The 72,089-nt window shown below is 45.4% G+C and overlaps 1 long non-coding RNA gene across 1 annotated transcript; it reads left to right on the forward strand.

Moving 5' to 3' along the window:
- The first annotated feature begins 45,297 nt into the window (after positions 1-45,297).
- Positions 45,298-50,137, forward strand: LOC141084365 (uncharacterized). Its single transcript, XR_012230985.1, has 2 exons — positions 45,298-46,072; positions 49,950-50,137. It is a non-coding gene; the product is annotated as an uncharacterized lncRNA (long non-coding RNA).
- Positions 50,138-72,089: the final 21,952 nt, after the last annotated feature.

Raw genomic sequence — 72,089 nt, forward strand, 5'->3', positions numbered from 1 at the left:
TAAACCTGGGGGTCGGCGGGGAAGGGGGAGCGGGGGTGTCAGACATCATACTTAACTGTCCTGCCACGGTCTCTGCAGCCTCGCTTGCTTCTCCACTGTCTCCCTTCCTGTCTTCAGCGGTCACGTGGTGCCGCTCATTACCACTCATGAATATGTGCATATTCATGAGTGTTAATGAGCGGTACCACGTGACCACTGAAGACAGGAAGGGAGACAGTGGAGAAGCGAGCGAGGCTGCAGAGACCGAAGCAGGACAGGTAAGTATAGCGATATTCACCTGTCCCCCAGTCCATCGCTGCTCACTGCGGTCTCTGCTGCATCGTGTGTCAGTGACGTTTAGGCAGCAGGGGGCGCGGTGACGTGATTAGTGTGCACCGCCCCTCTGCTTGCTGAACAGTCACTGACACAAGAAGCGGCAGACAACGGCGATGGACCCAGGAGAGGTGAGTATGGCTTTTTTTTTGCAGCATATGGGGGCATATTCTATGGGGCAGCATATGGGGGCATAGTCTATGGAGCACTATATGGGGGCATATTCTATGGAGCAGCATATGGGGCATATTCTATGGGGCAGCATATGGGGGCATAGTCTATGGAGCAGTATATGAGGGCATAGTCTATGGAGCAGTATATGGGGGCATAGTCTATGGGGCAGCATATGGGGGGCATATTCTATGTAGCAGCATATGGGGCATATTCTATGGGGCAGCATATGGGGGCATAGTCTATGGAGCAGTATATGGGGGTATATTCTATGGAGCAGCATATGGGGCATATTCTATGGGGCATATTCTATGGGGCAGTACATGGGGGCATATTCTATGGGGCAGCATATCGGGGCATAGTCTATGGAGCAGTATATGGGGGCATAGTCTATGGGGCAGCATATGGGGGGTATAAACTATGGAGAAGCATATGGGGGCATAATCTATGGAGCAGCATATGGGGGCATATTCTATGGAGCAGCATATGAAAGCCCAATCTGCTGATTGTCTGTCCAATTGGGGCCCTGTAGAGAGAGAAGAGGGCCAAGGACTGAGTCCTGAGGTACCCCAACAGTGAGAGGAATAGAAGACGAAGTGGAGCCAGTGATCAAAACGCTGAAGGAGTGGTCAGAAAGATATGAAGAGAGCCAGGAGAGGGCAGTGTCCTTAATGTCTAGTGTCTGGAACCTAGAGAGTAGGAGACGGTGGTCTACAGTGTCGAAAGCTGCAATAAGGTTGAGAAGAATGAGCAGAGAGTGGTCACCATTACACTTTGCTGTCAGAAGGTCATGGGTCACTTTGAGTGCAGTTTCTCTTGAATGTAGAGGGCGGAAGCTGAACTGTGAAGGGTCTAGGAGTGAATGAGTGGAGAGGTAACGGGTAAGGCGGGAGCAGACAAGGCGCTCCAAGAGTTCAGAGATGAAGGGGAGATTGTAGACTGGTCTGTAGTTATTTGTGCAGGGTGGGTCAACAGCAGGTTTCTTTAATAAGCGAGTAATGATAGAGTGTTTGAAGGAGGATGCGAAAATGCCCAAGGAGAGAGAGAGAGATTAAAGATTGTAGTTAGGTGAGTAGTAATGACTGGAGAGAAAGACTGGAGGAGATGTGAGGGAATGGGGTCAGTAGTGCATGTAGTCAGACGAGAAGAAGAGCGGAGCCTGGGGACTTCTTCTGTGATAGGATCAAATGTGGAGAGTGAGCCAGGGAAAATGCAGGGAGGGATGGAAGTCACAGCACTTGGTGGCTGGGAGAGGATTTCCTGATGGATATTATCTATTTTCTCTATAAAGTGGGAGGCCAGGTCATCTGCACAAATGTCTGTGATAGGGGCTTGTGCTTTCGGCATGAGGAGGGAGTGAAAGGTGTCAAAAAGTTTCTTGGAGTTGTTGGATAGTGAGGAGATCAGGGTGGTGTAGTAGGTCTGTTTGGCAAGATGAAGGGCAGAGTTTTAGGTTCTTAACATAAATTTGAAGTGGATGAAGTCTTCTGGTGTGCGAGCTTTCCTCCATAGAGGAAAATAGAGTTTTTGATGTGAGCCAGGGCTGTTTTACTCTGTGCTTGGAGGTTCTGAGTGTGAGAGGCGCTACTTGGTCAAGGGTGCTTATGAAAGTGTCATTGTAATGGTGTATAGCCAGATAAGGACCGGAAAAATAGATGATTGGGAACAGTGATGAGTGTAGGGAGTCTGAAAGTGTATGAGGGTTAATGGTTTGTTGATTTCTGAATGTGTGGTAGGTAGGAGTGTGCTGAAGTGGGCGATAATTTGTGAGCGTGATGGACAGAATGTTGTGGTCAGATAGGGGAAGTGGTGAGTTATCTAGGTAGGAGATTGAACAGAGCCGGACAAAGACAAGATCAAGGGTATTACCGTCTTTGTGTGTCTCAGAGGTTGAGAGCTGTGAGAGGCCTAGAGAAGTGTTATGTGATAGAAGCTGGGATGCAGATGTGGAAGTGGGGCTGTGAATGGGGATGTTGAAGTCTCCCAGGATAAGGGTTGGTAGTTCTGAGGACTTGAAGTGCGGCAGGCAGGTCTAGAAATGGCCAAGGAATTGGATGGGTGAACCTGGGGCAGATATATATGACCGCTACTCTGAGGGAGAGGGCGCGGAATAGCCGGATGGTGTGGACCTCAAAAGAAGGGAATGAGAGTGATGGAACTGAGGGGATGACCTGGAAAGTGCATTTTAGGGACAGGAGTGAAAGGAAGTTTGTTAAATACAGACCGTGGATTCCAGAGGGCACAATTAAAAGAAGGAGATGAGGGAGTGCAACTTATATTAATAAGGTTAGTAAGGTTTCAATGTGAGGTAGTGTAGGGGTTGATGTTGGGGGGGTGGTGGACTGGGGTTGGGGGAGATGTCCCCTGAGATCAGTAGAAGTAGGAAGATAAAGAGCAAGTAGTTATTCGAATTGTAAGAAGATTTTTTGTGCAATGTGTTTGGGCAAGATGTTCTGAGGCTTTTCAGGCAGGTGAGAAGTGCATGGGAGCTGTACATGGGAGACAAAAGTATAGAGGGACTGATGTGTATGATTCGTGTAAAGAAGAAGATGAGAGACACCAGACCCAACAATGCAGATAAGCTGCTTTCACAGCAACCTGGGCTTCCAAAACACCTCAGCAGTGCCACAGGCTGATCGCCTCTATGCCACGCTGCATTGATGCAGTAATTGATGCCAAAGGAGCCACGACCAAGTATTGAGTGCATTTACTGAATATACATTTCAGTAGATCAAAATTTCGGATTTTAAAATCATTTTTTCAAGCTGGTGTTATAAAGTATTCTAATTTACGGAGATAATAACTTTTAGGTTTTCATTGGCTGTAAGCTTTAATCATCAACATTAACAGAAATAAGCACTTGAAATAGATCACTCTGTTTGTAATGACTCTATATAATATATGAGATTCACTTTTTGTATTGAAAAATGGAAATAAATTAACTTTTTGATGATATTGTAATTTTGTGAGATACAGAGAACAGAAAAACTATAGGCCCTACAATAGCTTTCATATATTGGAAAATAAGTAATATGTAAATATATAATGGAGGCTATATAGACATATAAGATATAGTCTCAAATCTTTAATAGAGTAATTCTGTGGCCAACCATTTCTATATTGCATATAGTATCAGAAACATATATTATATAGACAGATACTGTATTTAATATACAGTACCTTGCATAAATAACAAGATACTCTCATAATATGAATGGGTATAGCACCACAATGAAGCCACATAAGTAAGGAGAAAGTATAGTACTGTCATATCCCTATAAATATAAAATACCTGTAGTCTTAGGGGAAACAAAAAAAAGGCTTCTGCAAACCTCAACACATGTTTTGCCACCTGCGATTTCATCAGGAGATACTGGCAAGAGTCAATAGGGACTTTTAGGATTACTACTTCCCATAGGTGGCACTAGAGTTCAAGTCCTTTTCCTCTCTGAAGAGGTACGGTAATTTGCATGTTTTATTCTGAAATTATGCAGCGTTTCAGATAAAACATACTTTGAGAAAACAACTAGGTACTATGCATTCAGTGCCTAATCCAAGGAAGGTCTTTTGCAGCTTCTTCCCACCTACCCACCTACAAAGATCTCTCACTTTACAACCAAATAAAGAGAGACCTGGCTGTTTAGGGAAGTGGGTTCTGGAGAAGCAACTGGGGGTCTGCTTTTGACTAGTCATCCAAGAAAGATAGTTCCAAGCTGGCTTTTAAAAGTATGTTTTCTCTGAAATGCAGGATTTCTGCAGAGTAAAACCTCCATAACTTAGCCAGTGTCTAATCTTTGCTGCCTGTGTTTTGGACAGCATGAGTTTCCTGATGTGTTCTTTTTAGCACAAGTGCCCCTTCCAAGCAGCAATGGGCTATTAATAGAATTATGGCGGTTCAGTGAGGTAATGAGACATGAAATGAAGTAACCACTGACCCTACAAACTAGTGGATAGTAGATGAACTCAGATGACACTAACATAACGCCTATGTCCTACAAGGTCAAGAACCCAAGGTATGCTAGAGTGTTCTTTCTGTTCAAACCAAATCAAACCCTTTCTGACATGTGCTTATAGTGTAGCATGACTTTCCCCTGATCTTTGATTTATTTAGCAACTATTTTAGAGTTCTTGATCAAGCAAATCTCTAGTTCAACTCTCTTCCCCATCCATGACCAAACACAAATGAGTCAATCAAACATGCGAGTTTTGATGGATTTCCCAGTCACCACCTAATGATTCTCTTAGATTGAAATTTGCTAAGCGCATCAAGCTGTCTACATTAATTTTACAACAGATCATGACAGTAATGTCACTTAGGAGCACATGCCCCCTTTTGCTCCATGTACATTATGGAAAATATAACAGGTTGATTATTCTTTAAAACTTAAAGGAAACCGGTCACATTTAGAAATGTTATTTTCCTGCAGATATGGGGGTAATCTGAAGGTAAATCGCATTTTAATCCTGTCTATACAGCTTAATGAAGCAGCAGCTACAGGGAGAAAATGAAGTTAGATTCTCCCTGCTGCCACTCTCGTTTACTCTTTGGGACAGTGCAAGGAGCAATTCCAGTCATTGCTCACTACTCAGTGAGCACGGGTATATTTATTCCCCAGTACATTGATTGAAAGCTTGCTCTGCACACACACTACACACGTGTACTGCAGAAAAGGCTGTCAAAGTATTGGGCAGTAAATACAGCAGTGCGCGCTGTACAGTGAGTGTTGACTGTCATTTTCTGCCTGTAACCACTGCTCATATAAACCAGCTAAACAGTATTTAAATATTATTTAATATCTGCACATTATCCCTATATCTGCAGGTAAATGGTGTTTCTGAACAGGACAGGTTTCCTTTAAGACCTACAGAAATGGGAAAGGTAAGACTATCACCAGGAAGAATTTTCAGAGTGCAGCAGATACTCAGAAAATTGGGCCAAAGTAAATCCAAATTTGGTTTTAAGTCAGGTTCCAAATAATGATGAATGTTCTGCAAAATATCAATTTGTATCTACTACAAGACATTTGGAAGATGTTTCGCAGATGTCTAGAATAAACTAATCTTAAAACTATGAGTGCTAAAAAGGAACGATATGATCTCTGTGAGTTTTTTTTATATCTAGGACAATGGCAATAGCATTTGTAAGATAAAAAATAAAACCAGGTGTCCAAAGGGGTAGTACGAGATTAGAAGAACATGACAGTTTTAGGGCATGCATTAGGATTTAGGGTATGTGTACACTGCATCATTTTCAGGTGGGTGCACTAGAAAACCTACCTGAAAATGAGCTTAAAATACTAAAACTAATGAACATTTGCATTGAAATGTGAAAACAACTTGCTCTGCATATGTTAAGTCTATTTGAGCTTCTTTTATCCACTTCAGGCTTCTGGATTATACAAAACCATTAAGAGAAGGTGTCACTGACTGCAGTCAGGTTAATTAATGAGGCAGATATAGGCTAATGTTTGATGCAGCACATCCCTCCAGGGTCTATGTTGCTGTTGTCCCTGAACCTTTCTCCTCTGTGAGGCCTTCTCCTATGGAGCAGTAGTCAACAGCTATCACGTCTAGCGCTTAGTCATTCTATAGAGCTCCTGTGGTCATAGATCCCATCTTAAATCAGAGACCTTCACCAGGACTGAGTCAGAACTAGTCAGTGTAGTGTCGCTGTGTACAATTGTTGTGAGTAGGTTGAGGGATGCAGTGACAGGCAGGAGACAGAGCAAGGGTTAACTGGGTTTTAATCAACAGTGGGATAATCCACGCAGGGAGGCAAAGGGTTAAACAGAGAATAAAATAGTTCAATGTGAAATTGTGAGTAGGGTTAAAGAACAGTGAAGACAGTAGGGACAGTTCTTGTGGGGTTAACTTATTCTATCCACTGTTCCTCAGGCCATGAGTGTTGTGAAGTGGTGATGGCCCCGACAACGGCTAACGTGACGCTTGTTCACTTAGGTCCTGGAAATAATGGTGGTCCGTCTCCTGGCGGCAGCGATTGGTCTCTGGTACCTTCCACTGAGCCCATAGTCCATGTACCAGTGTGGCTGGAAGGATGGAAGCCAACACACGGTCTGAGTCCAACGTGGTCTGGCAAAAGTATACAGGGGAAGCAGAGCGCTGATAGCAGTTCCACTCTCCATCTCTGTCAAACGGCACCCGCGCGGTACTCACGGGCCCTAAGTGCTCAGCTTCTTGCTTAGTCATGATCAGCGGGCGCACTGCACGTCTTTTCTCACAAGTTCTGCTGGCAGCAGTGGGGATGCCCCGGCGTGGGCCTTCGTCGTGCCGGTGCTCGAGGAAAGGAGCGCTCACCCCTGTCTCCTGTGCACTGTCCCTTCCCACCAAGTCTCCCTGTTCCCACGTGTGCTGTTGCCTCAGAGACTTAGCCACGCCCCCTGTTGCTAAGAGCAAAAGTTGGTTCGGTTCTCTAAGCTTTTCCCCGGACAACAGAGGAGACAGCCCTGACAGTTCCGGACCCGGTGCAAAACGGGTACACCGGGTCCAGGTTCTTCTTCTTACATTGTCACCACTCCTGACATCATTCAGTGGTTGTAAAGCAGGTGGAGTTTAATGTCTTTATTAGATATGAATATCTGCTCAGCAGATCTTATCTGTCTTTGGGGGCCTCGTCCAGGACTCTGTCAGATGAGGTAATCATAGAGCCAATGAGTTAAAACGTCATTGCTCTTGACACCATTCATTGGTTCCAGGAGTAGCAGGTGGCATCCCCTGTCTTTTTCAGAAAGGAGTTCCTGCAGTTCGCCATGTATGGGCAATGTGTTTTTGAGAAACAGCAAGAGGCATGAGCCTAACCAGAAGGTCATTCAACAGAGTCAATTCAACTCACACTGTTCCAAATATTTAACAGTAGTTCTCATGGATTTTCTTAGACTTGCTTGGTATAAGTTCTTCAGTGGCTGTGAATAATGATAGAAGAGCAAACATTAAGTCCTTGACTTTAACGCTTGTTATAGTGATTTTTGCTTCTTAGTTGTTTGGTGGAGCATGTGAAGAGCACATGGTTGCTTGAGCCAGTTTTGCCAGTTTTCAGGTAGATGATTTTCTTGTTGAAATTAGACTGGGCTAGTACTGTACTTAGACAAATGCTCTAAGAAGATACCGTAAATGAAAATCAATATCTACCTACAGTGGATGGTAATCTTAAAGTAGAGTGGTATAGTGCATATATCAGACATGTGGGAGCTTGTCTGACATATGCACCGGCAGCCCGCACAGACCGCGCATCATGATGACATCATTTCAGCAGCCAATCACAGCCATGCCATTAGTTAACATGGCTAACGCAACTGGCTCATTGCATTATGGGAACTTCCGATTCCGGTATTCGATATTGTAAAAATATCGGTACTCGGTATCGGAATTAAGATACAGCGAATATCGGCCGATACCCGATATTTGCAGTATCGGAATGTTCAAAACTACTCATAACCATAAGTCATCCAGGAACAATCTAGAGGTTTTACGTGACAAAATTAACAATCCGCTATGGACACCTTTCTATATCAGAGTTTGCAAACTAGAGGAAGAGGAGGAGGAACAGGGACCATTCACATTATTATCAGGCCATGCGTCCACACATGTCTTGTAGGATGTGCTCCTGTGCCAACAGAGGCCTGGAACACAAATGTCCAGTGAGTGGACAGTTTTGGAGGAGGAGTAGGAGGAAAAAGATGAGGAACAACAGTATTTACAGCAGGGTGGCACTTAAAGCAGCACACTGGTGTAACGAATGGAAGCGGAGGCAGAGATGGTGAAGTTCACATTCGTTTTTATTTTTTAAGTGGAACCTCGGGACCACGGTCTGGGGGGCTCCGAAGGGGGCATGACTAATTAGCCCTGGGTACCCATAGCAAAGCCCCTCAGGCAGGGCCAAAATGGAATACCCGGAGGACACAGGTGCTACCTCCAGTTAGACCCCGAACATGTGGCAGCTGTCCGAGCCGGACCAAAAGGGATAAGAAAAGTTACAGATGAGTCCATATTGAGACGGGACCTGGATCCGGGTAGTTGGAAAGGAGTCGGTTCCAGTGACCTTCACACAGTCCTTGGACTCGTATGGCTGTTGGCGGAACGGGATGGCTTAGGCCCAGATGGTTGCAGATATAACCAGGTAACACAGGATACTGATATGCTGTGGAGACAGAGAGCATTAGACAATGCACAGAGACTGCAGATGCAGCGCAGACAGGTTAGCATGAGAACCGGATGTAGCAATGATAGATACTCATTGCTCCGGCACTCTCCCTATGGAGAAGAGGCCAGAAATAGCAGCCAGTGCGCTGCCATTGGTTAATTGCATTTTTTGAATAATGCACGCCGTCCCTTTAAGAAGGTAAGAGAGCGGGCAGGCGTTCCCTAATAGCCTTAGCTACAAATCTCCTCACAGGATGCCAGGAGGAGGAGGCAGGAGGGAGGCCAGAACGCTGAGCAGCATCATGAGAGGCTCGAGATGAGTGCCCAGAACGGAGAACAGTGGCAGACCTGGACGCAGCACCAGGACGGGGGCCAGGTGTAACAGTGGCAGACTTGGGCGCAGCGCCAGGACGTGGACCGGGTGTAACAGTATCCCCCTCTTTACACCCCCTCTTCTTCAGGCCTGCGTAGAACCGTTTAAGGAGAAGAGTAGCCTGGATGTTCTCCCTAGGCTCCCAAGATCTCTCCTCAGGACCAAAACCCTTCCAGTCCACCAGGTAGTAGGTCTTACCCCTTACTTTTTTTACGGCCAGGATATGTTTTACCTCAAAAACATCATCCTCCGAGACAGGGTCAGGAGTGGTACCCGGATCCTTAGGGTCTCAAAACTACTGGTTTGAGGAGAGAAACATGAAAGGCGTTAGGCACACGTAGGGAAGTGGGCAACTTCAGCTTGTACGAGACTGGATTGATCTGTCTCAAGATCTCAAATGGTCCGAGGAACTGGGGACCCAATTTGTAGGATGGCATCTTTAAACGGATGTACTTAGAAGAGAGCCATACCTTGTCTCCGGGGCGAAAGATAGGCGCATCCAAACGTCTCTTGTCCGCATCCCTTTTCATATGCTGGGAGGCTTTCTCCAGAGCAGTTTTGGTATCCCTCCAGACCTTAGAAAAATCTTCGGAGAAAGTATTGGCAGCTGGAACGCCAAATGATCCGGAAATGGGAAGAGGTATTCCGGGTTGCAATCCGAAGACAATCTGAAAGGGAGACTTTCCAGAAGATTCACTTATTTGATTGTTGTAAGAAAATTCAGCCCAGGACAGTAAGTCTACCCAGTCGTCATGATGGGCGTTGACAAAGTGACGCAGGAATCCAGCCAGGATTTGATTTGTCCTCTCCACTTGTCCATTGGACTGGGGATGGTATGCTGAGGAAAAATACAGTTCAACTCTTACCAGTTTACAAACTGCTCTCCAGAATCTTGAGGTGAACTGGACACCTCTGTCGGACACAATGTGGAGAGGGAAACCATGGAGACGGAAGATGTGCCGGATGAACAGATCCGCCAACTAAGGAGCAGTTGGAAGACCGGGTAGCGGAACGAAGTGAGCCATTTTAGAGAAGTGATCCACCACTACCAACACCACAGAACAGCCAGATGAGATCGGAAGATCTGTGATGAAGTTCATCGCGATATGTTGCCAGGGAGCAGACGGAATTGGAAGAGGCCTGCGGGTAGGTGCTTGGCCGTCTTGTTACGAGGACAGGAAGGACAGGCTGTGATGTACTCCAGAATGTCGTTAGCCATGGCAGGCCACCAGTAATACCGGGAGATGAGTTGCAGAGTCTTTCTCTGGCCGGCGTGACTAGCCAACTTGGACGAGTGACCCCACCAAAGGACACGAGCACATACAGAAGCTGACACAAAAGTCTTCCCGGGGGGGAAGCCGGGCAAGATCAGCAGAAGCGACTGCGACTAACCTTGAGGGTTCAATGATGTGCTGCAGTTCTTTTTCTTGATCAGGAGATAGAAAGGCTCTGGAATGTGAGTCTGCTTTGACATTTTTGTCAGCTGGGCGAAAATGAAGAACAAAATTAAAACGAGTAAAAAACAAAGCCCAGCGGGCTTGACGAGGATTCAGCCTTTGCGCAGTTTGGAGGTAAGCAAGGTTTTTGTGATCGGTGTATACGACTACCTGATGAAGAGCTCCTTCTAGAAGATGCCTCCACTCCTGCAGAGCCAATTTGATAGCCAACAATTCCCAATCTCCAACAGAATAATTCTTCTCTGAGGAAGAAAAAACCTTGGAAAAAAAAAACCACAGGAATGCATTCGCCCGGAGGACGATTTCTGGGTTAGTACAGCTCCAGCACCTACAGAAGAGGCATCGACCTCAAGAAAAAATTGTTCATTGAAGTTAGGACGATGAAGAACAGGTGCGACAGCAAAGGCCTTTTTGAGAGAAGCAAAAGCCTCCTCAGCCTCAGGAGGCCCATCCTTCGGATTTGTACCTTTCAGGGTTAGAGCTGAGATGGGTGCCACTCGGGTGGAGAAGTTAGGAATGAATTGTCTGTAGTAGTTGGCGAAGCCCAGAAATCGCTGTATGGCTTTCAGCCCAGAAGGACGAGGCCACTTGAGTACAGCCGATAACTTCTCTGGATCCATTTTTAATCCTGTGGAGGAAACAATGTAACCGAGGAAAGGCAAAGAAGATTGTTCAAAGAGGTACTTTTCAAACTTGGCATACAGTCTGTTCTCCCTGAGCCTGTGTAAGACCAGGCGCACTTGTCTGCGATGCAAGACCAAGTCAGTAGAAAAAATCAGAATGTCATCTAGGTAGACAACAACACAGGTGTAAAGCAGATCCCTGAAAATGTCATTGACGAACTCTTGGAAAACAGCAGGTGCATTGCTTAGACCAAACGGCATTACCAGGTACTCGTAGTGGCCATCACGGGTGTTCAAGGCTGTTTTCCATTCGTCTCCATCTCTGATTCGGATCAAATTGTAAGCACCTCTGAGATCCAGCTTGGTGAAGATCCTGGCCCCTCGGAGATGGTCAAACAGTTCTGAAATTAGAGGCAAAGGGTACCTGTTTTTTACTCGCTCTTGTCATCTGCACCTCAAAAACATTTCTAGAATTCGACCTTTTCTTACTTTTGACTCTGCAAAAACTCTTACTGTTTCTCTTATTCATTCTCGTCTCAACTATTGTAACTCTCTTCTAATCGGTCTCCCTCTTACCAAACTCTCCCCTCTCCAATCTGACTTGAATGCTGCAGCCAGGATCATATTCCTCACCAATCGTTACACCGATGCCTCTACCTTGTGCCAGTCATTACACAGGCTACCCATCCACTCCAGAATTCAGTCTAAACTTATTACCCTCACCCACAAAGCCCTCCATGGCTCAGCACCACCCTACATCTCCTCCCTTCTTTCAGTATACCACCCTACCCGCGCCCTCCGTTCTGCTGATGACCTGAGGTTAGCATCCTCAATAATCAGAACCTCCCACTCCCATCTCCAAGACTTTACACGTGCTGCACCAATTCTTTGGAATGCACTTCCCAGGTCAATACGATTAGTCCCTAATCTGCACAATTTTAAGCGTGCCCTGAAAACGCATTTATTCAGACTGGCCTACCGCCTCAACACATTAACCTAATCTATCCCTGTGTGGCACAGTCAAAAGTTTTACCATAACCAGGTTCCCCGCATCATGTTCCCACATGCTTTATGCATCCATTAGCCCTCTGTGTCTGTACTGTTAGACACTTAACATTATGGCTGGTCCATACAATCAGGGCAACTGTTATCACCCACCTTTCGTGTCTACCTCTTTCCTCATAGACTGTAAGCTTGCGAGCAGGGCCCTCATTCCTCTTGGTATTTGTTATAATCTATGTGATTACTGTTATGCTGTAATATCTATTGTCTGTACAAGTCCCCTCTGAAATGTAAAGTGCTGCAGAATATGTCGGCGCTATAGAAATAAAATTTATTATTATTACCATGATCTGGTTCAGTCCTCGGTAGTCGATACAGGGCCACAGGGATCCGTCCTTTTTCTTCACGAAGAAGAAGCCTGCTCCTGCCGGTGACGATGATTTTCGGATAAATCGCCTGGCCAAGTTCTCCTGGATGTAGTCTGACATAGCCTGTGTCTCTGCCTGGGAAAGAGGGTAAACTCTCCCACGGGGAGGAGATGTCCCAGGAAGAAGGTCTATTGGACAGTCATACGACCTGTGGGGAAGTTTTTCAGCCTCCTTTTTCCCGAAGACATCCGAGAAGGACCAGTAAGCGGATGGTAATCCAGGCAGGGTAGCAGGTTGGACCGGGGGTGAAACTGGTTCAATCTGGGTTAAACAACGGTCCGAGCAGGAATCTCCCCAACGTAGAATTTCGCCTGTTCTACAGTTAAGGACTGGTTCATGTTTCTGAAACCAAAGCAAGCCTAGAAGCAAGGGGTGAGACAAACCAGGGTACACATAAAAACGGATTCTTTCAGAATGCATAAGACCTACCCGGAGTTCCACTGGCTCAGTCTGGAACTGGACGGGTTCGGTCAGAGGCTGGCCATCGACAGCAGTTACCCGCAACGGATTGGGAGAGCCTGAACTGGTAAGTGGTAGCGATCCACAAGCGTCTGCTGGATAAAGCTTCCGGCGGCTCCGGAGTCCAACAGACAGAGTCCAGAAAATTTTATTGCTCCGCAGGTCACGGAGACTGAAATCTGCAACGAAGGAGAGGAACGTTCTCTACCTAGGGTGGCCTCTCCTACCGAGCCTAGGCACAGGAGTTTTCCGACTTCTTTGAACAGGAGCGGATCAGGTGTTCGGAACTACCACAGCACAGACAGCTTCCATCTTTTCAACTCGCTTCCTGGCAGTGGCTGGCCAGACTTACTCGATCTACCTTCATAGGTTCGGGAGAAGAGGATGAGGTAGACTTTTTGGAAGAATTAGAGTCCAGGTTGTAGGACCTCCTGTCACGCTTAATCTCCATGGAACACTCCTGAAAACGAAGGTCAATCCGGGTCACCAAGGAAATCAGGTCATCCAAGATGGTAGGCCTGTCCCGTCTCGCCAGCTCATCCTTAATTTTTCCAGATAGGCCCTCCCAGAAGATAGCCAGCAAGGCCTCATTGTTCTAGGATAACTCAGACGAGAGGGTGCACAACTAAACAGCATACTGAGCCACCATGAGGGTTCCTTGGCGTAAGCGAAGCAGGGCTGAAGCGGACGTTGTGACCCGGCCAGGTTCATCAAAGGTCCTGCGAAAAGTTTCTAGGAAAGATTGAAGATCATTAACCAGCGGGTCTCCTCTCTCCCATTACGGATTCAGCCAGGCGAGAGCCTCTCCTGCTAGATGTGACATAATGAAGCCCACTTTGGCACGGTCAGAAGCAACCATATGCCCCAAAATTTCAAAGTGTAGGGTACACTGATTGAGAAAACCCTGATACTGAGTGGGATCACCATGGAAGCGAGTAGGAGCCACCAGGCGGGGGCCCTTGCTTGTCATGACAGCAGGTACCTGGGTGTTGCTAGGTGAATCAGGAGCAGCCGTGTTCGGCAGAGAATCCATGTGGGTGGACAGGTTACGTAGATACGTCGTGATCTTATCCTGTTCATCTCTTAAACGGGTCACCTCTTGGCACAAATCCAACGTCGGAGGCCTCTGGGGTCCAGCGGATTCCATGACCGGAGCGATCTGTAATGAATGGAAGCGGAGGCAGAGATGGTGAAGTTCACATTCGTTTTTATTTTTTAAGTGGAACCTCGGGACCACGGTACGGGGTGCTCCGAAGGGTGCGTGACTAGTGAGCCCCGGGTACCCATAGTAAAGCCCCTCAGGCAGGGCCAGAATGGAATACCCGGAGGACACAGGTGCTACCTCCAGTTAGACCCCGAACACATGGCAGCTGTCTCAGCGGGACCAAAAGGGATAAGAAAAGTTACAGCAGAGTCTGTAATGAGACAGGTCCTGGATCCGGTTCGCTGGAAAGGAGTCGGTTCCAGTGACCTTCACACAGTCCTTGGACTCAGATGGTTGTTGGCGGAATGAGATGGCTTAGGCCCAGATGGTTGCAGATATAACCAAGTAACACAGGATACTGATATGCTGTGGAGACAGAGAGCATTAGACAATGCACAGAGACTGCAGATGCAGCGCAGATAGGTTAGCATGAGAACCGGATGTAGCAATGATAGATACTCGTTGCTTTGGTGCTCTCCCTATGGAGGAGAGGCCATAAATAGCAGCCAGTGTGCTGCCATTGGTTAATTTCATTTTTTGAAAAATGCACGACGCCCCTTTAAGAAGGCAAGAGGGCGGGCGTGCCCTAATAGCTTTAGCTACAGATCTCCTCACAGGATGCCAGGAGGAGGAGGCAGGAGGGAGGCCAGAACGCTGAGCAGCATCATGAGAGGCTCGAGGTGAGTGCCCAGAACGGAGAGCAGCGGCAGACCTGGACACAGCGCCAGGATGGGGGCCAGGTGTAACAGTGGCAGACCTGGGCGCAGCACCAGGACGGGGATCGGGTGTAACGACTGGTTTCACTGGAGCGTGGTTGGGAGGAAACAAACTAGTGATGGGCGATCGTGCTCAGATAATGTCTTATCCGAGCATGCTCGAGTGCTCTTCAAGTATTTTGGACGTGCTCATATATTATGTTCGAGTCCCCGTGGCTGCATGATTTGCGGCTGTTAGGTAACTTCAACACATGGGTGGATTGCCTGTTTGTTAGGGAATCCCCACATGCATTCAGGCTGTCTAACAGCCACAAATCATGCAGCCGCAAGAACGCGAACATAATATGTGTACGAGCACGCCCAAGATAATCGGACAACACCCGAGCATTCTCTAATAAGACGTTATCCCAGTAAATTCACCCATCATCATCTCTCCAGCGAGGACAGCTTGTTATTGTGTCTGGGCAGACTGACACGCATAAGGCAATACATGATGCTGCGCTTGCACAACAACTGCTGAGTTGGTGGGATTGGATTGTTACAGGTGCTGATTTTTGTGTGGCCACCCTGCTGGATCCCCACTACAAGCACAATGCGCTATCCTTACTTTTATAACTAGAGCATGATTGGAAAAAGTGGAAATACGAACACAGGTGCATGCTAATAGATGCACTACTGAAAGTGTCCTCACCTGACAGCGGGAGCTCAGTAGAAGCACAAGGCAGAGGAGTAGTAGCAAGTCACCAACTGAGCTGGGTCACCGGCACCAATGCGAAATCCTTAGTTCAAAGCTCATAGACGTTTCCAAACATCAACACAATGTGAGAACATCTAAATGAATCTATCACCAGCAGGAAGTGCCCACTGGGGGACAGAATAAAAATATACAGCTGCACCCAAGAGGTGATAGGTGGACAAAGGAAAACAGCTGTGTTAAGTTACACAGACTGCAGCCAGAAAGCAAAACCCAAAGACCCAGAAAAAAAGTGTGTCTCCTGTGGTTTGGCAGAAAGACAAGCCGAACACAAAACACAAGCACAAGAGATCAAATCCATAAGCAAGACACTTTCAAAAACATCATCGAAGAGTATGTGTCCACACGTTTCGACATACTGATTGATGGGTCTGACCCATTTAACTTCTGGGTCTCCAAATTGGACACAAGGCCTCAGCTTACCCTTTACGCCATGGAGGTGCTGTCCCTCCCTGCGGAAAGTGTATTGTCGGAAGGTGTGTTTAGCAAGGCAGGAGATGTGATAACAGAAAGGCGCATGCAGTGATCTGTCCTCAACTTGCATGGGCAAGCTCACATTCATTAAATGAACCAGGTGTGGTTCCCACAGGAGTTTTCCATACCTTTGGCTGAATATGGAATTATATCAGCTGCACCCAGCCATTGTTATACTGCACAGCAGTTTGTTCTATTTTCCATTTACAATGTTTTGGGGCTTACCCAAATAAAAATAAAAAGAGGGTGTATTGCGAAGTACACCATGTTACGGGCTTGCGGAACGCAGCAAATGATAAAGATGGAATACGGTGCGTTTGCAGCCCGGGGTCCACCATACAGAGATGGTAACCTGCTGCTTGGTAATGGCGGAGGTTATACAGCAGACAATAAATAAACACACGCTGGTTAGCGTCACCCGATGTGTACAGACGCGAGTTCTGTTACTTCACAGAACCGCGGTGCCGCACCAAGTAAATGCCGAAGCCTGTTAAGCTCACAGGACTCTGCCAGATGAGCGCTAGAGTATGGACACAGGGCTCTGTCCGAAGGACATGGGATTAGAGTCCTTCTAGTCCACTAGCGCTCAGCGCCGCTGCAGTGGTGCCAGCACGGGATAATAATCCCAGATAAGCGTGCAGTTGTGCACAGAGCTACTCAGGCAGACTCCTCTAATCGCCCAGGGTGGGGCCAGATAAGCGCACAGGTTGCACAAGGCACTGCACAGGCGATAGCTGCCACCTGCCGCAGTACTATAGTGCCCTGCAGAGGGCGACACCATCGGACGCTAGTGTGTGCAGAGTACTAGGAGCACAGTGGCATGAGCATAGCCACCCATTAGCGCTGACTCTAACTCTGAATCCCTAACCAACATGCGTATCCAAGGAAGGGGAGTTTTAATGAGTCAGTCACCAGATACATGCATCCATTATCATACACACAAATAATCATAAGAGTCTATACTAGCGCATGGCCATGCAGCCATGCGACTCTTTTATAGCAGTGTCCTTCCGGGACCTTCCTAGTGATGGAATGGGAGCAGCAATAGGACCTGAAAATGAGACCTCAGACCTCCAATGAGAGGACTTCCCACGGGCATGCTCAGTGGACCCAAAGAAGGACTTATTCCCAGGAGCTGCTCGCTGCTGGCTATTGCAGGTTACTATAGCTGAACTCTCATTAGCAGCAGTAACCAAGCCAACAGTAGTAGACTGAGCAAGATGCCGGGAATGACTCCTTTACTGAGCAGGCTCCTCTGCGGCCGGAGAGGAATGGGAGACAGCAAGGCTCTGGATTCCTCCTGTGCAGAGGCAGGGACCCAATGCCTAACATTATGCCCTGTGCCTCGCTATGCTCAAAGGAGCACAAATGTTCTCCACAGGCTCCAAGTTTTTGTGGTTCATAAACACCTGGAAGGGGAACCGGGCCCCCTCCAGGAGGTGTATCCACTCCGAAAAGGCCAACTTCATAGCTAGCAACTCCCTGTCCCCGATGGAATAATTCCTCTCCGCCGGTGAAAAGGTCTTGGAGAAGAAGAAGCAAGGCTGCTTCCGATCATGAGCGTCCTTCTGGAAGAGAACTGCTCCGGCACCAACGGAGGAGGCATCCACCTCCAAGATGAATGGCTTATCTACATCGGTTTGATGTAGAATGGGAGCACTAGCAAAGTGGGTCTTGATGGAGGAGAAGGCCTTGGAAACCTGTTCCAAGCACAACTTGGGGTTTGCTCCCTTCTTGGTGAGGGCCACCAAGGGAGCTACCAAGGTGGAGAAGTGGGGAATGAACTGGCGATAGTAATTAACGAACCCAAAAAAGCGCTGCACCGCTTTGAGAAACTGAGGTTCCGACCAGTCCATTACCGCCTGCAACTTGGCAGGATCCATAGCCAAACCCTGGGCAGAGATGAGATAGCCCAGGAAAGGCAAGGACTCCTGCTCAAACAGGCACTTCTCCAACTTGGCATAGAGGGAGTTAGTTCGTAAGTGGGCGAAGACTTTGCCAACCTCTCTCCGGTGGGAGTCCACATCTAGGGAGAAGATGAGAATGTCATCCAGATAGACAACCACTGAGGTGGATAGCATATCTCGAAATATATCACTGACAAAGTCCTGGAAGATGGCCGGAGCATTACAGAGACCAAAGGGCATGACCAGGTATTCATAATGGCCATCCCTGGTGTTAAATGCCATCTTTCATTCGTCCCCCCCACGGATGCGTATCAGGTTATAGGCCCCTCGCAAATCTAATTTGGTGAAAACTCTCGCTCCCCGTAATCTATCAAACAGTTCCGATATCAGGGGCAAAGGATACTTGTTCTTAACGGTGATGGCGTTAAGACACCTGTAATCGATGCACAGACGTAGTTCTCCATTCTTCCTCTGCACGAAGAAGAATCCTGCCCCTGCTGGTGACACTGACTTCCTAATCAATCCTCTTACCAGATTCTTCCTGATGTATTGAGATATGGCCTCTTTCTCTGGGAGAGATAAGGGGTAGACTCGACCCCAGGTAGGCTCAGCACCAGGCAAGAGGTCAATAGGACAGTCACAGGGGCGATGCGGCGGAAGGATTTCCGCCACCTTTTTGGAGAACACATCCGCATACTGTCGATAGTGTTTGGGGAGCGAGGAAAGATCTGCGGGGACCTCAGTGGAGGCAACCTGAATGCACTCCCTCAGACATCTACCCTCACATGATTTACTCCAACCCAGAATTTTCCCCGAGGACTACTCTATATGGGGGGAATGATACCGCAACCAGGGGACTCCTAGATGGACTTGGTCAATACGCTCAGGCATGACAAGGAGAGATATCATCTCCTAATGAGATGGAGACACCGAGAGTATCAAAAGGGCGGTCTGGTGGGTAATCTGTGAGAGCATAGTCGCGCCGTTCACCACTCTGATGGTGACTGGCTTAGATATCATAATCAGAGGTATTGCATGCCGTTGAGCGAAGGCAGATGACATAAAGCTGCCCTCCACTCCGGAATCCACGGAACCAAGCTCAAGCATCCCCTTAAAGGAAATCTTGGAGGAAAATGCTGCTGATTCTAGCGAGCCGCCTCATACGGCTACTAGACGCGAGCGTTTTCCCGGCCGCTGTGGGCACCGGTTGGCAAGGTGACCAGACTGCCGGCAAACATGACTAGTCACAAGAGCTCGAGCAGACTGGGGCCTATATCCCGCACGGGAAGCCCCCGGAGGCTCGGATGCCCGATCGGGAGATTCTAGAGGTTTAGTAAAACTAGGTGCCAACCTAAACCTCTGCCTACACTGGGACTGCTCCAACCTTCACTCGGTAAAGCGAAGGTCTATGCGGGTGGAGACGGTGATAAACTCCTTCAGTGTGGCGGGAAACTTCCTGGTGGCCAGGGCATCCTTCACATGGTCAGCCAGACCTCTCCAGAAAGCCGAAATGAGGACCTTACCTGGCCACTCCAACTCTGAGGCCAGAGTCCGGAACTGGATAGCGAAGTGGCTGACCAAGGACGAGCCCTGTGATAATGCCAGCAGCTGGAGCGCGGAGTCATGGGTGGCTCGCGGTCCCAAGAATACCTGCTTCAGAGCGGTCAAGAACTGAGAAGCGCTTTACACCACATAATCATCACGCTCCCACAGCCGTGTGGCCCACTCCTAAGCCCTGCCCGACAAGAGGGAAATGACAAATCCCACCTTTGCCCGCTCTGAAGGGAAATGTGCCGCCAGCAGCTCTAGCTGTATAGAGCACTGGCTCACAAAACACCTACATGAAGCACTATCACCTGAGAACTTTTCGGGCAGTGGGAGGTGAGACAAAGTCGGGGCAGGGATGGCAGTGGTCACACGGGAGACAGCTTCCGTGGCTGCCTGAACAGCGACCGAAGTAACATGTGCAGCTGAGGCTGAATGCTCGAGAGCCGCCAACCTGCCCTCCAGCTGCCGGATAAACTGCAGCAGTTTGTCCGCCTTTACTAGCCAGACCCTGGCGCTAGTATAATGTTACAGGTTTGCAGATCACACCAAATAATAAAGATGGAATAAGGTGCGTTCGCAGCCCGGGGTCCACCGTGCAGAGATGGTAAACTGCTGCTTAGTAATGGCGGAGGTTATATGGCAGACAATAAATAAACACACACGGGTTAGCGTCACCTGGTGTGTACAGCTGCGAGTTCTGTTACTTCACAGAACCGTGGTGCCGCACCAAGTAAATGCCAAAGCCTGTTAAGCTCACAGGACTCGGCCAGATGAGCGCTAGAGTATGGACACAGGGCTCTGTCCCAAGGACATGGAATTAGAGTCCTTCTAGTCCACTAGCGCTGGGCGCAACTGCAGCGGTGTCAGCACGGGATAATAATCCCAGATAAGCGTGCAGGTGTGCACAGAGCTGCTCGGCAGACACCTCTAATCACCCAGGGTTGGGCCAGATAAGCGCACAGGTTGCGCAAGGTGCTGCACAGGCAGTAGCTGCGTCCTGCCGAGGTACGATTGTGCCCTGCAGAGGGCGATACCATCGGACGTTAGTGTGTGCAGAGTACTAGGAGCACAGTGGCGTGAGCATAGCCACCCATTGGCGCTGACTCTAACTCTGCATCCCTAACCAATCCCTTCCGGGACCTTCCTAGTGGTCCAATGGGACCAGCAATAGGACCTGAGCATGTGACCTCAGACCTCCAATGAGAGGACTTCCCATGGGCATGCTCAGTGGATGGAAAGAAGGACTTAGTCCCAGGAGCTGCTCGCTGCTGGCTATTGCAGGTTACTATAGCTGAACTCTCATTAGCAGCAGTAACCAGGCCAACAGTAGTAGACTAAGCAAGATGCTGGGACTGACACCTTTGCTGAGCAGGCTCCTCTGTGGCTGGAGAAGAATGGCAGATGGCAAGGCTCTGGTTTCCTTCTGTGCAGCGGCAAGAATCTGATGCCTAACACACCCACAGCCTTTGTTCAAAGTACTCCCACAGAGATGCGATCAGAGTACACAGAGGTTTTTCAGGCACAGTATTCCCACAGACACAGTGGCAGAGTAGAAAAATTATTTTTATGCACAGTACTCCCCAAATACGGTGCAGAGTATAACTATTTTTAAGCACATTTCTCCCACAGACACAACTGTAAAATACAGATATAGGCTTTTTGGCACAGTACTCCTAGATGCTTTTTGGCACAGTACACACAAATGTTTTTTTGCACAGTGCACACAGAGGCTTATGGTACATTACTCCCAGAGGCAAGGTTGCAAAGGCACAGTTTTTTTAGGCACAGCTACAACTCGTACAAATACAGCGATAAAGTAGAACTGTTTTTTAGACAAACTACTCACAAAAAGACGGCTGCAGAGTAGAGTAACTTTTTAGAAACACTACTCATATACACAGCGGTAGAATAAAATATTTTTTTCGGCCGTCAAATGGGAAAGAAACACAAGAAGAAGAGTAGAATTTTATTTTTTTAAACACAATATTCGCAAAAAACGCTGCAGAGTACAATAATTTTTACTCACACTACTCGCAAAAAAAAGGCTGCAGTGTATAATTATTTTTTACACACACTACTCATATAGACACGGCATGCAGAAAAAATACTGGTTTGATCTATAACTGAAAATGAGATGGCAAATGCCAACGAATTGTTTATTTCACAAACTACTAAGGAACACACACTGATCAACAAAAATTATTTATTTGGACTATAAATGGCAATGAGATGACTGATGCCAATTATTTATTTTCCAGGCTAATAAAATACACATACCAGTCCATAAAAATAATTTTTGGGACTAGAAACGGCAATGATATGGCTGATGCAAATTTTTTATTTGCTACACTACTAGAAAACACAGCAGTGCTAAAAAAATATTCATTTGTCTTAAAAATGGCAACCAGATGGCTGATGCCAATTTTTTATTTCACAGAATACTAAAAAACAGACACCAGTGCAGAAAAATTATTTTTTAGGCCTAGAAATGGGCAACTAGACGGCTGATGTCAATTATTTATTTCACAGACTAGTAAGATAAATATGCCAGTCCAGAAAAATTATTTTTGGGGCATAGAAATGGCAATGAGATGGCTGATGTGATATATTTATTTGTAAAACTACTAGAAAACACACAGTAGTCCTGAAAAAATTCTTTCTTTGGATTACTAATGGCAATGAGATGTCTGAAGCCAATTATTTATTTCTCAGACTGCTAAAAAATGCAAAAACACACAACAGCTTAAAAGGACAATGCTCCTTCAGATAGGAGCTGCAGAGTACACACAGTAGATTTTAGTACACTTCTCTCGCCGTCAGGGATGCATACACTGTGGCTTAAAGGACAGTACTACCACATGCAGGGGATGCAGAGTACACACAGCAGCTTAAAGGACAGTACTCCCACAGACAGGGGGTGCAGAGTACACACAGCGGTTTTTAGCGCAGTACTAGCACAGATATGGGATGCAGAGTACACAGCGTTTTTTTGCAGAGTGCACAGTCACAATATGTCACTCACTCAAGCTGCATCTTATCCCTACACTAATGAGTGCATAATGTCAGCTGCACTCATGATCAGGCTTTTAAACAGGCCAGGTCATGTGCTGCAGCGGCCAATCACAGTCATGCCAATACTTGTCATGCCTGTGATGGCTTCAGAAGTGCCTAGAATCTAAAAGCATATTGATTGGCTGTGGTGCAGCCTTTCAACAAGCTTTATTTGACTTGCAAACCTGAATAGAAGACTGGACATACAGTATAAAGTCTGTGTTCGGGGTTCAGTAACAAACACTAGGTGTCCTGTATGGACCCCTATCTTTCCTTTCAGATTCGCTCATCCCTATTCTTTTTCACTTTAATGTTTTGTGTTTTTTTTCTGATCCATGTTAGTGTGGATACTCCCCTCTGCTTCACACCTGCATTTGTTAGCCAATATATTGGAGACAGTATATCTGCATTATGTAGTCTGCTGTGCATCAACTTTCAGCACTTAAGTGTACTTCAATGATTAGACCAGAATTGGACCAGAAGGGAGCTGAAGCAAACAATATTTCTGTTTGTTTGCACACTCACCTCTATAGTCTTCCACTTTCTACTAACCCCCTTAATCCTACCCCTAATAAAGAACTGGTCATCTCTTCCTCCATCCTCCCGATCCATCTCACATCCTCCTCAGATCCTCCTCTAATCCATTCCTCAACATAAAATATTTTGCCTCCAAACACAAACAGCCACCTCATGCCCTATCCTACTCTCAACCGCTAAGACATTCTTTGCTTCTCAATGCCGGCAATCTCTTCAAATAGAGGTCCTCCTCACCACATCCCCACAGTCACTTCTGCCTCTCATCCATGATCTATCAGACATTTTACCACAACCTTTCTAACCTTATACCCATTTGCCCAACCCCCGCTTCCCAAGTCTTTCTAACAGGAGGGATTATGGAATGCTTGCTCTCTATGCAGCAAACTTTCGTACATCCATGCTCTTTTCATTAGTAACAAATAGTGATGGGCAGAACATACAGTAGATGCTTGTGTTCATTGGTGTTGTGAACTCTCTTAATCTGACTTTTGAGGCAAGGCTCCCTCTGGTGGATACTGCTGGTAGTGGAGCTGGTCAACATGATGTTAACCCAACAGCTGCAGAAGATAATTGGAGGAGTGGGGGTAGTGACCGGGACGACATAAGCGAGCAGACTTCTCTCAGTGGCTGCCGGTGATACTCCTTTCTTTGCTTATTGAGGATTTCTGTCTCCTGCCTGATCCTGCATTTTTCAGCTAAGTGTCATTTGCTAAACCCTTTGCATCTGATTTTGCCTTGCTGTCAGGCGTCAGCTTGCTCCCCTAGGGGCTGCTGGCTCCTGCCTTGTATTTTTGTATCTTGTGTTTGTTTGCTCAGTCCCCTGCTGTATTAGCCTGTTGCTAGCCACCAGTTCACACCTGAGTGCTGATATAGTGGGGGCGAGGTTTGTGCAAACCTCAGTATTTTTGTACATCAGTCGTGTTGGAATTGTTAGGGTTTTTGCGTGATTGCAGACAGTGCCTTTTCTGTCCTGTCCTATCTAGTCAGTGTGGGCTCCCTGATTTGCTCAGTCTATTTTCTGTCTGTGTTTGTGCTTCAACTTGTCTCACCGACAATATATGTTTGGGGGCTATCTATTCCTTTGGGGATCTGCTCCGGGGCAGTTAGATTTCACCATTTTGTCTTTAGGCTTAGTTAGTCCTCCGGCTGTGACGAAGCGTCTAGGGCAATGTAGGAACACTACACGGCTACTGCTAGTTGTGTTGTTAAGATCAGGGGTCTGCAATCCGCTGAGCGACCAACCTCTCAGGTGTTCTGGTGGCATAGCCTATTGCGCTCTCCTCCTCGGTGACCCATTCATAACACGTTGGATTTGGCCTAACATTAAAAAAAGTTTGGTTGGTTACTAGAACTCGAACCCAAACACCATTCAAATGAATGAGGGGCTCAAACTTCCAGCATTTTGTCATCTGTATAACAGCGTGATAAATATCAGCTATGATTGGCACTAAGTTCATTACCGCCAGTAAGAACGCTTCGGTTCTGATGCTCTCACACAGATGATGGTGTCGGCTGAGAGGGGAGTACTACTGTTACGGGCTGGCAGAACACACCAAATAATAAAGATGGTATTTAGGTGCATTCGCAGCCCGGGGTCCACCGTGCCAAGGTGTTAACTGCTGCTCGGTAATGGCAGACGCAATATGGCGGTTTAATAACGGAACACACGGGGTTATCCTCACCCAATGTCTACAGAGGCGGACTCTGTTATCACACAGAGCCACATAACCACCAAATAATAAATGCCGTAGCCTGTTATTGCTCACAGAGCTCGGCAGTGTGAGCGATAGCGTATAGTCACAGAACTCAGCCCCTAGACCGCAGGACTGAAGTCCCTCTAGACCGCTAGTGCTCAGCACCGCGACTGCAATGTCAGCAAGGGTTAAATAAATAAGGCATGCAAGTGTGCACAGTGCCGCTCAGGTGGACGCCACTAATCACCCTGGGTTGGGCCAGATAAGCGCACAGGTTGCGCAAAGCATTACACCGGCGTGGCTGTCACTTGCCGTGGTTCGATAGTGCCCTGCAGTGGGCAACACCATCGGACGCTAGTGTGCAGAAGGCTGGTATGCACTGTGGCCTATAGACTTGCCACTGACAGGCGCTGACTCGGACTCTAAACCCTACCAACTTACGTATCAAAAGGGAAGGGGTTTCATAATGAGTCAGTCACCAGACACATGCATCCATCATCATACACTTCAAACTATTTGAGTCTATACTAGCGCATGGCTGAGCGGCCATGCAACTCTTTTATAGTAGTGTCCTTCTGGGACCTTCCTGACCTTTCTGATGGTCCAATCCGAGCCGGAGAAGGACCTGAGCATGTGACCTCCGATCTCCAATGAGAGGTCGTCCCACGTGCATGCTCAGTGGACTGAAAGGAGGACTTAGTCCCTGGAGCAGCTCACTGCTGGCCAGCATGCATTGCTATAGCTGTACCAGAGGTGGCAGCAGCAACTAAACCTACAGAGCTGGTCTGAGCAGAGCGCCTGGATCGACGGGTCTGTTGAGCAGCCTCCTGTGTGGCCTCCTGTGCGGCCGGAGAGGAATGGGAGACTGCCGAATGCAAGGCTCAGGATTCCTGCTGTGCAGCAACCGGAACCTGACGCCTAACAACTACTTTCATCATTGTTGTCTGGTTTCACTGATAGCAGCGAGATCAGGCATACAATGATGAGAGTATTCACCAGCTGGTGTCTCAGCAATAAATAAAATTAAAAGATGGCTTGTGGTCCCCTCTATTTTTGATAACCAGTGCAGCTAAATGTGAAAGCTGTGGACTGCAGCCCTCAGCTGTCAGTGTTATATTAGCTGGTTACCAAAAACAGAGGTGTCCCCATGCCGTGTTTTTTAATTTTTTAAATAAATCATTTAAAAAAATGGCATGGAGTCACCCAGATTTTTGATAATCAGTCAAGCTAAAGCAGACAGCTGGGGGCTGTTTCCATCAGACTGGGAAGAGGCCATTGATATTGTCCCTCCCTAGCCAAAAATAGTAGCAAGCAGCTGTTTCAGAAAAGGTGTATTATTTAGATTCACCAATACTGGCACTTTGCCCAGCTCTTCCCACTTGCCCTGGAGCAGGGGCAGGTGGAGTAATAGTTGTGGGGTTGATATCAGCTTTTAATGTCAGCTAACATCAAGCCCAGGGGTTAATAATAGATATCAGATGCCCCCACTACTATCCCCCATATTCAAATGTAACAAAGACAGAGTAAAGTCTTTTAACCCCTTAACGACCGCCGATACGCCTTTTAACTGCAGCAGTGAAGGGTACTTAAACCATAGCGCTGTGAACTCAGCACTGTAGAAAAAGTGTATAGCACCCCCCAGAGTCGGAATTTTTCTGGGGTCTCGGCTACCGGGGGTAGCCGAGACCCCAGAGAACATGATTCGGGTCGGTTTTTACCGATCCCGGTGTTGCGATCGCCATTATTAACCTTATAACGGCGACCACAAAAAAGTCCAATTTGCTATTTAATTTCTCTCTCCTCTGATGTGATCGCACATCAGAGGAGAGAGAAATAGGGTCCCCGATCCCCCCGATACCTCCTGGTGTCTCTGGGTCCTCCTGCTTCCCCAACATCCGCCAGCATCTTCTTCCGTCCGGCACCCAGCAACAATAGGGAGATTTTTCCTATTGGTTCATGTTAGTCACTGTGATAGGTTCTATCACAGTGATCAAAATAATAAAAAAAATAGTAAATAATCCCCCCCCTTATCACCCCTTTAGTTAGGGAAAGATAATAAAATAAAGAAAATGTATTTATTTCCATTTTCCCATTAGTGTTAGAGTTAGGCTAAAGTGAGTTGGGCTAAAGTTAGTGTTAGGGTCGGGATTAGGGTTAGGATTAGGGTTGGGATTAGGGTTAGGGGTGTGTTTTGGTAAGGTTTGTGATTAGGAATATGGTTAGGGTTGGGATTAGGGTTAGGTTTGTGGTTAGGGTTATGGTTAGGGTTGGGATTAGGGTTAGGGTTGTGTTGGAGTTAGGGTTGTGATTAGGGTTATGGCTGGGATTAGGGTTAGGGGTGTGTTGGGGTTAGGGTTAGAGTTAGAATTGGGGGGTTTCCAAACGCAACATGGTGCCACCATTGATTCCAGCCAATTTTGCGTTCAAAAAGTCAAACGGTGCTCCCTCCCTTCTGAGCTCTGTCATGCACCCAAACAGTGGTTTACCCTCACATATGGAGCATCAGCATACTCAGGACAAAATTCACAACAAATTTGGGGGTCTAGTTTCTCCTGTTACTCTTGGGAAAATAAAAAATTGGGGGCTAAAAAAATCATTTTTGTGGAAAAAAAATGATTTTTTATTTTCACGGCTCTGCATTATAAACTTTAGTGAAACACTTGGGGCTTCAAAGTTCTCACAACACATATAGACAAGTTCCTTGGGGGGGTCTAGTTTCAAAAAAGGGTCACTTGTGGGGGATTTCTACTGCTTAGGCACATCAGGGGCTCTGCAAATGCAACATGACACCAACAGACCATTCCATCAAAGTCTGCATTCCAAAACGGTGTTCCTTCCCTTCTGAGCTCTGCCATGCACCCAAACAGTGGTTCCCATCTGCATAGGGGGTATTAGCATACTCAGATCAAATTGCACAACAACTTTTGTGATCCATTTTCTCCTGTTACCTGTTATGAATGGGTCACCGAGGAGAAAAAAGCAAAAGTCACAGAAAACCAGAGAGGTTGGCAACCACGCAGACCGCAGACCCCCGATCCCACCACACAACCAGCAGCAGCCACGGAGCACACCCACGACGTTCCCAGGCGCCCCATCACAGCCGGAGGACCAAACAAGCCCGAAGCATGAAAAGGGGAAAACTAACTGCCCCAGAGCAGACCCCAAAGGAACAGACAGCCCCCACACATGTATCGACGGTGAAACAAGACGAAAGCACAAACACAGGCAGGAAAACAGGATGAGCAAATGATGGGGCCCAAACCAACCAGAAAGGAAAGGGAAAGACACTGTCTGCAATCTGCCAAAAACCCCACAAAAACAATGTCCAACATTCCTGACAGCAAAATCAACCCTGAAGTCACCAGACCTCCCCCACCACACCAGCACTCCGAAACACCCCGAGACAGAGCAAAAAGAGGCCAAACCAGCAAGGGACAAAAAGCAAACCGGCAAAACACCGACAAACAAGAGTGGAAACTCAGCACAGCCCCCAGCCGGGGCTGGCCGACCACACAAAAAACTGAACAGACCAACAAAATCAAGCGTGAACACCAGCAGAAAAACCTAGCTCTAGATGACCAAAACAGAGCCGAAAAACAAGAGCTGGCAAGCAAGAAGGAATCACCAGCTACCGAACAGGGCGTCGGCTGTCTTAAATCCAATCTGAGACTCCTGAGGTCCAATCGTCATCCTCATTCTCAGGTGGCAGATCTCCACCGATCAAATCAGCCTCACTACCTCCTGTTACCACCAGAGGGAGTCTGGAAGGAGAACTCACAACTGGTGAACCAGAGAATGAACTCACAACAGTTACCCTTGTTAAAGTAAAAATTTGAGGATGAAAAGATCAGTTTTGTGGAATAAATATGATTTTTTATTTTCATGGCTCTGCATTATAAACTTCTGTGAAGCAATTGAGGGTTCAAAGTGCTCACCAGTCATCTAGATAAGCTCTTTGGGGAGTCTAGTTTCCAAAATGGGGTCACTTGTTGGGAGTTTCTACTGTTTAGGCACATCAGGGGCTCTGCAAACGCAACCTAACGCCCGCAGACCATTCCATCATTCCATCAAAATCTGCATCTCAAAAACGCCACTATTTCCCTTCCAAGCCCCGACGTGTGCCCAAACAGTGTTTCCCCCTCACATATGGGGTATCAGCGTACTCAGAATAAACTGTACAACAACTTTTGGGGTCCAATTTCTCCTGTTACCCTTATGGAAATACAAAAAGTTATAAACTTCTGTGAACCCCTTGGGCGTTCAAAGTGCTCACCACACATCTAGATAAGTCCTTAAGGGGTCTAGTTTCCAAAATAGAGTCACTTATGGGGTTTCCACTGTTTAGGCACATCAGGGGCTCTCCAAACATGACTTGGCATCCGATCTCAATTCCAGCCAATTCTGCATTGAAAAAATCAAACTTCCCTTCTTTTAAGTCTGGGATGGGTGCAATCTTCATGGCTCCTTCCTAGGCCATCAATATCTGTCTGCAGCTCTTTGCCTAGCTTTTTCTGACTATTAATTATAGGGAGACCCTACATATTTTTTGGGGTGTCCCCCATTTTAACCCATTTATCCCCCAAGACTGCTTGCACCTTTATGACCAGGCTAAATTTTACAATTCTGACCTGTGTTACTGATTCTGAGATTGTGCCTTGTGACATATGGTGCGTTATGATAGTGATAACATTTCTTGGATATAGCATGCACTTATTTGTGAAAAAAATGGAAATTTGGTGAAATTTTGAAACGTTTGCAATTTTCAAATTTCACATTTTTATGCCCTTAAATCAGAGAGTTATAGTTAATAAAAAATATTTCCCAGATGTCGACTCTACCTCAGCACAATTTTTGAAACACTGTTTTATATATTTTATATAGGAATTTATAAGAGTTAAAAGTTGACCATCTATTTCTAATTTTTTCAACAAAATTTACAAAACTATTTTTTTAGGGACCACATCACATTTGAATTGACTTTGATTTGAGGGGCCTGTATGACAGAAAATACCCAAAAGTGACACAATTCTAAATATTGCACACCTCAAGGTGCTTAAAATCACATTCAAGCAGTTTATTAACTTTTCAAGTGCTTCACAGGAATTTTTAGAATGTGGAAGTAAAAAATGAGCATCTTTTGTCACAAAAATTTTAATTTAGACCCAGATTTTTTTATTTTCACAAAGGTAACAGGAACAATAGATGACAAAATGCGTTGTGCAATTTCTCCTGAGTATGCCAATATCATACATGTGGGGATAACTACTGTTTGGGTGCATAGCAGGGCTTGGAAGGCAAGGAGCGCCATTTGACTTTTTGAATACAAAATTTGCTGAAATAATTAGTGTATGCCATGTTGCCTTTGGAAAGCCCCTAATGTTCCTAAAAAGTAGAAACCTACCAAAAGTGACACCATTTTGGAAACTAGACACGCCAGAGACCTTCTCTAGATGTGGTGAGCACCTTTAATCCCAAGGTACTTTGCATAAATTCATAACATTGAGCCATGAAAATAAAAAATATCTAATTATTTCCACAAAATTTTTTTAGCCCCAAATTTAGCATTTTCATAAGGGAACCAGGAAAAATTGCACCATACAATTTGTTGTGCAATTTCACCTTAGTATGCAGATACCCCATATGTGGGGGAAAACTACTGCTTGGGCACACAACAGTGCTTAGAAAAGAAAGAGTGACGTTTTGGAACGCAGAATTTGATGGAATTGTGTGCGGGTGTCATGTCGTGTTTGGAGAGACCCTAATGTGCCTAAACAATGGAAACCCCCCTTTTTGGAAACTAGACCTCTCAATGAATTTATCTAGATACGTAGTGAGCACCTTGAACCACCAAGTGCTTCGCAGAACTTTTCAATGTTGATCTGTGAAAGTGGGGAAAAAAATTCCCATAAAACTTTTGTTTTAGCCCCAATTTTTTTTCATTTTTGCAGGGATATCAGGAGAAAATGGATTCCAAAATTTGTTGTGCAACTTCTCCTGAGTGCAATGATACTCCATATGTGGCCAAAAACTACTTTTGAGGCACAGTGCAAAGCTCAGAAGGGAAGAAGCACCATATTCAAGTTCAGATTTTGCTGGAATAGTTTGAGGATGCCATTTCACATTGGCAAAGCCCTTGAGCTGCCAGAAGAGCAGAAATCCCCCACATATAACCTCATTTTACAAACTACACTCCCAAATGAATTTATATAGGGGTTCAGTGATCATATTGACAACATATGTGCCTCACAGATTTTTATACTTTTGGGTGGTGAAGAAAGAACTATTACATTTTTACCAATAAAATGTTGTTTTAGCACCAAGTTTATAATTTTTTCTAAGGGCTTACAGGAAAAATGGACCTTAGTTTGTTGTAAAAATGTGTCAATGTAAGGAGGAAGACCAGGCTATGGGTACCTGCGTTGAGCTCCGTCTGGAACTGTCAAGGCTGCGTCCCATGTTGCCCAGGGGAAGGAATGGGGAAATGGACAGGTCACATGGGAAGAGGGGGCATGTTTAAGCCGGAAGGAGAGCTGAAAGCGCGCAAAGCGGCTGAGGATTTCCCACCATCAAGGAGAGCGCAGTAGGGTGAGCAGCACGCTCCATATGCAGTGCAGCAGAGCCAAGACTGGCCTCAACCAGGCTTACCCCGCATGTTCCAGCGGGACTGTGACAGGAGAGCGCCGTGCGTGCGGATAAACGTCAGGCAGCGCTCGTACGGAGAAGTGTGGGCCGGCTACAGGACACTGAGGCGCGTTTTCCTCTGCCAACCAGCGTGCCTCAGCCCACATTTGTTACAGGGACTCCTGCAGCTTCCCTCACTTTGTCTTCTCAGGCTTATGGACTACAGGCTCAGCAGGTAAAACCGGAGACCACCTGCTGCCGCCAGAAGTTGGACCATTGCCAGAGGACCTCATCTGAGGACTCTACGCTGGCCGTTGCTGATACTACAACCCCCATTGGACTGCATAGCGAGGAGGATCAGCAGGAGTCACGACAAGTGCTGTTTAAATCTCAGACTGCCGTATTAATTCCTACTATTCCTTTAATTCTTGTTCACCGTTTATTAACTCCCAGCGAGGAGATTACTTTCTTCTTTACAGTTAAATTAAATAATATTGTTATACCGCATTGCTCTGCAATCCCTGTGTACTGCATCCCAGCACCTGCTTACACTAATACCATACATGTAAATGGGAAATACTTTTCATGCACAGTCCAAAGCTTAGATGGGAAGCAGCACCATATTAAAGTCCAGTTCAAAACCCTAACCATGACATACAAAGCCATCCACAACCTGTGTCCTCCATACATCTGTGACCTTGTCTCCCGGTACTTACCTGCACGCAACCTCCGATCCTCTCAAGATCTCCTTCTCTACTCCCTTCTTATCGCCTCTTCCCACAATCGCATACAAGACTCTGGAACTCTCTACCCCAACATATCAGACTCTTGACTCCTGTGGAAACCTTCAAAAGGAACATAAAGACCCACATCTTCGACAAGCGTACCACCTTCATACCACCATACTACTGCTCAACCAGCTCTCCCCTCTCCTACTGTATCCTCACCCATCCCTTGTATACTGTGAGCCTTTGCGGACAGGGTCCTCTCTCCTCTTGTACCAGTCGGTGACTTGTTTTGTTCAAGATTATTTTACTTTTTTATTATGTATACCCCTTTTTACATGTAAAGCACCATGAAATAAATGGCGCTATAATAATAAATAATGATAATAATTATAGCAGCACTGTTATTCCACCAAAGCAAGGCATTTCAAAAGGACCAGGTAGAGTCAGCAGAAAAAAAATGAAAGTAGACGATCCAGCTTCAAAAATGTGATGATCTTCAATCATTAAATTCCATTATTTATTGGTCCGATTTAAAACATGATGATACAGTGCACCCAAATGACGCATTTCAAATGTAATGTTGTTCTTAGGTTTGGTATATGAATTTGCTTAAGTATTCAAGATATGTTGGCTCTGACACCTCCACCTGTAGAGCCAGTCCTATTCCGTAGGTGGGGAAATAAAGGAGTTAAGCAATATAGAGGTATACATAATGACAAGTTAAAACACATAGATTGCAGAATAAATTATAAATTATATATTTCTATTATAATTATATTATAATTCAACAACACATGTATATTGTAACACTAGTTCTGGCACCCCTGAATGGTTCTCCTTCTTCCATGTGGGGATGCGGACATACTCACCGCCCTGGCTGTGTGGTGAGCTCACTTTCTCCTGCTTCATGCCTATCTATGCACAACACACTTACTTCCCGGCCGCGCTTTTAAAGGGGCATTGCACACATGGTAATTGCCCCAGCCAATAACTCATAGGCATCTAAGTATAAAAGGCACCCTCCCCATTAGTGAGGTGCCTAAAGCAATGTTCTTCCTTTAGTGAGTGTTTGTTTAAATAGTAAGTTGCCAGCTCTTAGTCCCTTTATCTGAGTCTGAACCCGAACCCTAGGTCCTTGTGTGGCCAGGGTCTGAACCTGAAACCACATTTGTCAGTACCTGAATCCTGAAACCGCATCCAGTGGTACCTGAATCCTGAAACTGCATACGACGGTGCCTGAGCCCTGAAGCCAAACCTGTATCCATTCCATCAGTACTAGAACCTGCACCTGTGTCAGTCCTGGTTAGAGTTCCAGAGTCTATTCTCTTGGATCCTGTTCCAGGATCCGAATCCAGTCCTGTCTTGCAAAGTTATTCCAAGCCCAGTCCATGTCAGAGTCCCTGACCCTTGGGGTCAGCAGCTACAGTACCAGGGACCACGTAGGTGTGGTATCTGATGGCTACCAGCAACTCAAGTCTGACTCCACCATCAGGGGTTCCAGTGAAAACCAGGTAGCTGCTTAGCCTCACCCTTCCTAGGTAAGCCCGGCTTCGTGGCACTATGGGTCCGAGAACCATGTGTGCCATCTGTGTGCGTGACATACTGTATATAGGCACTTGAACCCTTAGATTTTTTTATTTTCTTGTATTTATTTATTTTTGTGGAATATCTATTAGAACCCTGAAAAATGGCAAGATAATATATCTAAATATGTGCTGGGACATACATATAGTAGACAATAAAAATGTAATTATTATGAGGATACATGAATATCAATAGTGTAACACAATTGCAGAAGCACTAACAATTTAACATGATTTCATTTTTTTGGTTAAATTCTGACGGTACTCTGGTGATGAGAATGAAAATCCAAAATGTTTCTCTTTTATGTAAAGGTTATTTTCTGTTACCACCAAAAAAACGCGAATACTGTCATAAATCCTGAAGATGGATAGATTTTTTTGTGTTTATTTTAAAATGTTTAGCAGCACTGGATACATTTTGATTATTTTATTGATGAGTATCATTTAAGCATTTCCAATTCTAACTTTTAACTGTAATATTTGTAGGATTATACCATTTGGATAGCATCTTAAGTTACCTCTATTGAATGATGACCCTATCTTAAAAACTACAGTGGTTACGGAAAGTATTCAGACCCCTTTAAATTTTTCACTCTTTGTTTGATTGCAGCCATTTGGTAAATTCAAAAGAGTTAATTTCTTCCTGTAAATTTAAAGGGGTCTGAATACTTTCCGTACCCACTGTATACTTAAAGACGGTATCCAAATAGTTTCCAGAAAGGCAACATCTTTATCAGCTAATGTGCAATAATACAAAACATAGTATTATTTAAAAAAACATAAAAAAATTTGGTCAGAATCCATATAAAACCCCTTTATATTATCAAGAATTTTGTGTATACTATCAAGTGCTCACAATGTGAATGAAAATATGTAGACCATGCCACACGACAATTAAAAATTAGAATTAGGGAACACTTAAATGACATTCACCAAGATAAACAAAATCATCCATTCCTACAAAACAATTTTCAATAAACACAATAAAAATCTATCCACCTTCAGGATTTATGTCATTGAACAGATACTTAAGAGAAGCATTTTGGATTTTCACTCTCACACCGGAGTACCTTCTGGTTTAAACCTTAAAAAGGACATCATATTATATTAGTACTTGTGTAATTATATTAAACTATTGACATTTATGTATTCACATTATAATTCTATTTAATTATAATGTGGAGTCCACATGTGTGTAATTTATTCTCATTATAACTACAGCTGTTCTGTGAGGTTTGTTTGAGAACATTGGGGATGAAAACCAAGGAAAACACAAGACAGGTCATGGATAAAGCTGAGGAGAAGAGTATAGTAGGCTTTAGTTATAAAAAAACGTAGCCCAAGTGTAGGGAAGGTGACCTGACGGACGGACAGACGTGTCAGAACAGAGAAAGGAAGGTTTGCACAGTTTAGACAGGTGTCAGTTACTACAGTGGGGAAACAGCTGAGAAAGTGTAGTGGATGTGCAGTACCTTGGGTTGGCCATTAGAGGGCAGGGAGGAGTGTGAGCAAAGGACTTGACATCAGCTTAGGGCTTAGGAAACCGTTGGTCATGGGGAGCGGAGTTACAAGGAACCAGGAGTGATATAAATTTGACAGGAGGGCTCCAGAAAGTTCCAGTCCCCAGAGGGAGCTCCAGTGACAGGAGGACTAGGACAGTTTGTGCACTGTGAGGAAAACCGAACCTGAGGAGAGAGAAAGTCAGGGGGGTGGTGCTGACACCTGAGTACCGCAGTATAGACGAGGCACTGAGGTAAAGCATACCGTATTGAGAGAGAGACGACTGATCAGTAAAAGTGCTGTCGGTTTACGGGCCTAAGGCGGCCACAGTGACGGATCTGACAGGAGCGTTGAAGAGTGAAGAGGGGACGGTGCGTAAGTGTACGTCCCCTGGTGTAAAGTACGGTGTGCGGGAAGCAGCCCTGGAAACGGGGGGCCGATAAGTGAAGTGAAGCAAAGTGAATTGAAGTACGGTGTACTTCGGAGGCCGTCAGGTGGACGGCAAGAGAATAAACTTGGACCTGTTGTACCCGAAACTTGCCTCATCGTGTATCTGTACGTCACTGTGCGGTATATCGAGGGACCACCCCCCAGCTCGGCCCACCGACCCTTCACTTGGCGTAGTCGGCAGGATCAACGCCGCTAATGCAATATCTTCTGCGGCAGGCCTGCCCCAAGGGATGGAAAAAGACTCAGACTGCTCTGTGTGGATTATAAGCACCTGTGGAATACAAATCACCCACCCGTGGATTATTAATTGGGAGCGCTGTGGCGTATCTGCGTTGCCAGCGGAGGATCCGGGCAGGTGCCAGGACTGATGCAAGGTGGCGGTGCTGCTTCAGCGCAGAGGAGAGTTCCAGGTGTTTGCTGTTGTTCCCGGTGGACTGGGGCCCCCTCCTACGTGCCCCTGGGGCCGGCGATATGTACCCGAAGGCCGGCGCTCCCACGTACTGGACCCTGACAAGTGAGTGGAAAGGTATGCCATCACCCTACCCAGCAGAGGGAGTGGCACAGGGAAAGAGTTTGGCTGCGGCTGTCTGGCGCCATTTGAGTGCTACCCATCGGACGATATGAGACGCTGTGGATGTCATGGCATCGAGCGCCTAGAGTTGCGGTGGCACCGGGAGGTCAAGTCACGCCAGGAAACGTTCCCCTCAGGGCCACGGGCAGGCAGCTGGATGGTGAGTGAAGGAGCGGAGCCTGTGAGGAACCACCGGGAGCGGCCACCTAGGTTACCGGCGGAGAGCCTCCCTGTGGAGCCCTTGAGCCTGGAGGCTGGCCCCGCTGGAGGGCGGGATGAGGAGCGGAGACTGCGGGAGGAGCCGCGTGATGGGGAGACGGAGGCCACGGCGCCGGGGAAGGTGAGAGTTCCCCCGGCCCTGACAGTGGCTCTGCAAGCAGCCTCTACCATTCGGCCGCAGCGCGCGGCATCCTGTGTCCCCGAGAGCCCGGCCAAGGAGGGCCCTACCATATACGCGGAACTGAGCAGGGCCTCCGCTCCTGGTCCTGAACCACTCCACCTGGTGGCACCACGCCCAGTGTCGCTGGTGCGGAGTCTGACCATAGGCGACACTGTTGCATCCCCTCTGCCGCTAGCGACCGCATCTTCAAAGGCGGCCGCTGCCCCAACTCTGGATGAAATTTCAGGTGCGGCCCACCCTGCAGCCGCGGCTGCTATGCCGGCACTGGAATCAACTGCGGCCTGTGTGACAAGCCCTGTGGCCCAATCTCCTAAGAACACAGCTGATCCCATTTGCCACCCGGCCTCAGCGGCTGCTGGGCCACTAACATCATTGGCCGCCTCTGTCCCGCTCCCTTCTTCGGCGGAGTGCCGCCCACCGGACTCCCGAGCCTGTAGTGTGCCCTCTGTTTGGGTCACAGAGGTTATAAGGAAGAAGAAGGCCCAGGAGCAGGAGATATGGAACCAGCTCCACGCAGGGGGAGAGGCTGGAATGGCGGCTAAGAGGTCTAAGAGACGGCTGGTGTATACCAACATCGCTCAAGGATACGGCTTTATTCGGGATGAGACTGGCCAGAAAGTTTGTGTAAATGTGGCTTCCATTCGTCATGGCCGGGCTTTGAAAGAAGGAGACTATGTGCCTTACTACAAAGAGTACTGTCCCCGTGGTTACAATGCGGTGGCCGTACTGGCGGAGCCTGAAGGATGTGAAACCCCGTAAAGAGGACTTGTGTGGACACCCTCGGTATTCTAGGAGCTCCACGGCTGTGGAGCCCCTCATGACTGACCGCTAGGAGGCGGAGTGAACTGTCAGGAGTTCGTAGCACTGTTATGCAAGTTATAAGGACAGTTGTATGTAGAGGAAATTTTCTTTTGTTGTTTATCTGTCGTTTTTATTTTCTTTTTCTTTCCTTCTCCGTTCTGTGTACCTTTTCTAGGAAAGTATACGTAGATTTGTTTACCTGACAGAGCGGGGATACAAAGAAACAAGGGAGTGTCCATGTCCAAGGAATGGGGGGGAGAAGATATGCAATGTTATATTGTTATATGTTGGTTTTAAAAGCAAAGGAGAATGAAAAAAAAAATTATAAAAAAATGGGGTACTTGTGCTATTGTAAAGTTGTGTTGGTGTATAATATGCACAAGTAAATGCAACAGGTCTGGGTAAGAGAAGGTCTGAGGTACCAAAGGGAAGTGTGAGATCCGACAGGGGCTATGTGTAGAGACGGGTCTGGGAGACCGAGAAGCCGACCATGACATGTAACTGAAAGAAAGGCAAAAGAGATGGAAGACGTGAGAAAGACAGTCCTCCTAGGTCAGGTCCCCGACACCATGGACACGCCTGAAGGAGGAAGGTGGACGCCAGCAATGATCTGGTAGGTGTGAGGCCTCGATCATGGCGTACCAGACAGTGGAAGGTAACAGAAGGGTAGAGTAGGGGAAGGTACACGCCATAGAGAGAAAATGGGTGTACCTAGCCCAATTTGAAAGACGTTGTCATGTGGCATGCGCGCTGGTGAGTAGCAGTAGGCTGCTCAGAGCATGATGCTCCCAGTATAGTTCGGCCCCCGCAGGTAGTGGGTTTGGCCCAACAACTGGTCCGACAACAGAGTGTAGGTGAAGCTTTAGAACGATGAAGGCAGGGATTACGATTGTCGAGGACGACAATAGACAAAGGAAGGGGGAGTGTAGGGAAGGTGACCTGACGGACGGACAGACATGTCAGAACAGAGAAAGGAAGGTTTGCACAGTTTAGGCAGGTGTCAGCTACTACAGTGGGGAAACAGCTGAGAAAGTAGTGGACGTGCAGTACCTTGGGTTGGCCATTAGAGGGCAGGGAGGAGTGTGAGCAAAGGACTTGACATCAGCTTAGGGCTTAGGAAACCGTTGGTCATGGGGAGCGGAGTTACAGGGAACCGGGAGTGATATAAATTTGACAGGAGGGTTCCAGAAAATTCCAGTCCCCAGAGGGAGCTCCAGTGACAGGACGACTACGACAGTTTGTGCACTGCGAGGAAAACGGAACCAGGGGGACTGAGGAGAGAGAAAGTCAGGGGGGTGGTCCTGACACCAAAGTACCGCATTATAGACGAGGCACTGAGGTAAAGCATACCGTATTGAGAGAGAGACGACCGATCAGTTAAAGTGCTGTTGGTTTACGGGCCTAAGGCGGCCACAGTGACGGATCTGACAGGAGCATCGAAGAGTGAAGAGGGGACGGTGCGTAAGTGTACGTCCCCTGGTGTAAAGTACGGTGTGCGGGAAGCGACCCTGGAAACAGGGGGCCGATAAGTGAAGTGAAGCAAAGTGAATTGAAGTGCGGTGTACTTCGGAGGCCGTCAGGTGGACGGCAAAGAATAATCTTGGACCTGTTGTACCCAAAACTTGCCTCATCATGTGTCTGTACGTCACTGCGCGGTATATCGAGGGACCACCCTCCAGCTCGGCCCGCCGACCCTTCACAAGCTCTGAACATCTCATAGAGCACAGTTTAACCCATCATCCAAAAAAGGAAAGATTGCCACTACTGCAAACCTACCAAGGCATAGCTTTCTACCTGCACTGACATCCCAAGCAAGGAGAACACAAATTAGAGAATTGATTGAGAACATTAGGGATGAAAACCAAAGAACACCCCAGACAGGTCAGGGATAAAGTTGTGAAGAAAAGTAGGGTTAGGTTTAAAAAAAGCCAAAGCTCTGAACATCTCACAGAGCACTGTTGTCATGGGGCAGTAGGGGTAAAACATGGGACGTGAAACCAGGGACCCTAAACTGCCCCTCAGGCTAAGGGTGTGCCCTGACTTTCCTTAACTTGGGGGTACACTTGATGGTAGTGAGGCCCAAATCCCCAAACCTGTCCCTATCTCCTGTTTAGCCTTGAGCTAAACCCCCAACCCCCTCCCCAGGAGGTGAGACAGGGAATAAAGTGAACTGCACCAAAAACCAAAGAGAAGATAATACAGACACCTTGGGGTTAAATAAACTAAAAAACAAAACCTAGCTTTCTCTGCTGCCATGCACCAAGCAGCAGAGTAAGGCTCCAGATCAGCATTCAGCTGCAGCTCCAATGCACACAGCCAGCTCCAGATAAGCTGAACCACCACTGCACCAGGTAGGTCCAGTCTTCACCACGGTTGGTAGCAAAAGGAAGAGTATCACCAACACCAACTGATGCCTCAGTCGACCTTATATAGGAAGGAGGGAGTGGTCACCACCTGCTGACTAACTAAACATGTAGTAACACCAGCGGCCACTGGGGGAAAAACCCACCAGCAGACTAACTAAACATGTAGTAACACCAGCGGCCACTGGGGAGAAAAACCCACCAGCAGACTAACTAAACTTGTAGCAACACCAGCGGCCACCGGGGGCAAAAACTAATATTAACCCCCAATGGCCTAAAAGGAAAAAAGTTTATATAAGAGAATCCAGAATCTGACAGATCCAAAAATACAGTCATATGTAAAAGTTTGGGCACTCCTATTAATGTTAACCTTTTCTCTTTATAACAATTTTGGTTTTGGCAACAGCTATTTCAGTTTCATATATCTAATAACTGATGGACTCAGTTATATTTCTGGATTCAAATGAGGTTTATTGTACTAACAGAAAATGTGCAATCTGCATTTAAACAAAATTTGACCGGTGCAAAAGTATGGGCACCCTTATCATTTTCTTGATTTGAACACTCCTAACTACTTTTTACTGACTTCCTGAAGCACTAAATTGGTTTTGTAACCTCATTGAGCTTTGAACTTCATAGCCAGGTGTATCAAATCATGAGAAAAGGTATTTAAAGTGGCCACTTGCAAGTAGTTCTCCTATTTGATTCTCCTATGAAGAGTGGCATCATGGGCTCCTCAAAACAACTCTCAAATGATCTGAAAACAAAGATTATTCAACATAGCTTTTCAGGGGAAGGATACAAAAAGTTGTCTCAGAGATTTAACCTGTCAGTTTCCACTGTGAGGAACATAGTAAGGAAATGGAAGAACACAGGTACAGTTCTTGTTAAGCCCAGAAGTGGCAGGCCAAGAAAAATATCAGAAAGGCAGAGAAGAAGAATGGTGAGAACAGTCAAGGACAATCCACAGACCACCTCCAAAGACCTGCAGCATCATCTTGCTGCAGATGGTGTCACTGTGCATCGTTCAACAATACAGCGCATGCATAACGCCTTTTTGTATGACCAAACAACTCAATTTTTGTTTCATCAGTCCACAGGACCTTCTTCCAAAATGTTACTGGCTTGTCCAAATGTGCTTTTGCATACCTCAGGTGACTCTGTTTGTGGCGTGCTTGCAGAAACGGCTTCTTTCGCATCACTCTCCCATACAGCTTCTCCTTGTGCAAAGTGCGCTGTATTGTTGACCGATGCACAGTGACACCATCTGCAGCAAGATGATGCTGCAGGTCTTTGGAGGTGGTCTGTGGATTGTCCTTGACTGTTCTCACCATTCTTCTTCTCTGCCTTTCTGATATTTTTCTTGGCCTGCCACTTCTGGGCTTAACAAGAACTGTACCTGTGTTCTTCCATTTCCTTACTATGTTCCTCACAGTGGAAACTGACAGGTTAAATCTCTGAGACAACTTTTTGTATCCTTCCCCTGAAAAGCTATGTTGAATAATCTTTGTTTTCAGATCATTTGAGAGTTGTTTTGAGGAGCCCATGATGCCACTCTTCATAGGAGAATCAAATAGGAGAACTACTTGCAAGTGGCCACTTTAAATACCTTTTCTCATGATTTGATACACCTGGCTATGAAGTTCAAAGCTCAATGAGGTTACAAAACCAATTTAGTGCTTCAGGAAGTCAGTAAAAAGTAGTTAGGAGTGTTCAAATCAAGAAAATGATAAGGGTGCCCATACTTTTGCACCGGTCAAATTTTGTTTAAATGCAGATTGCACATTTTCTGTTAGTACAATAAACCTCATTTGAATCCAGAAATATAACTGAGTCCATCAGTTATTAGATATATGAAACTGAAATACCTGTTGCAAAAACCAAAATTGCTATAAAGAAAAAAGGTTAACATTAATAGGGGTGCCCAAACTTTTACATATGACTGTAGATCGTGACAACTGTTCAATCCATCATCCAAAAAAAAAAAAGAGTATGGAATAACGGCAAACCTACCGAGGCATGACCATTTACTTAAACTGACATTCCAACCAAGAAGAGCACTAATTAAAAAAACAGCTGAAAGACAAATGGCCACTCTGGAGGAGCAGCAAAAATCCACAGCTCAGGTGGGAGAATCTGTCCATAGGACAACTATTAGTTGTATTCTCCGCAAATGTTGCTTTTATGGAAGAGTGTTAAGAAGAAACTCATTTTTAAAAGCAAGCCATAAGAAGACCCATTGCAATTTGTTATGAAGGAGACACAGCTATCATGTAGAAGAAAGTGCCCTGGTCAGATGAGACCAAAGTAGAATTTTTGGGCTATGTGCAAAATGCTATGTGTCATGGAAATCGAACACTGTACGATACCCTGAAAACACTGTCACCTCCGTCAAACGTGGTGGCAGTATCATGCTGAGGAGATACTTTTCTTCAGCAGGGACAAGGAACCTGGTCAGAGTTGATGGGAAGTTGGATGAAGCTAAATGCAGGGCAATCCTGGAGAAAAACCTGTTAGAGGCTGCAAAAGACTTCAGAATGGGGCATAGGTTCACCTCCAAGCAGGACAACGACCCTTAACATACTGCCAGAGCTACAATGGGATGGTTTATATAAAAACATATTCATGTGTGTGAATGGCAAAGTCACCGTCCAGACCTAAATCCCATTCAAATTCTGTGGCAAGAGTTAAATATTGCTGTTCAGACACCTGCATCCAATCTCACTGAGCTAGAGCTGTTTGTGGGTGTAAAGTGAAAAAATCTGTAAAAGTTCATGAGGTATGAATACTTTGTGAAGGCACTGTATATACATTATCGCTTTTTCTGAATCCTAATAAATATACTAATGCACAAAGCATGGGCAACAAACAAGGAGAATTGGAACTACTAACACAGGAAAAGAAATATGATGTCATTGGAATCACTGAAACTTGGTGGGACAATACACATGATTGGAATACAAGACTAGAAGGATACAACTTATTTGCAAGAAACAGACTTGATAAACGAGGAGGGGGTGTCGCATTGTATGTTCGAAACGCGTATATCTGCACAGAGATTGAAGCTTCAGAGACTGGGAGTTCTGTGGAAACTGTTTGGGTAAGAATACAAGGACAGAACAATGGAAAGGACACCATTGTAGGCATTTACTACAGGCCGCCTGTGCAAGCTGAAGGTATGGATGAACTCTTTATGCATCAAATGGCCAAGTTCTCCAAAAAATATGACATAGTTGTCATGGGAGATTTCAACTATCCAGACATTTGTTGGGAATCTCTCTCAGGCAAAACTAACAGGTCAAGGAAATTCTTATCCTCTCTTGCTGACAACTTTATCTTCCAAAAGGTAAGGGAGAAAACAAGGGGAACTGCTACCTTGGATCTAATCCTTATAAACAGGGAGGAAATGGTTGAGGAGGTAAAAGTGGCTGGGACCCTAGGAGGTAGTGACCATGCTATTTTAGAATTTTGGATAACTAGAGGCGGAAGACCTGTGAAGACTCAGACGTCAAGGTTAGATTTCAGAAAGGCAGATTTTAAGGGATTCAGAAAGAGAATTGGAGGGATCCAATGGCTGGATATCCTTAAAGACAAAAATGTCCAGGAAGGATGGGAAATCTTGAAAAATGAAATTCTCAAAGCACAGTTGTTAACAATTCCGAAAAGAGGGAAGAATAGGAAGCATTTAAGGAAACCAGGATGGATGAACACAGAACTTAAGCACATGCTAAAAAGGAAGAAAAAAATGTTTATAAAATGGAAAGAGGGAGGCATATCTAAAGAAGAATATAATGCTGTCTGCAGAACCTGCAGGGCACAAATCAGATTATCTAAAGCTGAAAATGAATTGAGGCTTGCAAGAGATGTCAAAAGCAATAATAAAGGATTTTGGGGATATGTCAAAAGTAAAAGAAAAGTCAAAGATGCTATAGGATTTTTACAGGATGAAAATGATGAAATGGTAAGACAGGATGTTGAGAAGGCTGAACTTTTAAATTCCTATTTTGCATCTGTTTTCTCTCAGAAAGGAAATGTAACATCAACTGTTATTCACTGTCCTATTAAGGGAATAGAAGAATCCAGGATATCTCTAAACAGAAAGATAGTGAGGAAACACTTAGCTAACCTAAATGAATTCAAGTCTCCAGGTCCAGATGAATTACACCCCAGAGTACTGAAGGAGATAGCAGAAGAAATTTTTGAACCCCTCTCCATAATCTTTGAAAATTCTTGGAGAACAGGAGAAGTGCCAGAAGACTGGAGAAGAGCAAATGTTGTTCCTATCTTCAAAAAGGGGAAGAAGGTGGACCCAGGCAACTATAGGCCGGTGAAAGATCTTTGAACAAATTATTAAACAACATGTATGTCAATACCTGGATAAGAATGAAGTGATTAAACAGTCAGCATGGGTTTGTAACTAATAAGTCATGTCAGACTAACTTAATTTCCTTCTATGACGGTATCACTGATTGGGTAGATCAAGGAAATGCTGTAGATATAGTATATCTTGACTTCAGCAAAGCATTTGACAAAGTCTCTCATACAATCCTTATTGAAAAAATGACTAAGTATGGAATGGACAAGGCAACTGTTAGGTGGATTCATAACTGGCTTAGTGATCGGACCCAAAGAGTGGTCGTTAATGGCTGCACATCCAGTTGGAAGAATGTCTCAAGTGGGGTACCACAGGGCTCTGTCCTGGACCCTGTATTGTTCAACATCTTTATCAACGATTTAGATGAAGGAATTGAGGGTAAACTGATTAAATTTGCTGATGACACAAAGCTTGGAGGGATAGCTAATACTAGAGAAGAGAGAGAGAGGATTCAAAAAGATTTAAATAAACTGGAGCAGTGGGCAGCAACTAACAGAATGGTTTTTAACAGGGAGAAATGCAAAGTACTACATCTGGGCAATAAAAATGAAAAAAGCATATATAGAATGGGAGGAATAGGGCTAAGTGACAGCACATGTGAAAAAGACTTGGGTATACTAATAGATCACAGACTGAATATGAGTCAACAGTGTGATGCAGCAGCAAAAAAGGCAAATGCAATTCTAGGATGTATTAACAGAAGCATACAGTCTAGATCACGTGAAGTCATTATTTCCCTCTACTCCTCTTTGGTCAGACCTCATCTGGAATATTGTGTCCAGTTTTGGGCACCACATTTTAAAAAAGACATCAACAAACTGGAGCAAGTTCAGAAAAGAGCGACCAGAATGGTGACCGGTCTGCAAACCCTGTCTTATGAGGAAAGGTTGCAGGATTTGGGAATGTTTAGTTTGCAAAAGAGAAGACTGAGAGGAGACTTAATAGCTGTCTACAAATATCTAAAGGGCTGTCACATTGTAGAAGGATCAACTTTATTCTCATTTGCACAAGGAAAGACTAGAAGCAATGGGATGAAACTGAATGGGAGGAGACACAGATTAGATATTAGAAAAAACTTTTTGACAGTTAGAGTGATCAATGAGTGGAACAGGCTGCCACGAGAAGTGGTGAGTACTCCTTCAATGGAAGTCTTCAAACAGAGGCTGGACAGACATCTGACTGGGATGATTTAGCGAATCCTGCTTTGAGCAGGGGGTTGGACCAGATGGCCCAGGAGGTCCCTTCCAACGCTACGATTCTATGATTCTATGATTCTATGATTCTATGATAATAAAAAAATCAAACAAAAATGAGAAAATTCTTCAAAGTCTAAGAGATTGTAAGTGGCTATATAATTATATCATTCTATTACACGTAGCTGTTCCTGCTATCTGTGTTTTTAATTTGTCATTATATATACCCATGTATTACTTATCTTTTCTTCCCCTTCCTACTGAATTGGCATGGTTCGTGCTTCACAAATATCCATACCTAGCACATGTGAGATGATTTCCTCGCTATCAATTTCTACGATAAATTTTATGTTTAATCCCATTTGATGGTGAAATATTTAGAATATATGAAATTTCATGAACTGACTTGTTATATGGGTGATGTCTTCTTACAGGTCGCGCTTGTATCAGTGAACTTTATAGAACAAACCATTCTTTCATGCATATTAGTGAAGACTAAAGGAGAGAGGCTGAATTTTATACAACCGTGCCAATGGGGCTGGATGAAAAATGTGAATTCAGTGATTGGGAGGTGTATCCCAATTCGGTTTATTATGGAGAGTTAAGCGCAATGATAAACGGTAAAGAAGTGATGGTGGCATAATATAAGTAAGACTACTCAAAACTGTGTCACTTTAAATTTTGGCAACATAACATGCCTTATCAATGGGCTACATGAGTTACCAATGATTGGCAGCATGCAGTGTTCATGAACCATCCCATTTAAAGATGAAGGAATGTAATCAGCAGGGAACTGTTACTACTATTGTAATCTCTGCCTGTAAGGCAAGTTTCACACTAGTGTTTACGGCTGCAGCGTCGGGCTGCGCACGGCCGCCGCTAAGCCCCGCCCCTGCCGCGTCTCCGCTGGTAGCTCTGCCTACGGGTGCATGACGCTGCATGCGTCCCCTATTTTTAGCCGAACAGCGCCAAACGCAACCTGTAGCAATTTGGTGCAGTCGGCGCAGCGTCAAAAGGACGCATGCGCCGCCAAATGCATATCTGCGCTCGGCCTGCATCCCCAGTGCTAAAGATAGGGGACGCAGGACGCATGCAGCGTCATGCGCCCGTAGGCGGAGCTACCGGCGGAGGTGCGGCAGGGAGGCGGGGCTTAGCGGCGGCCGTAGACGCTAATGTGAAAGTAGCCTAAGAGTATGTGCACACTGTCTTTCTCAGGAGGGTCAGCTCCGTCATCAACCTGAAAAACCACTTAATAATGCTAAAAAGGATGAACATATGTAGAGCAATATAAAAACAACTTGCTGCGCATATGGAAATTATTTTAAATGCTTCAAGCTTCAAAAGCCACAAAGCGGCTAAAAGAAGTGACCTGAACATTTTTCAGGCAGCTTTCATTTGGAAGCCGCTCACTAGTTTATATATACAGGTTAAAGAAAGGAGAAACTGCCAGCAGCAAGGCAGCCGCAAAAACGACCGATGAGAAACAAAAGACGCTTCAGGAAAAACACAGATGGCATTTTCCTGAAGCGACATCAACCTGCAAAACTTGGCTGGTACGCTAGTGGCAATTACTTGCCATAAAGAAGTAAGAGAGAAGCTCCCATAATGGCCACATATTGCATTTCTAAAATCTCAGGAGATAAAATTGGCTCCATTCACAGTTTTAAAATGTTATGACCTTCTTTTCAACATTTTACATTTATTCATCATCCTTGTTTATAACAAAGTGTAATGTCAGAGCTCTTGGCTCCTCCACTTGAACCTTTTTCAAACATCTCAGTTTTCAAAAGGGCTTGATGCTGTTTGATTGAAGGACATCATTAAAATAAACAAAAGATGATATAAAAGGGTGTACAATCAAGAAATGTCATTGATAAAAGTGCAAAATTGAACAACTTCCACTTTTTTTCAATATAATAGGCTTATTTTTGTCATATTAACACAAGGAAACTAACGAATTCTCACACTCATGAGGACAAACTGAAGTATCTACTGGATTATTAAGAAATTTTAATAATCAAATTGCTCTAAGTTTTTGATTCACTTTTAGTAAGTCAATGCAAATTAATTTTATTAAGGTTCTGCTAAAATGGCCACTCTCTAATATAGCGTAATTATTGTAACCAAACATACACATTTCTCAGAGCAGAGTCCGGATATAGGCCGGTGTGATGATGTAAGTGTTGTGCCCTATCCCACATATTACAATCTGATGGACGTGAACTGTCCAGTACACATTTGCCTTTTAAAATGAGCTTGGTGTCTCCTGAGTTGTGTTCGACGGTTCCTGAAGATGGAGGCCTGGAGACAGCGGAGGCCTGCGGCCTACAACTAAGTGTGAGGCACCCCACACCTGACCGCACACTGGGACACGGTTTTCTTGTACAGTGCCAGAGCATAACGGGACAGTAGCTCGGTCATGACTACCGTCCACTCTCGACCATTTTACAATAACTCCATAACACTGCAGTGACCGATACCGTAATATAAGGTGTCCAAAGAGCCACAGACTCAAACTATCCCTTGCTCCTATAAAGTAAAACAGCAAATAAAAGATAGCCGGCTTGACAATTGGTTCTCCTTACATAGCTGAGACTTTAAAAGGGTTTTCACCCTTTTTTGAGCTTGGGGGGAAAGGTCATCCTAATGTAAAGAAATGAGAGTTACTTACCAATCCAATCCTTATGTCTATGTCTGAGTAGAGGTATTAAAATCAATATGCTGAGCATTGACGTTGAGTAGAATTTCCTTAAATTTGCGGGTCGAAGCACATTGCTATTCCATTTGAGCAGATTTCTAATAAATGCTCAGCACCATTTCACACATACCTGAATATTGCATGAATCAGATAGTACCTCACATGATCTCAAGTGTGGCCACAGGTACTTCTTTAGCGCATGTTCCCTATAATGTCTTGCATCCATTACAACTCACGGCCTAGAGCAGCCAATCAGGGAGGGACTATCACAGGCACTATTAAAGAGATGAAGCAGGAAAAGCTGTGGCCCTTTTAGAGTTTTGCAGTCGAAGGATAGAAGAGAAGTTATAGCGCACAGCTCAGAATTGCAGATAGACATAGAACTACCTAAAACAGAATGAAGGATACTGCTGCAGTGATGAATCACATAGAACATGGGAGTGGTAGTCTCAGTCTGTGAATAAAAGTACATAGATACTAGTACAGAGAAGTGCAGGATCTGCAGATTCTGTGAAACTGTGAATTGATCAATCCGTAATATACTGCGCTACAGCACCTTAATTCTTTTACTTCTTGATGCACTGCAAAGAGGGCAGCTCAAGTTCTCTCAGTTCTAATCTTCTGACCGAAGAAAAAGAGAAAGTGTGCTTCCTGGCATCTGAGTTGCACAAGCCATTAGAAATATCCATTTATTAAATTTTCTTCTACTTTCTTTGTAAAACTATGTTTTTTTTTAGACAAAAGAAAAATGTAGCATTGTCTCGCACAGTGTAGGTAAGACTAAGTACAACATGAAGGGATGAGGGGAAGGGAGCCCAACACTAGGGAAGGGGGGGAGTGGAGACTCCTAGGCAGATCTAATGTCATCCTGTCTGCGCTAAACGTTCCTATATAGGTTATGCACCTATCGCCGAGCAGGAACCTAAGCCCTGCTTAGGGAATGACAGGGTGATCACTGGACAATCGCCACTACCACTAAAGGCAGATGGGACTCACGAACAAGGGGAACACTTATCTTGAGTAAACTGAGAGATGTAACAAAGACGTCCTTCAGCAGCACCAAAGAGGAAGATAGCCAGCTGCTATAGATCCAAGCCTCAACAGGGGGAAATGGAAATATTACAGGCAAGTCCCAGCAGCAGGCTGGAAGTCTATAAACACCGAGGTCCAGGTGTGTCACTTAGAGCCAGAGAAAGGTTGCCATTGGGTCAAAGAGTCAGAAGATGTCATGGAATGGTAGGAAGACATTTAGGATTCGGCATCATTTAAGTTGTAGCAGCACACATGTAATTTATGTGGCCAAATGTCCTTGTTCCAAAATTTATCTGTGGTTGACTTCATGTCAGCTCCGCATTCGAGTAAGGGATATCATCAATGCTCAAAAAATTGAAGATTTGAGCACCCTTAAAACCCTTCTGAAACATTTTCTGAAAGTGCACAACGGTGAACCTACGGGATTACGGGTTGTAGGGATTGACCAGGTGCATGGCGGTAGTAGGGGGGGCAATGTCAAACGCCTATAAGCACAAACTGAATGCAAGTGGATTGTTGATCTGGATTCCATGGCTCCTAATGGGCTAAATGAAAAATTGAGCTTTGCCCCCTTTTTATGAGTTCCTTTGTTCCATTCCGTTGTTCTCTTAGATTCTGCTGGTGTCACAACTTATCAAAATAATTTGTATTATTATTTTTTTATTTCATTTAGGTTTTAAAACAATTATTAATTTTTATTTTATTATTTTTAATTATTCATTTTTTAATTTTGTTTATTCATGTCTGTTTTTCTTTTTTATATTTAGAATTAGGTTTATCCTGTATCCGGTATTTGTCATACAGCCTAATTATGGTCTGAAAGTTGGTGGTTATAGAAAACAAAAAAGAAGAAAAAATATTTTTGGGGGAAGATTGTGGCGTTTGGCATGCTATCTGAAGATTTGGAACTATTATGATTACAAATATATTAATACATCACTATTTTTGCACCTTATTTTTGTTGAATTGTTATAACTGTTTAATATTCAAGGTAGAAACATATGTCGTTGTTTTTTATATTTGTACTTGTTGTTATCATGTATCATGTAGAGTTGAGCGAAACGGGTCGGTCAAATTAAAAAATGGCCGACTTTAGCTAAACTCAGGTTTCGGCGATCGAAACCCGACCATAGCGTGAGGTCGGCAATGAGATCGCCGATCAGAGCGCCAAAGTTGCATTTCAAATAATACTTCTGTCAGGATCCTGTCAGCGCCGGCGTGCAGCCTCCGCTGAGCAGGGACTCACCCGCACTGTAGGGGGGCCCAGGGTCAGGTACAGCTGGAAAGTACAGATACACTGGACCTGTGGATGTTGAAGTTTAGCAAGCAGTCACAGGACCTACGGTCCTGTGACTGCAAGGGGCGGGGCTTAGTGTCCTGCTTTCAGAGATGGCAGGGCACTATACAGAAATACTCAGTCAGGCAAAACGGAGGTCATACACAGAGATATCAGTAAAGCACCAGGGATGATACAGAACGGATAATCAGGGCCAAACAGAAGTCAAAACTAAACAGACATAGAAGGTACCAAGCAGAATCCAAAGCAATATCCAGAGAACAGACCGAGTCGTACAGAGAGAATCAAGCAATCAGAACACAGCACAAACAAACTCAGGGGTCACCACACAATACCAAGGGCGAAAGTATAACTGACAGGGATGGGAGCATCCTGAGGCTATAAGAAGCCTCTCCCAGAACCAGGAAGAGGCCACAATCATAGCCCCAGGTGTGCAGGTAAGCCTGCACTGGGATCACAACCTTTAACCCCATAAATGACAGTCAATGGTTCCAGACATTAACCCCACGTGTGAGAGTCAAACCCGCACTGAGATCATGACAGTTTCCAGCGCCTTTTCTCAGCCAATGATGGAAGACACACACTGTGGGCAACGTGACATGGGCAGCGGCCACCACCATCTTAGAGAAGGGCATTGAAGTGATTGGCTGGTTTTGTGTGGCGTCACAGTGGGTATAAAAGGCTGTGACCGCCGACCGCCATCTTACTTCTGCCGATCTTAGAATAGGGAGAGGTGCTGCTGCTTATTCTGAACAGGGAGAGCGCTAGGCAGGGAAGAAGAAAAAAAAACTGCTTCTGCTGATAGCGCTTTTCACTGTACAGTTAGTGTGCAGTGAAAGGGGAGGATTTTTGTTGTGTGCAGCAGCGCTGGTGGTGATTAGGCTGCTTTTTAAGGCTACTTGCTAGCTGCATTGCTGTGTGCACACTGCTGTTCAAAATGCTTTTTTCAAAGCACTCCAACTTTTATTATTTTGTCCTGGTGAGTTACTGAGCGTTCATTTTTTTCACACACCGTATAGCGGTGTACGCTCCTCACACACTACCATGTACCGGCTGGTATCATGGACAAATAGAAGCTATCTGGGTGTGACTCTGGAAGAACAAGCCGAGGAGGTTTTCCGTTTTTCCAGACTTACACCTTAGAGCGCTGTCCGCTTTTCAAACAGTTTTGTATATCTGCTGTTTGGTTACGGTCAAAACAAGACAGAGAAAGCGTGTGTCAGTCCGTATACAAATAGACGGAGATTGACAATTTTCCATACAGACACCGTATAGTGGTGTACGCTCCTCACACACTAATGTGTACCAACTTGTATCATGGACAAATAGAAGCTATCTGTGTGTGACTCTGGAAAAAAAAGCCGAGGAGTTTTTCCATTTTTCCAGACCTACACCTTAGAGTGCTGTCTGCTTTTCAAACAGTTTTGTATATCTGCTGTTTGATAACGGTCAAAACTAGACAGAGAAAGCGTGTGTCAGTCCTTATACAAATAGACGGAGACTGACAATTATCCATACAGACACCGTATAGCGGTGTACGCTCCTCACACACTACCGTGTACCGCCTTGTATCACGGACAAATAGAAGCTATCTGGGTGTGACTCTGGAAAAACAGCCGAGGAGTTTTTCCGTTTTTTCAGACCTACACCTTAGAGCGCTGTCCGCTTTTCAAACACTTTCGTATATATCTGCTGTTGGATTATGGTCAAAACTAGACAGAGAAAGCACGTGTCAGTCCGTATACAAATAGACGGAGATTGACAATTTTCCATACAGACACCGTATAGCGGTGTACGCTCCTCACACACTACCGTGTACTGCCTTGTATCACGGGCAAATAGAAGCTATCTGTGTGTGACTCTGGAAAAAAAAGCCGAGGAGTTTTTCCTTTTTTCTAGACCTTCACCTTAGAGTGCTGTCCGCTTTTCAAACAGCTTCGTATATCTGCTGTTTAATAACTGTCAAAACTAGATAGAGACAGCGTGTGTCAGTCCCTATACAAAGAGATGGAGAGTGACAATTTTCCATAAACACAGTATAGAGCTGTCCGATTCTCAATCAGTATTGTATATCTGCCGTTCGTATTACAGTCACATCTATACAGAGTCAGCGCGTGTGTGTGACACTCCGTAAATACATATACGGAGAATATTAGTTACACAAAAAACGTTTACAGATGTACACTTCTGATACAGTTCCGTATATCTGCTTGTTGGATTATGGTCCAATACATACTGGGAGAGAGTCTGTGACTAACAAAATATATACGTAAATTTAATTTTTTTAATACACCTTACACAGCTGGATGCTCTTCATACAGTACGATCTCTCTGCTGGTATTTTTGGTACATTTTCACAAACATGAGGAAGTATGGTGGAAGAGGCTGCAGACATGGGCAGGGGGGCACAGCTGGTTCTGATGGTGGTGGTGCATCGGCTGGTTCTGGCAAAAGCACAATAGCAGCTAAGGCACGAGGTGTTGAGTCTGCATCATCGTCTGGCCCAAGAAGGCCTGTAAGGTTGCCTTTTCTTGGAGTAGGAAAACCACTTTTAAAGCCGGAGCATCAGGAACAGGATTTTGCGTACATTGCCGAAACAGCCACCAGCTCTATTGCCTCCTCTTCTGAACGTTTGAAAGCACGGAGTCATCAGTGCAGGGTTCTGGTCAGGAAAAACACCTTTCCTTGTGTCCTTCACCCCCACCAAAAGTGAAGGATGCGGCAGCCCACACTTCAGATTACTCTATGGAGCTCTTTTCACATACCATGCCTGGATTATCCAGTCAAATCCAGAATTCCCCAGTCCAAGATGAATCTGACATGGAGTGCACTGATGCACAGCCACTGCTAGATGATTCTGCTGGTACATCGACCCAGAGCACTACATTTCCCTTGCAGTCTATTGAGCCAGAATCTGACCCTGATGAAGCTCCGGTGCCCCTTCCCGCATACTATACCACCTTACACGGTGACACAGAGGAAGGTAGAGAGGAAGGTGCAGATGACTTTGAAGAGGAGGTGATGGATGACCCAGTTCTTGATCCGGATTGGCATCCATTGGGGGAGGAGGGTGGCGCTGGCAATAGTTAAGATAAGGAGAAGGATCCGCAGCAGTCATTGACATCGCAGCAGCAGTTATCTGCCATGCCCGTAGCTGTCCTAAAACGTGGAACAAAAACTAAAAGAGTTGCAGGACAGCTTGGCCAGACGGTCAACTTAGCACAGCGTGCAAGGCCAGAAAATATACCATAGTAGGAAGAGTGCAGTGTGGCACTTCTTTGTCCAAAATCCTACTAATAAGGCAAAGGTTACCTGTAAGAAGTGCGGAAGGACCTTTAGCCGAGGTAAACAACTCAGAAATTTGAATACCAGTTGCATGCTTAGACATTTAATCAACATGAACTTACAAGCGTGGATGGACTACAAAACCTCAGGTAGCACATGTGCACCTGCTCCGACTGAAGGTAGCCAGCAACGCTCCATCGCTTCCCCCACTGTAAGACCACCGCCACCGTTAGGCACACCGCCAGTACTAAATGTGGAGGTGTCGTCGCAAGGCCAAAGCACTCAGGGAATCACAATGGTTTTGCAACACAACACTGAATCTAGGCCATCACCACCAATACCATCACCAACCCCCTCTTACTCCGTCCGGTCCACCGCTACTTCCCCCATATGCAGCTCTCCAGTTGAGCTCACCCTACCAGACACTCTGAGTACGACAAAAAAGTACTCATCCTCTCATCCGCGTACACTTTGTTTGAACACCTATATTGCCAAACTAATCTCATTAGAGATGATGCTCTACCATTTGGTTGAAAGCGAAGCTTTCCGCGACCTCATGGCCTACACTGTCCCACGCTGTGGCCTACCCAGTCGGCACTTCTTTTCTCGAAAAGCCATCCCTGCCCTCCACCGGCATGTGAAAGACCGCATTGTCCATGCACTAAAACAGTCAGTGAGTGGAAAGGTGCACCTCACAACAGATGCATGGACGAGTAGGCATGGCCAGGGCCGTTACGTGTCCATCACTGCACACTGGGTTAATGTGGTGGATGCAGGCTCCACTGGAGACAGCGGTGGTGGAACAGTGCTGCCTAGCCCACAGTATAGGAAACAGTTGGCTGTAGGCTTTCGATTCTCCTCCTCCTCCATCAGCGAAAGCTCGTTCACAGAGCACAATCGCACGAGCACTCCATCCGCAGCTGGCAGTGTTGCACACGAGGTGTCACACTATCGAACAGCTAGTGGTAAGCGTCAGCAGGCTGTTAAAGATGATGTCTTTGGGCGACAACAGACACACCGCGGTGGTACTGGCCGACTACTTGCAGCGATAAACTGAGTCATGGCTGGGCAGTTTACATCTTGAGGCAGGCAAGGTAGCCAGTGATAATGGCCGTAATTTTGTGGCAGCCATAGCCCATGCAAAACTCACACACATACCTTGCCTGGCTCACACTTTGAACCTGGGGGTGCAGTGCTTCTTTAATAATTATCCGGAGTTAACATCCCTGCTCCATAAGGTGTGAAGACTGTGCTCGCACATCCGTCGCTCAAACGTCCACTCCAGTCGTATGCAGAAGCTGCAGCGATTGCTCAACCTCCCCAAGCACCGCCTAATCATAGACATTGCAACAAGGTGGAACTCCACCCTGCACATGGTTGAGAGGCTGTGCGAACAGAGGCAGGCTGTAATGCATTTGTGGGAGGATACACGGGCAGGCAGGTTGAGGGAAGACATGGAATTGTCGGGTGTGCAGTGGTCAAAGCTGAAAGACCTCTGTAAAGTTCTTCAGTGTTTTGAGGAATGCACACGGCTGGTAAGCGCAGACGACGCCATCATAAGCATGAGCATCCCACTTATGCGTCTGCTCATGCAAAGTTTTACACACATTAAGGATCAGGCGTCTGCAGCGGAGGAGGAGGGAAGCCTTGATGACAGTCAGCCATTGTCTGGTCAGGGAACTGTCCTGGACGAGGTGAAGGAAGAAGAGGAAGAGGAGGAGGAAGAGGATGAGGGGGATGATTATTTTGGGCAGGAGGATGCTTCTCAGGGGGCAAGAGAAAATGTTGGCGTTTAAAGGTCAGGTACAGTGTTTGTGCATGACTGTAGGGATGTGGATTTGCCAAAAACTGCTCCTCCACCTACCACTGGCAGTGCATAATTAACACCTGGAACATTGGCCCACATGTGCGATTATGCATTGCAGATCCTAAAAAGGGATCCCCACATTGCCAAAATGATGAGGGATGACGACTACTGGCTGGCCAGCATCCTTGATCAACACTACAAAGGAAAATTACACAACATCATGCCACAGGAGAACCTAGAGATAATATTGGCTAACAAACAAGCAACTCTGCTAAACCGTTTGTTTTAGGCTTTCCCAGCACACAGCAGCAGTGCTGGTTCTCCCATGAGCCGTAGTCGGCACAATGGAAGAGGTGTTCGTGGTGCACACAGCCGAAGTGACGTTGGAGACAGGGGTTTAATGACCATGTTGTGGAATGATTTCTCAAGTACCGCTCATACGACTGCTAAAACTGCATCAATTAAAAGTGACAGGAGACAGCAGTTGTCAACTATGGTTACAAACTACTTCTCCTCCCGTATCGATGTTCTCCCTCACAGGTCATTCCCCTTTGACTATTGGGCCTCTAAACTGGACACCTGGCCTGAATTGGCACAATATGCCATACAGGAGCTCGCTTGCCCTGCTGCAAGTGAGTTATCTGAAAGAGTCTTCAGTGCTGCTGGATCAATCCTGACAGAAAAAAGGACCCGTCTGTCTACCCAAAATGATGATGATCTAACCTTCATTAAAATGAACCATGCATGGGATTCAAAGGATTTTGTCCTACCTTCCCCTGATGACACATAAGTTGCCAGAAAACTGCCTCGCTTTTGTCCTCCTCTTCCTCGAACTTGCCCTATTCCACCTTTTGCAGCAGCTGAATGTCCAGCCAACACATCAACATATGCCATTTTTTAAACCTTCCTAAGTTGGCTGCCCACCCCCCCAATGGCTGGGGTCAACACCTGGCGCACCCGGGCAAGTGCCGTTGCTCTGAACAGGTGGATGGGCCCACAGATGGCCGACGGCACTGGCACAGGGCCCTTCATAGTACAATACAGTGTCTCTGACGGTGGTGGCCCCACTCGCCGTCAGACACACCAGCGTACTATGAGGGGCCCTGTGCCAGTACCATCAACCACGAGTGTGCCCCCCCTGCTTGGTCATGGCCACAGCACTTGCAAGTTTCAATACTTACCTCTCCCTGCTACACCGTTGTGTAGTCTGGGCAGTTAAATCCTTCACATGGACGGCCACTAGAAATTTGGTGTATTGATCGATGATGGTTAAGATGTAGCTATGCCCTGTCCTGCTGGCCTCTACCTTCAGATGATCAATGGCTACCATTTGTAATGGACGTCAATTTACAAGCGGATGCAGTGGTGCTTTATGATTACCTTTCACAGCTGTGAAAGTCACAGACGTGTGACATACCTGCCACAATTTTTCAATGTCTCCTCTCATGCCAATCCAATAGAATCGCCTACGGTCTGTAGCTTCTGTCTTTTGCACTCCAAAATGACCAGACACATCATGATAGGCAGTTAGGACCATGTCTACATCTCTCCCTGTGATCACAATTTGATGGAGACGAGTAACGGTGATGTGATCTACGCTACTGCGATAAAGCAATCCTTTCTGTAATGCCTCTGTAACATCTACCTGGAGGTTTTCCCACGAGGAGTAATTCCCAAATTTCTGCTAACACTCGACTTTCCATCTCTACTTGTATCCATGTAGTTTCCAGTAGTGGAGAGTCTGGACTGGCTTACTGAGATTACAATATATACGAAGATTTAAAAGTACAACACTGTATACTGTTGTACGCTTTGACTACCTTTCCCTTTTTCTACTTGTTAAATTCTGGTGTAATACATACTGAGCCTGTTAGCGTCTGTGTCTGACTCCGGAAGTATAGACGGAAATTTACAATTACCCCTAGACTGGATACACCTGGTATGTGCTGATACAGTACCTTTGATCAAAATTTTGTATTACTGTATCATCCATAGTGAGTGAGCGTGTGTGGTTTACACCTTCTATATATACGGTAAATCGGAGATACCAATTTTTACCCTATACTCGATACGACTTGTATCTTGTCATACAGTACCTTTGTTCGACATTTAGTATTACGGTCAAATTCATACTGTGTAAGCGTCTGAGATTGACTACGGAATTATGTATACGGAGACTTCAGTTGTACCCTATAATATATATACTTGCTATCTTGTTATCCAGTACCTTTTTTACAACATTTATTATGGTCAAACCCAGACTGAGTGAGCGTCTGAGGGTGACTCCGGAAATATATACCAAGATTTCAAATTTGGCCAACACTGTATACAGCTGTACACTTGTGTTACATTACCCATTTACAGCTTTTCATATTCTTGTGTAATCCATACTGGGCCTGAGAGCGTTTGTGTCTGCCTCCTGAAATGTATACGGAGATTCAGAATGTTTACACTATACTTTATATACCTTGTATCTGGTGATACTGTACCCTTTTTCACCTTTTTATTTTATTGGGTAATCCATACTGAGTGTCGTAATCCAGGTTGGATGATGACAGTTAAAATCACATGTAACCTTTTTTTTTCTTAAGCTGTGTGCTTAAGTTTGGTTTTGCCCCTGGTGGCCATTAGGATTATTACACAGTGGTGTCTTTTGTTCTAGTTTGCCCCCGGTGGTGGTTTGCGTTATTACATGGGAATCACTAACAGGTGTGATTCCTCTGGCTTAACTGTAAAGGTGTGTCATGTGCTCTCACTGGTGTTGGTGATAGTGTTCATTTCAACCATCATTGGTGGAGAAAGGAGCTAGAGAGAGTTCCTTGCAGCACAGTCAGAGACCTGGTGTGGAAGGAGTCAGAGGGGATTTCCTTGCAGCTCTGACAGAGCTTGGTGGCAGCTATTCAGGAGGAAAGCTGCATTCTGGTGGTGGACTCTGTTGCTGGGCGCAAGAGCAACAGAGCAAAGCTAAGTGGTGTTTCCCTGTTTGTGCCTTTCCTTTATGTGTGTTTCAGTGCAGTGGTGGGATTAGTCTCTGCACCGGCCATTTCACTAGAAAGGGGTAGGTGCAGGGCAAACTAGGGTTTAAAGGTATCCTGATCGTCGCCCGATGCGGAACCGGCCTAGGGATTGGTAGGAGTGTAGAGACACTGACTCAGGGGAGTGCAGGAGGTCTCCACGTCCCTGTTCCCTATCGCAGGGCCCACCATTGTAATTGTTTCCCTGGTGTTTCCCCTTAATATTTAAATTCGCCCTGCTGGAGGCGATGTATCCAGTTTCACGTGTATTTCTCAAATTCGCCTGCTGGAGGCGGTGTATCCGGCTGCACGTCTTATTATTTAAATTCGCCCTACTGGAGGCGGTGTATCCAGGGTTGCATGTGTCATATAAATTCGCCCTGCTGGAGGCGGTGTGTCCAGTCACACATTCACCATTACATTATCACCAACCATAACATTTTTTTTCCCTCTGGTGAGCCATGGGCCAAGTGCAGAGCGGTGAGCACTGGCTGCTGGCCCTCACTGAGATTAGTGAGGAGCTGAATGATGTGTTACAGCAGCACCTGCAGCGGAATTATGGGTCTGAGGCCTATCCTCTGCCTTAACTAGAGGAGTCTGAGATTTGATCTTTATCTCTCAATGGGAGATTGATATGCTGGAGGGTTGCCAGATTCTTAGTTTGAGGCCTACTCGAGTAGTGGTGAACAAACACACACAGAGACAGGTTATGTATCTGCAGAATGTCACAAGATGCCAATTTAATCAGGTAGCTTATATACTCATTTGAGTAGGCGGTTACATTACATCATCGTATTTCATTGGTCAATTGATTATTCAACAGTAAGCATAAATGGTTTCAACCAATCATATTCTATAACCAATCAGATTGTACTCAGCTGTTAATTATTAGTATTTGTGCAGACGTGATGGAAACTTTAGTAGGTCTTGTGTAAGTTACACAAGACCCTAATATCAATCCCATTAATCTATCCTCATGACGGTTATAGCTCCATTATCTGTGTTATTGAGGGTTACTGAGTTCTACATCCCCAGTATCTATCTTGTGGACGTGTAGTTTCAATGTCCAACTGGGTGCAGTAAGCTGTTTATCCATCATGTACAATTTCTTATGAAGAATAAAGTTATAGGTGATTATCATCGTGAGACAGCATTTTCATATACAGAGTATGCATGTGAGACCCCAGAAATACATTAATACTAAAAGGACATATAGAATTCCCTATCAGTCCCCCCTTTTGAGAACAGATATGACTCTACCATTCACATATAGGTACATTCAAAGGCCTAATGCCAGTGTCGGACTTCCTATCCCTTCTTCTGCCGAATTCCCCATATGGAAAGGGAGATCATATCTTATTCTCAACCTCATACCATTTGCTCATATTCATCACTATGGGGTTTGAATCCAATGTACATAGTTTTTGTAATAGATGCATCAATCAATCTTTGAAGTAGTCCTCTGATGCACGGTATGCAGCAGCATCCACAGGTCACAAGTACTGCTGCTACTACTGCGAGAGAGATGAGAAGGCTGGACACAAGATGACTCCATCTACCGAACCAGGATTCCAGCCAGTCCATGAACGGATTGTTGATACCAGAATTTTCTGCCAGTTCTTCGGACAGGGATGTAAGACCCTCCAACGCCTTTGTGATACTTCCATCTGGCAAAGTATTATTGGGGATAAAGGTACAGCAGTATGTTCCAAACATTTTAAATACGACCCCTTTTCCACTAGCAACATATCTAAAGCCATTCTATTCTGGTGTGTCAAAGTTGGGCCTAATTGTTCAGCTATCCCTTTTACTGCATCCCTCATATAATTTATAAACCTTTGCTGATTATAATAAATATAATTTATCCAATCCACATTTTTATTAACTGTCACCCACCAGAAGAAAATTGATTCAAAACCTGCTGCTATCTGGTTTCTAGCTTTGTACTCATCAGGTACCCCTCTGGGTACTCCTATATTGTCTATGTAAACTGTAGGATCGAAGGACCCAGCAGGTACCGATCTTCTATTTCTGTGTAGAGTTTCAACATTCATTCCACCTCCTTTTATTTCTTCTGATGAAATTATTTTAAATGGCATGAGCACCTGGACTAGAGCACAGCTGTCAATCCAACTTGGTGGCAACCTAGGCCTTAATTTCATATCTCCACATAACCACCATATATCACTCCTTGCTATAGTTTGGTTATGAAACCAACTGCCTTTAAAACCTCCTGTATCTGTATTTATGGGAATGGTGATTTGACAAAACTCTGAAGATAGATTTCCTACCCATCTCCCTGGTCCTGTCCTCTGGAAACAAGTATAGTCACCTGGATATGCATAAACTCTAGGTGGCACTTGATCAATTTTTGCTATTGGATACCCGGCTGATAGAGATTGGCACAAAACATTATCGCTAGGGTCATATGTGGCGTTATACAGAGCTAGAATACACATAAATACACATAAATGTTCTGAATATCTGAGGGGAATAGTACCTAAATGGGGCCTAGCTTTTGCACATGCAATACAATCAGATTTGTTATTTTGCTCTGTAGTATACTTCATCCATAGCAACCATTCATTCCTCTCTGTGTAGCCTGTTTCTACGGCTAACTTCTCCTCATAGCCTAATTCCCCAATTCCATCAACATCCAACATTTCTCCTGACCTTTGGGATTTGTCCTTCCCTTGTTCCTTGTCCTGTGCAGGAACAGCTTTCATCCAAAATGTTCCCTGCTGAACCTGTCTACCCGGGATATACAGTCCCAATACATAGAGACCTTCATCTCAAAGAGAGGGTTCGTCCAGGGTTATAAGGAGAGGATTGCAAGAGAATCTCCAGTCCAAAACCTCTGGATCACAACCCCATTTTGGAATGGGTACAGCAATATTCATCCTTTTGAGAAGAGGCTTTCCTGACGAACTAACACGAGTCATGGCTTCCTCTGGCTTATACCCCCATGAAGTTCCCGTGTTCCAAGCTGCATCTGACTAAGAAATACAGTTCTCATTTCCAGGTCTAGTTACACAGATATATACCACCGCCCCTTCAGTTCCTGTTAGATATTTGTAATTGGGGTTGCTACTCTTTTTCCCAAATTTAAGATTCCATTGACACTTCACTATCTGACACAAGTCCACCATAAACGTAGCTGTTGTTACCCTGGTGTCAAACCACAAGGTTACTGATGTGTTATTTTGAGGTATCTCGTCCATCTGTCCTTCTTGCAGTAAAGCTGCCAGCATTATCAGGGGCAGGACCCTCATTCTTCCGCTCCAGGACCTCATAGTAGCTTGCATGGACTGGTCTTCCTTTAAGCTCTACGGACGTGGCTTAGCGGGGACCATCAACCAGTGGCTCCAGTGGTCTTCGTGTCTTTTGGTCAGCAACCAATGTCTGGATTAACTAGAATAGAATCAAAAACTTATTTATACACAAATGGGAGTCCCTTTTTGGACTCTGGACCTGCTGCAGAGGTTGTCATATAGTTGCAACATCTGTGGGGACAAAGGAGTACCTCAGTTGTGGTAGTTTCTGACATCAGGAAGGCTTCCAGTCCCCTGGAAAGAGATCAACACACACGAGTACATACCGCATACATCTTACCTTGGGCAGCTTGTATGAAGTCAATCTGCAGTCATTGAAATGGGTAGAAGGGCCCAGGCGCACGTGTGTGTTTATGGCATCTTTCTAGTCTATCTGTGTTGTGCGCATCTAATCTATGTTAATGTAAAGCTAAGCAGGTGGACCCAACATCTCTCTTCAGAGCACATAGTTTTGTCTTCACTCACGTGCGTTGAGTCATGAGCCATCACATGGTGCAAGGATTTTGGCAAAACATACCCGCTGTCCCGCCATCCACGGTTCTGAGCTCCAGCTTCCGACCAGACTTCAGTCTCTTCCTCGGTTGGTGGCCGAGTCAGAGCCTGTAAGATACTTAAGTCTAACTGGTTATTTTTAATGCTCACCATGACCAGTGGAGGCGCCTCAGGGGTCTCCCAGTACTTAGGATTTCTGGCTGGTTCCCAGCCACCTTGTTTGCTTCGTGCTCCATTGGTTCTTTTTCATATGTACCCTCACCTTCACTATGGCAACCTCTTTCAGGGCCTGTTGATGTAAGAAAATACCTTTTCTCCCCATATGGGGCCGTAGTTGTGGGTTCACCTGAAAACATTATCTGGAACTTGTATATGTAGTGTCTTGCTTGCTTACCTTAAGGCCCCTTAAACGCCTCAATGAGTGCTGTCAACTCCACCTCCCCTGTAGAGTTATGAGGGAGGAGTGGTTCTGCTTTCTACTATCTCATGCTGTGTGATCGCCATACAACCAAGTTCTTGGACCTTCCGGAAAGAAACTCAACATCCAGATTAGTGAGAGATACCCTTATGGATTAGCATATTTTCAAAATAATAATTTTCCATTAAGATGGCAGACAACAAAAAATGGCGGATTCTCCTCTCCTCTCCCCCCCTTTGGAAATCACCATGCTAGTACCGAATAGGGAGTAGAGTGGTGGATTTCCATAACACATATAACGGGAAAAACCTTTTTTTTTTTTTTTATACAACAAAACTGACTGCAAACCTAAACACTTTCCTTTCTTGAAAACATACTAAAAGCATTCCTTATCTTTCCTACGTGACAATTGCCTTCCATAGATATCTGACACTGTTTCAAATCAAAGTTGTACTTTGAACCATCTGCCTCTACTTCCTTACCAACATACATTATGCAACTTAACATCAAGACAAAACTAGCTATATACCCTTTACAAATACGTATTATGCTACAGTGTGAATCCAGTGAGGAGAGCAGCCAGCTGCGCTTGGACAAGGTAAGATTCTGGCTCTCCATTATTTAACGGACATCTGACAAGATTATAATTCCCTATGTCACTTAACAATATCCCATCAACCCAGGGAATAGCAGGAACTCCATGTACATTGAGCCGGAATACTTTATACTCTGGACATCTGTCTGACAGAAATCCAAAACCAGTGAGCTGTTGGCCGCACCCTCCTGGTACAATTTTAGCAACTCTCCAACCTTCAGGGGATAAAATAAGCATCAATCCAAATGTGCAGTTAAGACACGACATTTTCTTATGGAATACGTGGCACACACACAAGGCAAGCTTGGGACCACAAACAGAACTTTTCTGTACAATGCAACCCACAATATACACACCGTACACTCAACGGGAGGCTCTATTCCTAACACGAAAATGTCTGCTGTGGAAGACTTTGCAGTCTGGGCTTTGCAATATAAACTGCTCATTAAACCTCAGGTCCTGTAGAGTGTGACCTCTTAGTGCGTTACTTAGGGGGACATGCACATTCAATGCTAGCAGCGCCCACCAATCGTCTCCTCGCTGTACATAATGAAATTTCTTCACATTTGTGCCTGGGTGTGTCCCAGCTAATATCCATCTATCATGCAAAACATGATTCGCATCTGATTTTCTTTTGAAAATCGCAGTTTTCACACAGAATCTGTAATGTCCTCTCATTCACACAAAGTTTCTTTTTTACACGTAAGATCATGCACTTTCACTTATCAGCAGGGAGTCTCAAAGGTCATTCGCATTCTTTCACACACAGATTCAGTAATGGTAGGTAAACTTTTAACTCATTAAGTTTGTTACATTTGTTTTCTTGTCACTGCAGCCCCTCCTTTCTTCCTCCGGGTGTTTCCTAAAGTCCTATCTTTGTTTTCTGGTTGATACTTGACTATGTCTATTACACTTTTTACACTCGTGGGGGCTAAAATTCTCCTGGCCTATCCTAAAATGCCCAAATGTCAGAGGCTTGCGGACCCATACTGACTGCACTTCGCTAACTCAATGTACAGGCCGCGCCTAGAGCATTGTTACATGTGGTTCTCGATCAATATCTGATCTCTCTATCTCTTTTCCTCTCAGTCTGCCTCTTTCTCTTGTTGTTACTCACTATTCTCTTAATAAGTGCTGCTGTTTTGTGCCCACTTCCCAACTTCTTTATCACTTTGCTAGCAATTCCTTGACCTATGCCGACTGCACTTCGCTAATTCGATGCATAGGCTGCGTGCCGTTGTTATAAGGGTTTCTGCTCAGTGTCTGAACTTGCGTGACCTAAACTGAAACTGCCTCCCCACTTTCCCAGTTGATAGGTATCAGACCCGTAGGAACCTGATAAAGAAGTTTACTTATTTAGTGGTTTGGCCAACGTGACCCCACCTGGTCACCTGCCACTAAATCTCTATGTGCTCAGTAGGAGGTGGCACTTCTCTGTAATTATATATCAACCAGAGAGCAAATCCAATTAACCATAGGCAGACTAATATGGCCCAAATTTTCTCATTGGTCCAGTAAGAATCTTTCCCCTCAACTAGTCCTTGTATACTCAGAGATCTTATTTATCAACCAGAAGACAAGAGCTATCATTAATATGCAGGCTAATGTGATTCCTACTATCTCAAAGTTCTTTAGTACCATTGGGGGGGCAGTTTGTGCGTATGAGACAGGATAGAAGGTAGATAGACCTATCCTGTCGCAATTGGCGTTGTAACACCATAACCGTACCTCTAGCACTCCCCAAGAGGACTAAGGCAGCCTTCTTTATGCATATGCCGCCAGAGACGTGTTCTCACATGAATCCTGGCAAGCCAGTTATCTTGGAGGGACGCTCCCAAGGGGCAAGACAATAAAGAATTCTCCGTACCCTCAAGGTTGGGTCATTCATGCTGCAATCATACGTAACAGCTTTTAGTTTTCTCCCTCCAGTATACGGTTTATGTATCACAAGGATATTCTACGGTTCTTTGTGCTGGTATGTAAGAAGACACGTCTTTACTGTACCCAAGAGCCGGCTTCAGAACATGCGGCAAAGGGGAGACACAGAGAATTGTAAGAAACAATGGCTCTTACCTTCACCGGTGATTTTGGTCTGTGTGTCCTCTAGGCCTCAGTCTGCGGCTTGCCGGATCTCAGGTGCCGGGGTCTTCTGTTGTGACCAGCCCACGCCAACTGAAGAGTCTGAGATTTGATCTTTATCTCTCAATGGGAGATCGATATGCTGGAGGGTTGCCAGATTATTAGTTTGAGGCCTACTCGAGTAGTGGTGGACAAACACACACAGAGACAGGTTATGTATCTGCAGGATGTCACAAGATGCCAATTTAATCAGATAGCTTATATACTCATTTGAGTAGGCGGTTACATTACATCATCGTATTTCATTGGTCAATTGATTATTCAACAGTAAGCATAAATGGTTTCAACCAATCATACTCATATTCTATAACCAATCAGATTGTACTCGGCTGTTAATTATTAGTATTTGTGCAGACGTGATGGAAACTTTAGTAGGTCTTGTGTAAGTTACACAAAACCCTAATATCAATCCCATTAATCTATCCTCATGACGGTTATAGTTCCATTATCTGTGTTATTGAGGGTTACTGAGTTCTACATCCCCAGTATCTATCTTGTGGACGTGTAGTTTCAATGTCCAACTGGGTGCAGTAAGCTGTTTATCCATCATGTACAATTTCTTATGAAGAATAAGGTTATAGGTGATTATCACCGTGAGACAGCATTTTCATATACAGAGTTTGCATGTGAGACCCCAGAAATACATTAATACTAAAAGGACATATAGAATTCCCTATCAAGGCGGTGTATCCGGCTGCACGTCTTATTATTTAAATTCGCCCTACTGGAGGCGGTGTATCCAGGGTTGCGTGTGTCATATAAATTCGCCCTGCTGGAGGCGGTGTGTCTAGTCACACGTTCACCATTACATTATCACCAACCATAACATTTTTTTTTCCTCTGGTGAGCCATGGGCCAAGTGCAGAGCGGTGAGCACTGGCTGCTGGCCCTCACTGAGATTAGTGAGGAGCTGAATGATGTGTTACAGCAGCACCTGCAGTGGAATTATGGGTCTGAGGCCTATCCTCTGCCTCAACTAGAGGGTCCATATACGGCTTTGGCGAGGGTGTGCCATGGAGTCCCTGCTGGGGAGCAGGACTTGCTTATACAGGCGGACGTTCCCAGGCAGGAGGGTGGAGTCGGTGTCCCCAAGGTGCTGCCTGGTGTTCCCCAAGGTGATGGGGTACATCCCTGTAGTGAGCAGACTAATGATTTAGTCCTTGGCACTGACGCCGAAAATTCTGTACTGTCAGAGAAGCCGTGCCCCCCTGGTCATGTGGAGGAAGATGACCTGGGAGTGTATATTTCCTCCTCACCCTCAGAAGGTACTATGTCAGCAGAGGTGATGGTTGGAGAGGTACCTGAGGGCATACCGGTGCTTGTGTACAGTGGAGCTGAAGCCAGTCTGGTGGATGCTCAGTTTGTCCAGACTCATGGTCTGAGGTGTGAGAGGCCGGACAGACCCATAAAGCGTCCAGGCCATTGACTCTGTCCCACTGAGCCAGGGGGGTTAAACCAAGTCGTAGAAGACATTGTGCTGTATAGTGAACATCATGACGAGTCCCAGTCATACTACGTCTTGGAGGGAAATCCAGCACCTATCGTTGTGGGCCCACTTGGTCTAAAAAACACATCCCGGTTTTAGATTGGTGGACTAGGGAAGTAGTCAACTGGGAGTAATCGTGTGAGGGCTGCTGCCTAGGGGCTACTGTCTCTCCTGTCTCTCTTCAACCATCCCCTGCTTCTCCAGTGGGGGCAGCAGAGGTGCTGCGGGAGAGTAGGGCAAGCCTCAACCCTTGCCATTAGCCAACCCAGGGAGGAGGAGACCTCGTGGTGGAAGGGGATGGAGGGTGGTGTACCCCTTGGTGAATTGTGGGAGTGTGAGTGTGGTGACACAGGGGGACGCCTCTGTTGTCAGTTCCAGAATGAGTTCACCCTATTTTGACAAACAAATGTGTGGCAATAAACATTCAGGTCAGGACCTGTGTGTGAACGAGCATGTATGGGAGGCCACCAAAAACATCCAGTGGAAGTGTGTTGCGGGGGTCTGGAATTCTAAGGTGATCGGGCCGTATCTGGTGTCGGCAATCCAGGGCCTGGAGTCTTACCAGCTCGAGTTACTCCCAAACATGCAAATACACAACTCGTTCCCCAGGTCGGCGCTTCGGAGATGTGTGGTCCCTCCAGAACATACATTGCCAATACCAGCGGTGCTCGTTTGTCATAAACCTGAAGTGCAGGTAGTTGCAGGGGTGAACTCTGGATCTGGGCGTCCCCTCTGTAGGTGGTTCCCTGATGAGGAGCGGTATTGAGGGTCCAGAGGCCCCTCATTTAGGGAGGGTACTGTCATGATGCAGGTTGGATGATGACAGTTAAAAGAACATGTAACCTTTTTTTTTCCTTAAACTGTCTGCTTAAGTTTGGTTTTGCCCACGGTGGCCATTAGGATTATTACACAGTGGTGTCTTTTGTTCTAGTTTGCCCCCGGTGGTGGTTAGCGTTATTACATGGAAATCACTAACAGGAGTGATTCCTCTGGCTTAACTATAAAGGTGTGTCATGTGCTCTCACTGGTGTTGGTGATAGTGTTCATTTCAACCATCCTTGGTGGAGAAAAGAACTAGAGATAGTTCCTTGCAGCACAGTCAGAGTCCTGGTGTGGAATTAGTCAGAGGGGATTTTCTTGCAGCTCTGACAGAGCTTGGTGGCAGCTATTCAGGAGGAAATCTGCATTCTGGTGGTGGACTCTGTTGCTAGGAGCAAGAGCAGCAGAGCAAAGCTAAGTGGTGTTTCCCTGTTTGTGCCTTTCCTTTATGTGTGTTTCAGTGCAGTGGTGGGATTAGTCTCTGCACCGGCCATTTCACTAGAAAGGGGTAGGTGCAGGGTGAGCTAGGGTTTAAATGTATCCTGATCATCGCCCGGTGCGGAACCGGCCTAGGGATCGGTAGGAGTGTAGAGACCCTGACTCAGGGGAGTGCAGAAGGTCTCCACGTCCCCGTTCCCTATCGCAGGGCCCACCATTGTAATTGTTTCCCTGGTGATTCCCCTTATTATTTAAATTCACCCTGCTGGAGGCGGTGTATCTGGTTTCACGTGTATTTCTGATATTCGCCTGCTGGAGGCGGTGCATCCGGCTGCACGTCTTATTATTTAAATTCGCCCTACTGGAGGCGATGTATCCAGGGTCGCATGTGTCATATAAATTCACCCTGCTGGAGTTGGTGTGCCCAGTCACACGTTGATCATTACACTGAACCTGTGAGCATCTGTGTATGACTCATGAAATATATACGGAGATTTACTGTTATCACTAGACTGTATAGAGCTGTATGCTTCTGATACAGTAACATATATCTGCTGGTATTTTGGGTCAGTTTTCTAAAACATGAGGAAGTATGATGGAAGATGTGGACGTGGGCGTGGGCGGCCACCTGGTACTGATGGTGGTGGTGGTGCATCTGCTGGTAGTGCCAAAAACACAATAGCAGCTAAGGCAGGAGGTGTTGAGCCTGCATCATGGTGTAGCTCTGGAAGGCCTGGAAGGCTCCGTTTTCTGGGAGTAGGTAGACTGATTTCAAAGCCGGAGCATCAGGAACTGTATTTGGTTTACATTGCTGAAACAGTCTCCAGCTCTATTGCCTTCTCTTCTGAAGTTTAAAAAAATGCAAGCACTGAGTCGCAAGTGCAGGCTTCTGGTCAGGAGCAACCAGTTTACTTGTGTCCTTCACAAACACCAAAAGTGAAGGATGCGGCAGCACACACTTCAGATTACTCCATGGAGCTCTTTTCACATACCATGCCTGGGTTATTTAAAAATGGGGCCCATCATATACTGGAGCATTCAAAATGGGGGACATCTGACACAGGAGCATCATCCATGAGGCCCATCATATACTGGAGCATTCTAAATGGGGCAGATCAGACACTGGAGCAGCATCTATGGGGCACATGATACACTGGAGCATTAGAAATGGGGCCCATTATATACGGAGCATTATTAGGGCCCATAAGACACTGGAGCATCATCCATGAGGCCCATAATACACTGGAGCATCATCCATGAGGCCCATCATATACTGGAGCATTCCAAATGGGGCAGATCAGACACTGGAGCAGCATCTATGGGGCACATGATACACTGGAGCATTAGAAATGGGGCCCATTATATATGGAGCATTATTAGGGCCCATAAGACACTGGAGCATCATCCATGAGGCCCATAATACACTGGAGCATCATCCATGAGGCCCATCATATACTGGAGCATTCCAAATGGGGCAGATCAGACACTGGAGCAGCATCTATAGGGCACATGATACACTGGAGCATTATAAGTGGGGCCCATTATTTATGGTGCATTATTAGGGCCCATAAGACACTGGAGCATCATCCATGAGGCCCATAATACACTGGAGCATCATCCATGAGGCCCATCATATACTGGAGCATTCCAAATGGGGCAGATCAGACACTGGAGCAGCATCTATGGGGCACATGATACACTGGAGCATTAGAAATGGGGCCCATTATATATGGAGCATTATTAGGGCCCATAAGACACTGGAGCATCATCCATGAGGCCCATCATATACTGGAGCATTCCAAATGGGGGACACAAGACACTGGAGCAGCATTTATGGAGTCCTTTATACACTGGAGCATTACAAATGGAGCCCATTCTATATTGAGCATTGTTATGGCCCATCATACGCTGGAGCATCATCCATGAGGCCCATCATATCATAGAATCATAGAATCATAGAATCATAGAATCGTAGAGTTGGAAGGGACCTCCTGGGCCATCTGGTCCAACCCCCTGCTCAAAGCAGGATTCGCTAAATCATCCCAGTCAGATGTCTGTCCAGCCTCTGTTTGAAGACTTCCATTGAAGGAGAACTCACCACTTCTCGTGGCAGCCTGTTCCACTCATTGATCACTCTAACTGTCAAAAAGTTTTTTCTAATATCTAATCTGTGTCTCTTCCCATTCAGTTTCATCCCATTGCTTCTAGTCTTTCCTTGTGCAAATGAGAATAAAGTTGATCCTTCTACAATGTGACAGCCCTTTAGATATTTGTAGACAGCTATTAAGTCTCCTCTCAGTCTTCTCTTTTGCAAACTAAACATTCCCAAATCCTGCAACCTTTCCTCATAAGACAGGGTTTGCAGACCGGTCACCATTCTGGTCGCTCTTTTCTGAACTTGCTCCAGTTTGTTGATGTCTTTTTTAAAATGTGGTGCCCAAAACTGGACACAATATTCCAGATGAGGTCTGACCAAAGAGGAGTAGAGGGAAATAATGACTTCACGTGATCTAGACTGTATGCTTCTGTTAATACATCCTAGAATTGCATTTGCCTTTTTTGCTGCTGCATCACACTGTTGACTCATATTCAGTCTGTGATCTATTAGTATACCCAAGTCTTTTTCACATGTGCTGTCACTTAGCCCTATTCCTCCCATTCTATATATGCTTTTTTCATTTTTATTGCCCAGATGTAGTACTTTGCATTTCTCCCTGTTAAAAACCATTCTGTTAGTTGCTGCCCACTTCTCCAGTTTATTTAAATCTTTTTGAATCCTCTCTCTCTCTTCTCTAGTATTAGCTATCCCTCCTAGCTTTGTGTCATCAGCAAATTTAATCAGTTTACCCTCAATTCCTTCATCTAAATCGTTGATAAAGATGTTGAACAATACAGGGCCCAGGACAGAGCCCTGTGGTACCCCACTTGAGACATTCTTCCAACTGGATGTGCAGCCATTTACGACCACTCTTTGGGTCCGATCACTAAGCCAGTTATGAATCCACCTAACAGTTGCCTTGTCCATTCCATACTTAGTCATTTTTTCAATAAGGATTGTATGAGAGACTTTGTCAAATGCTTTGCTGAAGTCAAGATATACTATATCTACAGCATTTCCTTGATCCACCCAATCAGTGATACCGTCATAGAAGGAAATTAAGTTAGTCTGACATGACTTATTAGTTAGAAACCCATGCTGACTCTGTTTAATCACTTCATTCTTATCCAGGTATTGACATACATGTTGTTTAATAATTTGTTCAAAGATCTTTCCTGGTATAGAAGTCAGACTCACCGGCCTATAGTTGCCTGGGTCCACCTTCTTCCCCTTTTTGAAGATAGGAACAACATTTGCTCTTCTCCAGTCTTCTGGCACTTCTCCTGTTCTCCAAGAATTTTCAAAGATTATGGAGAGGGGTTCAAAAATTTCTTCTGCTATCTCCTTCAGTACTCTGGGGTGTAATTCATCTGGACCTGGAGACTTGAATTCATTTAGGTTAGCTAAGTGTTTCCTCACTATCTTTCTGTTTATAGATATCCTGGATTCTTCTATTCCCTTAATAGGACAGTGAATAACAGTTGATGTTGCATTTCCTTTCTGAGAGAAAACAGATGCAAAATAGGAATTTAAAAGTTCAGCCTTCTCAACATCCTGTCTTACCATTTCATCATTTTCATCCTGTAAAAATCCTATAGCATCTTTGACTTTTCTTTTACTTTTGACATATCCCCAAAATCCTTTATTATTGCTTTTGACATCTCTTGCAAGCCTCAGTTCATTTTCA

Source organism: Dendrobates tinctorius, unplaced genomic scaffold (genome assembly GCF_039654945.1).
Source record: "Dendrobates tinctorius isolate UK_male_01 unplaced genomic scaffold, ASM3965494v1 ptg000022l, whole genome shotgun sequence".
NCBI lineage: Eukaryota > Metazoa > Chordata > Amphibia > Anura > Dendrobatidae > Dendrobates > Dendrobates tinctorius.